Raw genomic sequence first — 62,475 nt, 5'->3', positions numbered from 1 at the left:
TGACTCAGATTTTCAGACCGATGTAGATTCGAGGAAATCGACATCAGGATCTGTCTTCACTTTGAACGAAGGAGCAATAATATGGCGAAGCATAAAGCAAGGATGCATTTCTGATTCCACCATGGAGGTTGAGTATGTTGCTGCTTGTTAAGCAGCGAAAGAATCTGTATGGCTTAGAAAGTTCTTAACTGATTTGGAAGTCGTTCCAAATATGCATCTTCCCGTCACTCTTTATTGTGATAACAGTGGAGCAGTTGCAAATTCGAAAGAACCAAGAAGCCATAAGCGAGGAAAACATATTGAGCGCAAATATCATCTCATAAGGGAGATTGTGCAACGAGGAGATGTGATCGTCACACAGATAGTTTCGGAGCACAACATTGCTGATCCATTTACAAAGCCTCTCACGGCTAAAGTGTTTGAAGGGCACCTAGTTAGTCTAGGACTACGAGTTATGTAATCTAGGGCAAGTGGGAGAAAAGTCAAGAGTATGTGATGATTATATAATTGTTATATAAAGCATGTTAGATGCATGTTATAGGTTATTTTCAACGTCATAAAACGAGATAGACGTTAAAATCTATAATGAAAATAAGTGCATGCTCGCTTATATTTTCAACGTCATAAAACGAGATAGACGTTAAAATCTATAATGAAAATAAGTGCATGCTCGCTTAAATTTTCAACGTCATAAAACGAGATAGACGTTAAAATCTATAATGAAAATAAGTGCATGCTCGCTTAAAGTTAAGAACCAAGCACAATCAATTTTAATAGTTAAAATAGGTCGATGTCTTGTAAAATTTTGCTTACAAGAAAGCTCACCTGGCACGATCTTGACTAAGGCTGGAGGTACTTAAGTTGACGGTTTACGGAACACCTACTACTTAGTGGGAGATCGGACCAATACTTGAGCTTAGTTAGCCCAGTTTTATGAGCATGCTTGAGTGATGTAAGTTCTGGAAAAATTACCTAGACTTAGGTTATATTTAATTAGCCGAAATATACCTAAGTAATGAGTATACCCAACCGTTTAAAATACTTAGTGGGAGGAAAAAAGTATATGAGATACATCGTTTTCCTTTTCACGCTCTCTGAAAAATTCACACCGTGAGATTCATGCTCGGCCTCGTGTCGCCCTGGGAGCGTCCTCCATTCGGAAGGTATTTGCATGAGTCAATAACAAGGTGAATAGAGAAAGTACTTATAGTAAGTGGAAGAAGGAAGTATATCAACACGTCCTATGGTCTCCACCACTAGGTTGCACCGTGAGATTCTCATGTTCCGCCTGCATGTTGCCCTAGAGCAACTACCCATTCTGAGGGTCGTAACATGGGAGTCAAAACAACGCAAACTCCAGAAATGGATACTATTTCTTAGGGCCATTCCCAACTTTGGCTTTTTCATTCAATAGCATTGTTGGGACCGATCTATGAGGCCTGAAATTGGTGGGTCACACTTGCGAAGAATTACTAAGAGTCAGTGTTTAAGTCAAGAATGTCTTCGTTTGGTGAATGAGTGATTGACTGCCCCTCGGTAGCAGTTGCTCTAACTCACTAAAGTATCGTTGCAAATTAATAATTTTTTTTTGGTACATTATTACATTTGCTAAAACTGATTGGATTAAACAGCATTAAGTCAAATCACTAATAGAATTTTCTTTATATCTCAGCATGACAAACTCAATAGTACAATTACTCGCTTTTGAGAAATCAAACCTGAACACAATACTGGTAATTGATGATTTAAGGTTTGTTTTAACTGAGGAATGTCCTCCAAAACCCAGCTCAAATGCAAACCGAACAGTTCGGGATGCGTATGACAGATGGATAAAGGCAAATGACAAAGCCCGAGTGTACATTCTAGCCAGTATATCTGATGTTTTGGCTAAGAAACACGATGTTATGGGTACTGCTAAAGAGATTATGGAATCTCTAAAAGGGATGTTTGGACAACCGTCCTTCTCCACTCGACATGAAGCCATAAAATACATTTACAACTGTCGTATGAAAGAATGGACCTCAGTTAGAGAACATGTCCTGGACATGATGGTCCATTTCAATGTGGCAGAAGAAAATGAAGCTGTCATTGATGAGAAGAGTCAAGTCAGTTTTATCATGGAGTCTCTTCCGAAGAGCTTTCCGCACAAATGTGGTGATGAACAAAATAGAATATAACTTGACTGCTCTTCTCAATGAGCTACAGACTTATCAGTCCCTCTTAACGAACAAGGGACGTACAGGAGAAGCAAATGTTGCTATCTTCAAGAAATTACAATGAGTATCATCCTCCAAAAATAAGTTTGAACCTTCAACTTCTAAAAGTGTTTTGATGAAGAAGAAGGGTAAAGGGAAAAATAAGATTCCTACTAACCGCAAATACAAGGCTCAAAAGGCAGATAAAGGAAAATGTTTCCATTGCAACGAAAATGAGCACTGGAAGAGAAACTGCCCAAAATACCTTGTAGAGAAGAAAGCTAAAAAGACACAACAAGGTAAATATGATTTACTCGTTGTAGAAATATGTTTAGTAGAGTATGATAACTCAACTTGGATACTAGATTCAGGGGCCACTAATCATATTTGTTCTTTTTACCAGGAAACTAGCTCCTGGAGAATGCTTGCGGACGGCGAGATAACACTCATGGTTGGAACAGGAGAGGTTGTCTCAGCAAGATCAGTAGGAAATTTAAAGTTATTTTTTGGAGATAGATTCATTATATTAGATAATGTATTTTTTGTTCCAAGAATGAAAAGAAATCTAATATCTATCTCTTGTTTATTAAAACAATTGTATAAAGTATCTTTTGAAATCAATGAAATGTTCATTTGCAAAAGAGGCATTCATATTTGTTCTGCAAAACTAGAAAACAACTTATATATGTCAAAACTGAGCATAACAAAAGCTATTTTAAATACCGAGATGTTTAAAATAGTTGAAACTCAAAATAAACGACAAAAGATTTCTCCTAATACCTACCTTTGGCATTTAAGACTAGGCCACATTAATCTCAATAGGATTGAGAGATCGGTTAAAAGAGGACTTTTAAATAAGTTAGAAGACAACTCTTTACCTCCATGTGAGTCTTGTCTTGAGGGTAAAATGACTAAACGATCGTTTTCCGAAAAAGGTTATAGAGCCAAAGAAACCTTAGAACTCATGCATACAAATCTCTGTGGTCCAATGAATGTCAAAGCACGAGGAGGATATGAATATTTCATCAGTTTTATTGATGATTATTCAAGGTATGACTATCTTTACCTAATGTGTCACAAGTTCGAAGCTCTTTAAAAATTCAGAGAGTATAAGACTGAGGTTGAGAATCTATTAGGTAAAACTATTAAAATACTTCGATTAGATCGAGGAGGAGAGTACATGGACTTAAGATTTCAGGACTATATGATAGAACATGGAATAAAGTCCCAACTCTCAGCCCCTGGTATGCCTGAACAAAATGATGTATCAGAAAGGAGAAATAAAACTTTTTTAGACATGGTACGGTCTATGATGAGTTTCGCTCAATTACCCGATCCGTTTTGGGGATATGCAGTGGAGACTGCCACATACATTTTGAACATGGTTCCTACTAAGAGTGTTTTAGAAACACTTTATGAGTTATGGAAATGGCGTAAAGGTAATTTACGTCACTTCAGAATTTGGGGATGTCCAGCACATGTGTTGTTGCAAAACCTCAAGAAATTAGAACTTCGTTCAAAATTATGTCTATTCGTAGGATACCCCAAAGAGACGAAAGGTGGTTTGTTTTATGACCTTCAAGAAAATAGAGTGTTTGTATCAACAAACGCTACATTCTTAGAGGAAGACCACGTAAGAAATCATCAACCTTGCAGCAAACTAATATTAAGTGAGATTTCTAAAGAAGCTACTGATAATACAACAACAGTTGTTGATCAAGCTGGTCCTTCAACAAGAGTTGTTGATGGAGATGACACTTCTGGTCAATCCCATCCTTCTCAAGAGTTGACAATGCCTCGACGTAGTGGGAGGGTTATAACTCAACCTGATCGTTACTTGGGTTTCGCAGAAACTCAAGTCATCATACCTGATGATGGCGTTGAGGATGCATTGACCTATAAACAGGCAATGAATGATGAAGATAGAGATCAGTGGATCAAAGCCATGAATCTTGAAATGGAGTCAATGTACTTCAATTCAGTCTGGGAACTTGTAGATCAACCAGATGGGGTAAAACCTATTAGTTGCAAATGGATCTATAAGAGGAAACGAGACCAAACCGGTAAGGTACAAACCTTTAAAGCTCGTCTTGTAGAAAAGGGTTATACCCAAAGAGAGGGGGTGGACTATGAAGAAACCTTCTCTCCTGTTGCTATGCTTAAATTGATTAGAATACTCTTGTCTATTGCCACATTTTATGATTATGAAATTTGGCAAATGGATGATAAGACAGTCTTTCTAAACGGAAATCTTGAAGAGAGTATCTATATGGCTCTACCAAATGGGTTCATTGAACAGGATCACAAACATAGGGTTTGCAAGCTTAAAAGATCCATTTATGGGTTGAAGCAAGCATCTCGATCCTGGAATATAAAGTTTGATACCGCGATCAAATCTTATGGCTTTAAACAGAATGTTGACGAACCTTGTGTTTATAAAAGGATTGTCAACTAGCTTTCCTAGTGTTGTACGTTGACGATATTCTACTCATTGGGAAAGATGTGGGATTTCTGACTGACATTAAGCATTGGCTAGCGACACAATTCCAAATGAAAGATTTGGGAGAGGCTCAGTTTGTTCTTGGAATCCAAATTGTTCGGAATCGTAAGAACAAAACACTAGCATTGTCTCAGGCATCGTATATCGACAAAATGTTGATTCGATATAAGATGTAGAACTCCAAGAAAGGATTATTACCTTTCAGGCATGGAGTTCATTTGTTGAAGGAACAAAGTCCTAAGACACCTTAAGAAATTGAGGATATGAGACACATTCCCTATGCATCAGCAGTCGGTAGTTTGATGTATGCCATGCTATGTACCCAACCTGACATATGCTATGCTGTGGGAATTGTCAGCAGATATCAGTCCAATCCAGGACGTGCTCATTGGACTGCCGTTAAGAATATAATCAAGTATCTTAGGAGAACGAGGGACTATATGCTAATGTACGGTGCTAAGGATCTGATCCTTACACGGTACACTAACTCAGATTTTTAGACTGATGTAGATTCGAGGAAATCGACATCAGGATCTGTCTTCACTTTGAACGAAGGAGCAATAATATGGCGAAGCATAAAGCAAGGTTGCATTTCTGATTCCACCATGGAGGCTGAGTATGTTGCTGCTTGTTAAGCAGCGAAAGAATCTGTATGGCTTAGAAAGTTCTTAACTGATTTGGAAGTCGTTCCAAATATGCATCTTCCCGTCACTCTTTATTGTGATAACAGTGGAGCAGTTGCAAATTCGAAAGAACCAAGAAGCCATAAGCGAGGAAAACATATTGAGCGCAAATATCATCTCATAAGGGAGATTGTGCAACGAGGAGATGTGATCGTCACACAGATAGTTTCGGAGCACAACATTGCTGATCCATTTACAAAGCCTCTCACGGCTAAAGTGTTTGAAGGGCACCTAGTGAGTCTAGGACTACGAGTTATGTAATCTAGGGCAAGTGGGAGAAAAGGCATGAGTATGTGATGCCCTAGTTTATTGTATTTATGTCTCTCTCTACTCAACGTTATAAAACCCCACTGGAGTTTTAGTCCAAGTGGGTGTTTGTTGGGTTTTATGTCCTAAAACTCATAGTTTGTAAACAAAGACATATTCTATTTTCAATAAAGTTATTACTGATGTTTATTCAGTAAAGATTGTTATTGAATAAAGTGAACTTTACGATCATTAATCTAAATCCAATAAACTAAGAACACTTTGGCTATAGTATGATTACTTGAACTATATGTAGAGTCTCTCTTCATATATGCTAAATCCCTCCCAAGTTTAGTCACTCACCGGATTCAACAATTCTGTTCTAAGGACGGAGGATAGTGGAGAAGACACTAGTGGTGGATCGAAACCGGTTCGTGAGGAAAAAAGAATTTGAACTACAAAAGGTTAGTATTCAAATTCATTAAGTTTTAATACTTATGAACATGCTAGTTATTTACTATAATTGATGTTCTAAAAGTGCCAAAGATCCAAATTGCTTCCGCATGTGTTATATTAGCACCATCAGTGGGCACTACACTCAGATAGTGTGAAGGAGCTCGTTGCAGCTTGGATGTGCTAGAGTGCCCTGCAAGGCTAATTCTCAGTTTGTTGTTTGCAATTATGATCCTCCTAGTAACTAGATTGGGGAAAAGCCTTATGGTTCTTCTTTGTATATTGGGGAATCTCCACAATAATATGATATTGTATACTTTTCTCCCCTAAATGGAGAATGAATGCAATCATGAATTTCTACAATTTTATGATATTGTCTACTTTTCTACCCAAAATTGCAAAAATAAATGGAGAAAATTAACGAGTTTTAGAAATCATATCTTCACAATGGTACGATATTGTCCTCTTTTCTATCCAAAATTGCATAAATAAATGGAGAATTACCGAGATTTAGAAATCACTCGTCTCCACAATGGTATGATCTTTGTTGGATGAATGTCCCACCTCAGCTAATTTAGGGAATGATCGTGGGTTCATAATCAGAAAATACTATCTCCATCGGGGTGAGGCCTTTTGGGAAGCGCAAAGCAAAGCGATGAGAGCTTATGTTCAAAGTGGACAATATCATACCATTGTGGAGAGTCGTGTTCGTCTAACATGGTATCAGAGCCACGCCCTAAACTTAACCATGTCAATAGAATTCTCAAATGTCGAACAAAGAACTCCAAAAGAAAAAAGAAAAAGAAAAGAAGTCGAGGGGAAGTGTTGGATGAAAGTCCAACTCGGCGAATTTAGGGAACGATCATGGGTCCATTGAGGTGAACTCAAAGTGGACAATATCTTCCTAATGGTATGATATTAAGTGCTTTCTTACCAATACTGCAAAAATAAATGGAGAATTACCAAGTTTTAGGAACCATCCATCTCTACACTGATATGATACTGTCTAGTTTGAGATTAAGTACTTTCTGCTTGTTGTCCTGTGAGATTATTCCTTGCTTATAGATTCATGATCATTCTCTTAACAATTTTACACACGGAGAATAGCTCCCAGAATAGCTGTCAAATGTTGTTTGAAGTCAACGGGAATAAATGCCCGCGGCGGAGATGCGAAAAACCAGTCACGATGTTTCGGCATCGAAATCGGGAGACCCACGACGGCAATTAGCTCTGCTGCACATAAGTCAATAGTAATTAAAATATACTATTACTCGAGAGGTAGAAGGTTTTATTTCATCCATGACTATATGTTTTAAGTTACGGTTACTTTTAGAAAAAGGAAAAAGAAATACAAAAATTCACAACTCAATTAGTAGTAAATATTTTTAATCTAAAATTCTTTTTATATAATAAACCCAATCTAAATAGGTTATAAAAATTTTAGGTTAAATTAGTTCATTTCGTTTACTCAAAATTTTAATAAAATATTAACATTATTTATTTATTTTTGAACATTTAATTAACCAATTCAATTTTAATACATATTTTAAAAAATTGGAGGAGAATAAATAAATAAAATTATGAAACTAAATAAAACAATAAATATATACCTACAAGTAAAAATGTATCTTTTAAGATTAACCATAATCCGGTGGATTAAGTTTCATTAATCCTAAAAAAAAAATCATAAACTAGCTAAATCTAGAAAATTTTCATTTATTTGAAGCTAATCCAAACAAAAATCTAGCTCGTAATTAAACATGGAAGCGAGAATGAATTTATTCTCTTTGAATTCCCAAGCATGACATAATTAGTTCATAATTCATGGTTTTACCCATCACATTCCATATTAAGTTTTCCATCTCTATATAAATCATTCCCTCATTCTCAATCTTCATCTCATCTCTCATCGGAATTATGTGGACTCAAACCCTTCGGATCATGGCCGCTTTCATGGTCACTTTCATTTTCCTCCTCGCCCTAACCAAAGCTCAAAACGCCCCCGGTGACTACCTCGCGCTTCACAACCGAGCTCGAGCCGAGGTCGGCGTCGGGCCCATGCAATGGAGCAACACCGTGGCCGCGTACGCTCAAGCCTATGCGGAAAAAAGAAAGGGTGACTGCGCCATGATTCACTCAACCGGGCCGTACGGGGAAAACATAGCCGCGGGCTACTACCCTGAGTTCACCGGGGCGGATGCAGTGAAGCTGTGGGCGAACGAGAAGCCGCTGTATGATCATGCATCGAATAAATGCGTGGGTGGTGAATGTGGGCACTACACTCAGATGGTGTGGCGGAGCTCGGTGCGGCTTGGATGTGCTAGAGTGCCTTGCAAGGCTAATTCTCAGTTTGTTGTTTGCAATTATGATCCTCCAGGCAACTATATTGGGGAAAAGCCTTATGATTCTTGGGTGGTATGAAGAGATTTGGTTTTAAAATTTTTATGAATATTAATAAAGTTTGTGAGAGAATCATGAATTTATTTATTGAAATAAAACTACGATATTGTCTACAATAGTATTATATTGTCTAGAGCATAAACTCTTGTTGCTGTGTTTTGACTTCCTTACTTATAAACTCATGATCATAGAGTCTCCCCTCTCATTAAGTACACCACATAGAGCCACATTTGAAGCCTATAGATTACCTATGATCATAGAGACTCCCCTCGAACAAAATACACCATAGAGCCTCCCTCGAACAAAATACACCATAGTGCCTCCCCTTAAGTCGATGGATTTCTAAAAGAAACTCCCTTTAATCGAGACTCGACTTCTTTCTTCGGAGACCTTGAACAAAATACGAAATTTGTTCGACACTTTTAACTACGATTTTTAGGCTTACAACTTTTTCGTTCGACATACCTAAGTTAAGTTCATAGTTTGATACCATGTAACTAATCACGAATCTCTATAATGTTATATGATATTTGTCAACTTTGAACATAATATCATGGGTTTGCTTCGAGCTCCCACAAGAAGTCATGTTAATGAAAATGTATTCTTTAGTTATAAATCTATGATCATTTCCGAACAGTCTTCAACACTGAGAGCATCAGCCACCAGCCAATTGTTGTTCCAAGTCACCCGAAAGAAATGCCCTCGGCGGAGATGCGGAAAACCAGTTTAAGGTGTTTTCAGCCTCCAAATCGAGAGAACCACGACGACGGCGATTAACTCCGCTGCAGTATGATACCCACACAGGAGACGAAGACTCACTGCCACAACCTATCGCCGTTTACCAGCTCTGAATATGGAGACCAACGGGGCCGGAGTGACTAAAGGACACCCGCTGCTCAAAAGGCGACCATTTTTTTTCTTACTTTACTTATTGGCACTCCATTCGTCTTTTTCTCGACTTCGTGGGAAAAAAAACAATAATAATAAATAATCAAAATGGTAAAATCAAAGAAATGCCTGTTTTTGTTGAATTACTTAAATTCCCTTTTATCGAAATACTGAAATACTGAAATTTGATAGGTACTGTGATCATTGGGCAATGCTCATGGAAAACTTCTTTAGTACTGGGTTTGGTGGAGAATGTGATTCCTGCACCAATATGACACATTGTTTTAACCGATACCAAGAAGAAGCACATTGATGATCAGAAATTGAAAGATTTCAAAGCAAAGAATTATCTATTTCAAGCATTAGAACGTTCGATCTTGGAGACAACCCTCAACAAGTATACAGAAACTCAATTCATCATACCTGATGATGACGTTGAGAATCCATTGACTTATAAACAGGCAATGAATGATGAAGATAGAGATCTGTGGATCAAAGCCATGAATCTTGAAATGGAGTCAATGTACTTCAATTCAGTCTGGGAACTTGTAGATCAACAAGATGGGGTAAAACCTATTGGTTGCAAATGGATCTATAAGAGGAAACGAGACCAAACCGGTAAGGTACAAACCTTTAAAGCTCGTCTTGTAGAAAAGGGTTATACCCAAAGAGAGGGGGTGGACTATGAAGAAACCTTCTCTCCTGTTGCTATGCTTAAATCGATTAGAATACTCTTGTCTATTGCCACATTTTATGATTATGAAATTTGGCAAATGGATGTCAAGATAGCCTTTCTAAAGGGCAATCTTGAAGAGAGTATCTATATTGCTCAACCAGATGGGTTCATTAAACAAGATCACAAGCATAGGGTTTGCAAGCTTAAAAGATCCATTTATGGGTTGAAGCAAGCATCTCGATCCTGGAATATAAAGTTTGATACCGCGATCAAATCTTATGGCTCGAAATAGAATGTTGACGAACCTTGTGTTTATAAAGGATAGCCAACTCTATAGTAGCTTTCTTAGTGTTATACGTTGACGATATTCTACTCATTGGAAATGATGTGGGATTTCTGACTGACATTAAGCATTGGCTAGCGACACAATTCCAAATGAAAGATTTGGGAGAGGCTCAGTTTGTTCTTGGAATCCAAATTGTTCATAATCGCAAGAACAAAACACTAGCATTGTCTTAGGCATCGTATACGACAAAATGTTGATTCGATATAAAATGTAGGACTCCTAGAAAGGATTTTTACCTTTCAGGCATGGAGTTTATTTGTCGAAGGAACAAAGTCATAAGACACCTCAAGAAATTAAGGATATGAGACACATTCCCTACGCATCAGCAGTCGGTTGTCTGATGTATGCCATACTATGTACCCGACCTGACATATGCTATGCTGTGGGAATTGTCAGTAGATATCAGTCCAATCCGGGACGCGTTCATTGGAATGCCGTTAAGAATATCCTCAAGTTTCTTAGGAGAACGAGAGACTATATGCTAATGTACAGTGCTAAGGATCTGATCCTTACAAGGTACACTGACTCAGATTTTCAGACTGATGTAGATTCGAGGAAATCGACATCAGGATTTGTCTCACTCTGAACGGAGGAGCAATAATATGGAGAAGCATAAAGTAAGGTTGCATCGCTAATTCTACCATGGAGGCTGAGTATGTTGCTGCTTGTGAAGCAGCGAAAGAATCTGTATGGCTTATAAAGTTCTTAACTGATTTGGAAGTCGTTCCAAATATGCATCTTCCCATCACTCTTTATTGTGATAACAGTGGAGCAGTTGCAAATTTGAAAGAACCAAGAAGCCATAACCGAAGAAAATATATTGAGCACAAATATCATCTCATAAGGGAGATTGTGCAACGAGGAGATGCGATCATCACACAGATAGCTTCGGAGCAGAACATTGCTGATCCCTTTACAAAGCCTCTCACGGCTAAAGTGTTTGAAGGGCACCTAGTGAGTCTAGGACTACGAGTTAAGTAATCTAGGGCAAGTGGGAGAAAAGGCAAGAGTATGTGATGATTATATAATTGTTATATAAAGCATGTTAGATGCATGTTATAGGTTATTTTCAACGTCATAAAACGAGATAGACGTTAAAATCTATAATGAAAATAAGTGCATGCTCGCTTAAGGTTAAGAACCAAGCACAATCAATTTTAATAGTTAAAATAGGTCGATGTCTTGTAAAATTTTGCTTACAAGAAAGCTCACCTGGCACGATCTTGACTAAGGCTTGAGGTACTTAAGTTGACGGTTTACGGAACACCTACTACTTAGTGGGAGATCGGACCAATACTTGAGCTTAGTTAGCCGAGTTTTATGAGCATGCTTGAGTGAAGTAAGTTCTGGAAAAATTACATAGACTTAGGTTATATTTAATTAGCCGAAATATACCTAAGTACTGAGTATACCCAACCGTTTAAAATACTTAGTGGGAGGAAAAAAGTATATGAGATACATCGTTTTCCTTTTCACGCTCTCTGAAAAATTCACACCGTGAGATTCATGCTCGGCCTCGTGTCACCCTGGGAGCGTCCTCCATTCGGAAGGTATTTGCATGAGCCAATAACAAGGTGAATAGAGAAAGTACTTATAGTAAGTGGAAGAAGGAAGTATATCAACACGTCCTATGGTCTCCACCACTAGGTTGCACCGTGAGATTCTCATGTTCCGCCTGCATGTTGCCCTAGAGCAACTACCCATTCGGAGGGTCGTAACATGGGAGTCGAAACAACGCAAACTCCAGAAATGGATACTATTTCTTAGGGCCATTCCCAACTTTGGCTTTTTCATTCAATAGCATTGTTGGGACCGATCTATGAGGCCTGAAATTGGTGGGTCACACTTGCGAAGAATTACTAAGAGTCAGTGTTTAAGTCAAGAATGTCTTCGTTTGGTGAATGAGTGATTGACTGCCCCTCGGTAGCAGTTGCTCTAACTCACTAAAGTATCGTTGCAAATTAATAATTTTTTTTTGGTACATTATTACATTTGCTAAAACTGATTGGATTAAACAGCATTAAGTCAAATCACTAATAGAATTTTCTTTATATCTCAGCATGACAAACTCAATAGTACAATTACTCGCTTTTGAGAAATCAAACCTGAACACAATACTGGTAATTGATGATTTAAGGTTTGTTTTAACTGAGGAATGTCCTCCAAAACCCAGCTCAAATGCAAACCGAACAGTTCGGGATGCGTATGACAGATGGATAAAGGCAAATGACAAAGCCCGAGTGTACATTCTAGCCAGTATATCTGATGTTTTGGCTAAGAAACACGATGTTATGGGTACTGCTAAAGAGATTATGGAATCTCTAAAAGGGATGTTTGGACAACCGTCCTTCTCCACTCGACATGAAGCCATAAAATACATTTACAACTGTCGTATGAAAGAATGGACCTCAGTTAGAGAACATGTCCTGGACATGATGGTCCATTTCAATGTGGCAGAAGAAAATGAAGCTGTCATTGATGAGAAGAGTCAAGTCAGTTTTATCATGGAGTCTCTTCCGAAGAGCTTTCCGCACAAATGTGGTGATGAACAAAATAGAATATAACTTGACTGCTCTTCTCAATGAGCTACAGACTTATCAGTCCCTCTTAACGAACAAGGGACGTACAGGAGAAGCAAATGTTGCTATCTTCAAGAAATTACAATGAGTATCATCCTCCAAAAATAAGTTTGAACCTTCAACTTCTAAAAGTGTTTTGATGAAGAAGAAGGGTAAAGGGAAAAATAAGATTCCTACTAACCGCAAATACAAGGCTCAAAAGGCAGATAAAGGAAAATGTTTCCATTGCAACGAAAATGAGCACTGGAAGAGAAACTGCCCAAAATACCTTGTAGAGAAGAAAGCTAAAAAGACACAACAAGGTAAATATGATTTACTCGTTGTAGAAATATGTTTAGTAGAGTATGATAACTCAACTTGGATACTAGATTCAGGGGCCACTAATCATATTTGTTCTTTTTACCAGGAAACTAGCTCCTGGAGAATGCTTGCGGACGGCGAGATAACACTCATGGTTGGAACAGGAGAGGTTGTCTCAGCAAGATCAGTAGGAAATTTAAAGTTATTTTTTGGAGATAGATTCATTATATTAGATAATGTATTTTTTGTTCCAAGAATGAAAAGAAATCTAATATCTATCTCTTGTTTATTAAAACAATTGTATAAAGTATCTTTTGAAATCAATGAAATGTTCATTTGCAAAAGAGGCATTCATATTTGTTCTGCAAAACTAGAAAACAACTTATATATGTCAAAACTGAGCATAACAAAAGCTATTTTAAATACCGAGATGTTTAAAATAGTTGAAACTCAAAATAAACGACAAAAGATTTCTCCTAATACCTACCTTTGGCATTTAAGACTAGGCCACATTAATCTCAATAGGATTGAGAGATCGGTTAAAAGAGGACTTTTAAATAAGTTAGAAGACAACTCTTTACCTCCATGTGAGTCTTGTCTTGAGGGTAAAATGACTAAACGATCGTTTTCCGAAAAAGGTTATAGAGCCAAAGAAACCTTAGAACTCATGCATACAAATCTCTGTGGTCCAATGAATGTCAAAGCACGAGGAGGATATGAATATTTCATCAGTTTTATTGATGATTATTCAAGGTATGACTATCTTTACCTAATGTGTCACAAGTTCGAAGCTCTTTAAAAATTCAGAGAGTATAAGACTGAGGTTGAGAATCTATTAGGTAAAACTATTAAAATACTTCGATTAGATCGAGGAGGAGAGTACATGGACTTAAGATTTCAGGACTATATGATAGAACATGGAATAAAGTCCCAACTCTCAGCCCCTGGTATGCCTGAACAAAATGATGTATCAGAAAGGAGAAATAAAACTTTTTTAGACATGGTACGGTCTATGATGAGTTTCGCTCAATTACCCGATCCGTTTTGGGGATATGCAGTGGAGACTGCCACATACATTTTGAACATGGTTCCTACTAAGAGGGTTTTAGAATCACTTTATGAGTTATGGAAATGGCGTAAAGGTAATTTACGTCACTTCAGAATTTGGGGATGTCCAGCACATGTGTTGTTGCAAAACCTCAAGAAATTAGAACTTCGTTCAAAATTATGTCTATTCGTAGGATACCCCAAAGAGACGAAAGGTGGTTTGTTTTATGACCTTCAAGAAAATAGAGTGTTTGTATCAACAAACGCTACATTCTTAGAGGAAGACCACGTAAGAAATCATCAACCTTGCAGCAAACTAATATTAAGTGAGATTTCTAAAGAAGCTACTGATAATACAACAACAGTTGTTGATCAAGCTGGTCCTTGAACAAGAGTTGTTGATGGAGATGACACTTCTGGTCAATCCCATCCTTCTCAAGAGTTGACAATGCCTCGACGTAGTGGGAGGGTTATAACTCAACCTGATCGTTACTTGGGTTTCGCATAAACTCAATTCATCATACCTGATGATGGCGTTGAGGATGCATTGGCCTATAAACAGGCAATGAATGATGAGGATAGAGATCAGTGGATCAAAGCCATGAATCTTGAAATGGAGTCAATGTACTTCAATTCAGTCTGGGAACTTGTAGATCAACCAGATGGGGTAAAACCTATTAGTTGCAAATGGATCTATAAGAGGAAACGAGACCAAACCGGTAAGGTACAAACCTTTAAAGCTCGTCTTGTAGAAAAGGGTTATACCCAAAGAGAGGGGGTGGACTATGAAGAAACCTTCTCTCCTGTTGCTATGCTTAAATTGATTAGAATACTCTTGTCTATTGCCACATTTTATGATTATGAAATTTGGCAAATGGATGATAAGACAGTCTTTCTAAACGGAAATCTTGATGAGAGTATCTATATGGCTCTACCAAATGGGTTCATTGAACAGGATCACAAACATAGGGTTTGCAAGCTTAAAAGATCCATTTATGGGTTGAAGCAAGCATCTCGATCCTGGAATATAAAGTTTGATACCGCGATCAAATCTTATGGCTTTAAACAGAATGTTGACGAACCTTGTGTTTATAAAAGGATTGTCAACTAGCTTTCCTAGTGTTGTACGTTGACGATATTCTACTCATTAGGAATGATGTGGGACTTCTGACTGACATTAAGCATTGGCTAGCAACACAATTCCAAATGAAAGATTTGGGAGAGGCTCAGTTTGTTCTTGGAATCCAAATTGTTCGGAATCGTAAGAACAAAACACTAGCATTGTCTCAGGCATCGTATATCGACAAAATGTTGATTCGATATAAGATGTAGAACTCCAAGAAAGGATTATTACCTTTCAGGCATGGAGTTCATTTGTTGAAGGAACAAAGTCCTAAGACACCTTAAGAAATTGAGAATATGAGACACATTCCCTATGCATCAGCAGTCGGTAGTTTGATGTATGCCATGCTATGTACCCAACCTGACATATGCTATGCTGTGGGAATTGTCAGCAGATATCAGTCCAATCCAGGACGTGCTCATTGGATTGCCGTTAAGAATATAATCAAGTATCTTAGGAGAACGAGGGACTATATGCTAATGTACGGTGCTAAGGATCTAATCCTTTCACGGTACACTAACTCAGATTTTTAGACTCATGTAGATTTGAGGAAATCGACATCAGGATCTGTCTTCACTTTGAACGAAGGAGCAATAATATGGCGAAGCATAAAGCAAGGTTGCATTTCTGATTCCACCATGGAGGCTGAGTATGTTGCTGCTTGTTAAGCAGCGAAAGAATCTGTATGGCTTAGAAAGTTCTTAACTGATTTGGAAGTCGTTCCAAATATGCATCTTCCCGTCACTCTTTATTGTGACAACATTGGAGCAGTTGAAAATTTGAAAGAACAAAGAAGCCATAAGTGAGGAAAACATATTGAGCACAAATATCATCTCATAAGGGAGATTGTGCAACGAGGAGATGTGATCGTCACACAGATAGTTTCGGAGCACAACATTGCTGATCCATTTACAAAGCCTCTCACGGCTAAAGTGTTTAAAGGGCACCTAGTGAGTCTAGGACTACGAGTTATGTAATCTAGGGCAAGTGGGAGAAAAGGCATGAGTATGTGATGTCCTAGTTTATTGTATTTATGTCTCTCTCTACTCAACGTTATAAAACCCCACTGGAGTTTTAGTCCAAGTGGGTGTTTGTTGGGTTTTATGTCCTAAAACTCATAGTTTGTAAACAAAGACATATTCTATTTTCAATAAAGTTATTACTGATGTTTATTCAGTAAAGATTGTTGTTGAATAAAGTGAACTTTACGATCATTAATCTAAATCCAATAAACTAAGAACACTTTGGCTATAGTATGATTACTTGAACTATATGTAGAGTCTCTCTTCATATATGCTAAATCCCTCCCAAGTTTAGTCACTCACCGGATTCAACAATTCTGTTCTAAGGACGGAGGATAGTGGAGAAGACACTAGTGGTGGATCGAAACCGGTTCGTGAGGAAAAAAGAATTTGAACTACAAAAGGTTAGTATTCAAATTCATTAAGTTTTAATACTTATGAACATGCTAGTTATTTACTATAATTGATGTTCTAAAAGTGCCAAAGATCCAAATTGCTTCCGCATGTGTTATATTAGCACCATCAGTGGGCACTACACTCAGATAGTGTGAAGGAGCTCGTTGCAGCTTGGATGTGCTAGAGTGCCCTGCAAGGCTAATTCTCAGTTTGTTGTTTGCAATTATGATCCTCCTAGTAACTAGATTGGGGAAAAGCCTTATGGTTCTTCTTTGTATATTGGGGAATCTCCACAATAATATGATATTGTATACTTTTCTCCCCTAAATGGAGAATGAATGCAATCATGAATTTCTACAATTTTATGATATTGTCTACTTTTCTACCCAAAATTGCAAAAATAAATGGAGAAAATTAACGAGTTTTAGAAATCATATCTTCACAATGGTACGATATTGTCCTCTTTTCTATCCAAAATTGCATAAATAAATGGAGAATTACCGAGATTTAGAAATCACTCGTCTCCACAATGGTATGATCTTTGTTGGATGAATGTCCCACCTCAGCTAATTTAGGGAATGATCGTGGGTTCATAATCAGAAAATACTATCTCCATCGGGGTGAGGCCTTTTGGGAAGCGCAAAGCAAAGCGATGAGAGCTTATGTTCAAAGTGGACAATATCATACCATTGTGGAGAGTCGTGTTCGTCTAACATGGTATCAGAGCCACGCCCTAAACTTAACCATGTCAATAGAATTCTCAAATGTCGAACAAAGAACTCCAAAAGAAAAAAGAAAAAGAAAAGAAGTCGAGGGGAAGTGTTGGATGAAAGTCCAACTCGGCGAATTTAGGGAACGATCATGGGTCCATTGAGGTGAACTCAAAGTGGACAATATCTTCCTAATGGTATGATATTAAGTGCTTTCTTACCAATACTGCAAAAATAAATGGAGAATTACCAAGTTTTAGGAACCATCCATCTCTACACTGATATGATACTGTCTAGTTTGAGATTAAGTACTTTCTGCTTGTTGTCCTGTGAGATTATTCCTTGCTTATAGATTCATGATCATTCTCTTAACAATTTTACACACGGAGAATAGCTCCCAGAATAGCTGTCAAATGTTGTTTGAAGTCAACGGGAATAAATGCCCGCGGCGGAGATGCGAAAAACCAGTCACGATGTTTCGGCATCGAAATCGGGAGACCCACGACGGCAATTAGCTCTGCTGCACATAAGTCAATAGTAATTAAAATATACTATTACTCGAGAGGTAGAAGGTTTTATTTCATCCATGACTATATGTTTTAAGTTACGGTTACTTTTAGAAAAAGGAAAAAGAAATACAAAAATTCACAACTCAATTAGTAGTAAATATTTTTAATCTAAAATTCTTTTTATATAATAAACCCAATCTAAATAGGTTATAAAAATTTTAGGTTAAATTAGTTCATTTCGTTTACTCAAAATTTTAATAAAATATTAACATTATTTATTTATTTTTGAAAATTTAATTAACCAATTCAATTTTAATACATATTTTAAAAAATTGGAGGAGAATAAATAAATAAAATTATGAAACTAAATAAAACAATAAATATATACCTACAAGTAAAAATGTATCTTTTAAGATTAACCATAATCGGGTGGATTAAGTTTCATTAATCCTAAAAAAAAAATCATAAACTAGCTAAATCTAGAAAATTTTCATTTATTTGAAGCTAATCCAAACAAAAATCTAGCTCGTAATTAAACATGGAAGCGAGAATGAATTTATTCTCTTTGAATTCCCAAGCATGACATAATTAGTTCATAATTCATGGTTTTACCCATCACATTCCATATTAAGTTTTCCATCTCTATATAAATCATTCCCTCATTCTCAATCTTCATCTCATCTCTCATCGGAATTATGTGGACTCAAACCCTTCGGATCATGGCCGCTTTCATGGTCACTTTCATTTTCCTCCTCGCCCTAACCAAAGCTCAAAACGCCCCCGGTGACTACCTCGCGCTTCACAACCGAGCTCGAGCCGAGGTCGGCGTCGGGCCCATGCAATGGAGCAACACCGTGGCCGCGTACGCTCAAGCCTATGCGGAAAAAAGAAAGGGTGACTGCGCCATGATTCACTCAACCGGGCCGTACGGGGAAAACATAGCCGCGGGCTACTACCCTGAGTTCACCGGGGCGGATGCAGTGAAGCTGTGGGCGAACGAGAAGCCGCTGTATGATCATGCATCGAATAAATGCGTGGGTGGTGAATGTGGGCACTACACTCAGATGGTGTGGCGGAGCTCGGTGCGGCTTGGATGTGCTAGAGTGCCTTGCAAGGCTAATTCTCAGTTTGTTGTTTGCAATTATGATCCTCCAGGCAACTATATTGGGGAAAAGCCTTATGATTCTTGGGTGGTATGAAGAGATTTGGTTTTAAAATTTTTATGAATATTAATAAAGTTTGTGAGAGAATCATGAATTTATTTATTGAAATAAAACTACGATATTGTCTACAATAGTATTATATTGTCTAGAGCATAAACTCTTGTTGCTGTGTTTTGACTTCCTTACTTATAAACTCATGATCATAGAGTCTCCCCTCTCATTAAGTACACCACATAGAGCCACATTTGAAGCCTATAGATTACCTATGATCATAGAGACTCCCCTCGAACAAAATACACCATAGAGCCTCCCTCGAACAAAATACACCATAGTGCCTCCCCTTAAGTCGATGGATTTCTAAAAGAAACTCCCTTTAATCGAGACTCGACTTCTTTCTTCGGAGACCTTGAACAAAATACGAAATTTGTTCGACACTTTTAACTACGATTTTTAGGCTTACAACTTTTTCGTTCGACATACCTAAGTTAAGTTCATAGTTTGATACCATGTAACTAATCACGAATCTCTATAATGTTATATGATATTTGTCAACTTTGAACATAATATCATGGGTTTGCTTCGAGCTCCCACAAGAAGTCATGTTAATGAAAATGTATTCTTTAGTTATAAATCTATGATCATTTCCGAACAGTCTTCAACACTGAGAGCATCAGCCACCAGCCAATTGTTGTTCCAAGTCACCCGGAAGAAATGCCCTCGGCGGAGATGCGGAAAACCAGTTTAAGGTGTTTTCAGCCTCCAAATCGAGAGAACCACGACGACGGCGATTAACTCCGCTGCAGTATGATACCCACACAGGAGACGAAGACTCACTGCCACAACCTATCGCCGTTTACCAGCTCTGAATATGGAGACCAACGGGGCCGGAGTGACTAAAGGACACCCGACGCTCAAAAGGCGACCATTTTTTTTCTTACTTTACTTATTGGCACTCCATTCGTCTTTTTCTCGGCTTCGTGGGAAAAAAAACAATAATAATAAATAATCAAAATGGTAAAATCAAAGAAATGCCTGTTTTTGTTGAATTACTGAAATTCCCTTTTATCGAAATACTGAAATACTGAAATTTGATAGGTACTGTGATCATTGGGCAATGCTCATGGAAAACTTCTTTAGTACTGGGTTTGGTGGAGAATGTGATTCCTGCACCAATATGACACATTGTTTTAACAGATACCAAGAAGAAGCACATTGATGATCATAAATTGAAAGATTTCAAAGCAAAGAATTATCTATTTCAAGCATTAGAACGTTCGATCTCGGAGACAACCCTCAACAAGGATACAGAAACTCAATTCATCATACCTGATGATGGCGTTGAGGATCCATTGACCTATAAACAGGCAATGAATGATGAAGATAGAGATCTGTGGATCAAAGCCATGAATCTTGAAATGGAGTCAATGTACTTCAATTCAGTCTGGGAACTTGTAGATCAACCAGATGGGGTAAAACCTATTGGTTGCAAATGGATCTATAAGAGGAAACGAGACCAAACCGGTAAGGTACAAACCTTTAAAGCTCGTCTTGTAGAAAAGGGTTATACCCAAAGAGAGGGGGTGGACTATGAAGAAACCTTCTCTCCTGTTGCTATGCTTAAATCGATTAGAATACTCTTGTCTATTGCCACATTTTATGATTATGAAATTTGGCAAATGGATGTCAAGATAGCCTTTCTAAAGGGCAATCTTGAAGAGAGTATCTATATTGCTCAACCAGATGGGTTCATTAAACAAGATCACAAGCATAGGGTTTGCAAGCTTAAAAGATCCATTTATGGGTTGAAGCAAGCATCTCGATCCTGGAATATAAAGTTTGATACCGCGATCAAATCTTATGGCTCGAAACAGAATGTTGACGAACCTTGTGTTTATAAAGGATAGTCAACTCTATAGTAGCTTTCTTAGTGTTATACGTTGACGATATTCTACTCATTGGGAATGATGTGGGATTTCTGACTGACATTAAGCATTGGCTAGCGACACAATTCCAAATGAAAGATTTGGGAGAGGCTCAGTTTGTTCTTGGAATCCAAATTGTTCATAATCGCAAGAACAAAACACTAGCATTGTCTTAGGCATCGTATACGACAAAATGTTGATTCGATATAAAATGTAGGACTCCAAGAAAGGATTTTTACCTTTCCGGCATGGAGTTTATTTGTCGAAGGAACAAAGTCATAAGACACCTCAAGAAATTAAGGATATGAGACACATTCCCTATGCATCAGCAGTCGGTAGTCTGATGTATGCCATACTATGTACCCGACCTGACATATGCTATGCTGTGGGAATTGTCAGTAGATATCAGTCCAATCCGGGACGCGTTCATTGGAATGCCGTTAAGAATATCCTCAAGTTTCTTAGGAGAACGAGAGACTATATGCTAATGTACAGTGCTAAGGATCTGATCCTTACAAGGTACACTGACTCAGATTTTCAGACCGATGTAGATTCGAGGAAATCGACATCAGGATTTGTCTCACTCTGAACGGAGGAGCAATAATATGGAGAAGCATAAAGTAAGGTTGCATCGCTAATTCTACCATGGAGGCTGAGTATGTTGCTGCTTGTGAAGCAGCGAAAGAATCTGTATGGCTTATAAAGTTCTTAACTGATTTGGAAGTCGTTCCAAATATGCATCTTCCCATCACTCTTTATTGTGATAACAGTGGAGCAGTTGCAAATTTGAAAGAACCAAGAAGCCATAACCGAAGAAAACATATTGAGCGCAAATATCATCTCATAAGGGAGATTGTGCAACGAGGAGATGTGATCATCACACAGATAGCTTCGGAGCACAACATTGCTGATCCATTTACAAAGCCTCTCACGGCTAAAGTGTTTGAAGGGCACCTAGTGAGTCTAGGACTACGAGTTATGTAATCTAGGGCAAGTGGGAGAAAAGGCAAGAGTATGTGATGATTATATAATTGTTATATAAAGCATGTTAGATGCATGTTATAGGTTATTTTCAACGTCATAAAACGAGATAGACGTTAAAATCTATAATGAAAATAAGTGCATGCTCGCTTAAGGTTAAGAACCAAGCACAATCAATTTTAATAGTTAAAATAGGTCGATGTCTTGTAAAATTTTGCTTACAAGAAAGCTCACCTGGCACGATCTTGACTAAGGCTGGAGGTACTTAAGTTGACGGTTTACGGAACACCTACTACTTAGTGGGAGATCGGACCAATACTTGAGCTTAGTTAGCCCAGTTTTATGAGCATGCTTGAGTGATGTAAGTTCTGGAAAAATTACCTAGACTTAGGTTATATTTAATTAGCCGAAATATACCTAAGTAATGAGTATACCCAACCGTTTAAAATACTTAGTGGGAGGAAAAAAGTATATGAGATACATCGTTTTCCTTTTCACGCTCTCTGAAAAATTCACACCGTGAGATTCATGCTCGGCCTCGTGTCGCCCTGGGAGCGTCCTCCATTCGGAAGGTATTTGCATGAGTCAATAACAAGGTGAATAGAGAAAGTACTTATAGTAAGTGGAAGAAGGAAGTATATCAACACGTCCTATGGTCTCCACCACTAGGTTGCACCGTGAGATTCTCATGTTCCGCCTGCATGTTGCCCTAGAGCAACTACCCATTCGGAGGGTCGTAACATGGGAGTCGAAACAACGCAAACTCCAGAAATGGATACTATTTCTTAGGGCCATTCCCAACTTTGGCTTTTTCATTCAATAGCATTGTTGGGACCGATCTATGAGGCCTGAAATTGGTGGGTCACACTTGCGAAGAATTACTAAGAGTCAGTGTTTAAGTCAAGAATGTCTTCGTTTGGTGAATGAGTGATTGACTGCCCCTCGGTAGCAGTTGCTCTAACTCACTAAAGTATCGTTGCAAATTAATAATTTTTTTTTGGTACATTATTACATTTGCTAAAACTGATTGGATTAAACAGCATTAAGTCAAATCACTAATAGAATTTTCTTTATATCTCAGCATGACAAACTCAATAGTACAATTACTCGCTTTTGAGAAATCAAACCTAAACACAATACTGGTAATTTATGATTTAAGGTTTGTTTTAACTGAGGAATGTCCTCCAAAACCCAGCTCAAATGCAAACCGAACAGTACGGGATGCGTATGACAGATGGATAAAGGCAAATGACAAAGCCCGAGTGTACATTCTAGCCAGTATATCTGATGTTTTGGCTAAGAAACACGATGTTATGGGTACTGCTAAAGAGATTATGGAATCTCTAAAAGGGATGTTTGGACAACTGTCCTTCTCCACTCGACATGAAGCCATAAAATACATTTACAACTGTCGTATGAATGAATGGACCACAGTTAGAGAACATGTCCTGGACATGATGGTCCATTTCAATGTGGCAGAAGAAAATGAAGCTGTCATTGATGAGAAGAGTCAAGTCAGTTTTATCATGGAGTCTCTTCCGAAGAGCTTTCCGCACAAATGTGGTGATGAACAAAATAGAATATAACTTGACTGCTCTTCTCAATGAGCTACAGACTTATCAGTCCCTCTTAACGAACAAGGGACGTACAGGAGAAGCAAATGTTGCTATCTTCAAGAAATTACAATGATTATCATCCTCCAAAAATAAGTTTGAACCTTCAACTTCTAAAAGTGTTTTGATGAAGAAGAAGGGTAAAGGGAAAAATAAGATTCCTACTAACCGCAAATACAAGGCTCAAAAGGCAGATGAAGGAAAATGTTTCCATTGCAGCGAAAATGAGCACTGGAAGAGAAACTGCCCAAAATACCTTGTAGAGAAGAAAGCTAAAAAGACACAACAAGGTAAATATGATTTACTCGTTGTAGAAATATGTTTAGTAGAGTATGATAACTCAACTTGGATACTAGATTCAGGGGCCACTAATCATATTTGTTCTTTTTACCAGGAAACTAGCTCCTGGAGAATGCTTGCGGACGGCGAGATAACACTCATGGTTGGAACAGGAGAGGTTGTCTCAGCAAGATCAGTAGGAAATTTAAAGTTATTTTTTGGAGATAGATTCATTATATTAGATAATGTATTTTTTATTCCAAGAATGAAAAGAAATCTAATATCTATCTCTTGTTTATTAAAACAATTGTATAAAGTATCTTTTGAAATCAATGAAATGTTCATTTGCAAAAGAGGCATTCATATTTGTTCTGCAAAACTAGAAAACAACTCATATATGTCAAAACTGAGCATAACAAAAGCTATTTTAAATACCGAGATGTTTAAAATAGTTGAAACTTAAAATAAACGACAAAAGATTTCTCCTAATACCTACCTTTGGCATTTAAGACTAGGCCACATTAATCTCAATAGGATTGAGAGATCGGTTAAAAGAGGACTTCTAAATAAGTTAGAAGACAACTCTTTACCTCCATGTGAGTCTTGTCTTGAGGGTAAAATGACTAAACGATCGTTTTTGGAAAAAGGTTATAGAGCCAAAGAAACCTTAGAACTCATGCATACAAATCTCTGTGGTCCAATGAATGTCAAAGCACGAGGAGGATATGAATATTTCATCAGTTTTATTGATGATTATTCAAGGTATGACTATCTTTACCTAATGTGTCACAAGCTCGAAGCTCTTTAAAAATTCAGAGAGTATAAGACTGAGGTTGAGAATCTATTAGGTAAAACTATTAAAATACTTCGATTAGATCGAGGAGGAGAGTACATGGACTTAAGATTTCAGGACTATATCATAGAACATGGAATAAAGTCCCAACTCTCAGCCCCTGGTATGCCTGAACAAAATTATGTATCAGAAAGGAGAAATAAAACTTTTTTAGACATGGTACGGTCTATGATGAGTTTCGCTCAATTACCCGATCCGTTTTGGGAATATGCAGTGGAGACTGCCACATACATTTTGAACATGGTTCCTACTAAGAGGGTTTTAGAAACACTTTATGAGTTATGGAAATGGCGTAAAGGTAATTTACGTCACTTCAGAATTTGGGGATGTCCAGCACATGTGTTGTTGCAAAACCTCAAGAAATTAGAACTTCGTTCAAAATTATGTCTATTCGTAGGATACCCCAAAGAGACGAAAGGTGGTTTGTTTTATGACCTTCAAAAAAATAGAATGTTTGTATCAACAAACGCTACATTCTTAGAGGAAGACCACGTAAGAAATCATCAACCTTGCAGCAAACTAATATTAAGTGAGATTTCTAAAGAAGCTACTGATAATACAACAACAGTTGTTGATCAAGCTGGTCCTTGAACAAGAGTTGTTGATGGAGATGACACTTCTGGTCAATCCCATCCTTCTCAAGAGTTGACAATGCCTCGACGTAGTGGGAGGGTTATAACTCAACCTGATCGTTACTTGGGTTTCGCAGAAACTCAAGTCATCATACCTGATGATGGCGTTGAGGATGCATTGGCCTATAAACAGGCAATGAATGATGAGGATAGAGATCAGTGGATCAAAGCCATGAATCTTGAAATGGAGTCAATGTACTTCAATTCAGTCTGGGAACTTGTAGATCAACCAGATGGGGTAAAACCTATTAGTTGCAAATGGATCTATAAGAGGAAACGAGACCAAACCGGTAAGGTACAAACCTTTAAAGCTCGTCTTGTAGAAAAGGGTTATACCCAAAGAGAGGGGGTGGACTATGAAGAAACCTTCTCTCCTGTTGCTATGCTTAAATTGATTAGAATACTCTTGTCTATTGCCACATTTTATGATTATGAAATTTGGCAAATGGATGATAAGACAGTCTTTCTGAACGGAAATCTTGATGAGAGTATCTATATGGCTCTACCAAATGGGTTCATTGAACAGGATCACAAACATAGGGTTTGCAAGCTTAAAAGATCCATTTATGGGTTGAAGCAAGCATCTCGATCCTGGAATATAAAGTTTGATACCGCGATCAAATCTTATGGCTTTAAACAGAATGTTAACGAACCTTGTGTTTATAAAAGGATTGTCAACTAGCTTTCCTAGTGTTGTACGTTGACGATATTCTACTCATTGGGAATGATGTGGGACTTCTGACTGACATTAAGCATTGGCTAGCAAAACAATTCCAAATGAAAGATTTGGGAGAGGCTCAGTTTGTTCTTGGAATCCAAATTGTTCGGAATCGTAAGAACAAAACACTAGCATTGTCTCAGGCATCGTATATCGACAAAATGTTGATTCGATATAAGATGTAGAACTCCAAGAAAGGATTATTACCTTTCAGGCATGGAGTTCATTTGTTGAAGGAACAAAGTCCTAAGACACCTTAAGAAATTGAGAATATGAGACACATTCCCTATGCATCAGCAGTCGGTAGTTTGATGTATGCCATGCTACGTACCCAACCTGACATATGCTATGCTGTGGAAATTGTCAGCAGATATCAGTCCAATCCAGGACGTGCTCATTGGACTGCCGTTAAGAATATAATCAAGTATCTTAGGAGAACGAGGGACTATATGCTAATGTACGGTGCTAAGGATCTGATCCTTACACGATACACTAACTCAGATTTTTAGACTGATGTAGATTCGAGGAAATCGACATCAGGATCTGTCTTCACTTTGAACGAAGGAGCAATAATATGGCGAAGCATAAAGCAAGGTTGCATTTCTGATTCCACAATGGAGGCTGAGTATGTTGCTGCTTGTTAAGCAGCGAAAGAATCTGTATGGCTTAGAAAGTTCTTAACTGATTTGGAAGTCGTTCCAAATATGCATCTTCCCGTCACTCTTTATTGTGATAACAGTGGAGCAGCTGCAAATTCGAAAGAACCAAGAAGCCATAAGCGAGGAAAACATATTGAGCGCAAATATCATCTCTTAAGGGAGATTGGGCAATGAGGAGATGTGATCGTCACACAGATAGTTTTGGAGCACAACATTGTTGATCCATTTACAAAGCCTCTCACGGCTAAAGTGTTTGAAGGGCACCTAGTGAGTCTAGGACTACGAGTTATGTAATCTAGGGCAAGTGGGAGAAAAGGCAAGAGTATGTGATGATTATATAATTGTTATATAAAGCATGTTAGATGCATGTTATAGGTTATTTTCAACGTCATAAAACGAGATAGACGTTAAAATCTATAATGAATATAAGTGCATGCTCGCTTAAGGTTAAGAACCAAGCACAATCAATTTTAATAGTTAAAATAGGTCGATGTCTTGTAAAATTTTGCTTACAAGAAAGCTCACCTGGCAAGATCTTGACTAAGGCTGGAGGTACTTATGTTGACGGTTTACGGAACACCTACTACTTAGTGGGAGATCGGACCAATACTTGAGCTTAGTTAACCCAGTTTTATGAGCATGCTTGAGTGATGTAAGTTCTGGAAAAATTACCTAGACTTAGGTTATATTTAATTAGCCGAAATATACCTAAGTAATGAGTATACCCAACCGTTTAAAATACTTAGTGGGAGGAAAAAAGTATATGAGATACATCGTTTTCCTTTTCACGCTCTCTGAAAAATTCACACCGTGAGATTCATGCTCGGCCTCGTGTCGCCCTGGGAGCGTCCTCCATTCGGAAGGTATTTGCATGAGTCAATAACAAGGTGAATAGAGAAAGTACTTATAGTAAGTGGAAGAAGGAAGTATATCAACACGTCCTATGGTCTCCACCACTAGGTTGCACCGTGAGATTCTCATGTTCCGCCTGCATGTTGCCCTACAGCAACTACCCATTCGGAGGGTCGTAACATGGGAGTCGAAACAACGCAAACTCCAAAAATGGATACTATTTCTTAGGGCCATTCCCAACTTTGGCTTTTTCATTCAATAGCATTGTTGGGACCGATCTATGAGGCCTGAAATTGGTGGGTCACACTTGCGAAGAATTACTAAGAGTTAGTGTTTAAGTCAAGAATGTCTTCGTTTGGTGAACGAGTGATTGACTGCCCCTCGGTAGCAGTTGCTCTAACTTACTAAAGTATCGTTGCAAATTAATAATTTTTTTTTGGTACATTATTACATTTGCTAAAACTGATTGGATTAAACAGCATTAAGTCAAATCACTAATAGAATTTTCTATATATCTCAGCATGACAAACTCAATAGTACAATTACTCGCTTTTGAGAAATCAAACCTGAACACAATACTGGTACTTGATGATTTAAGGTTTGTTTTAACTGAGGAATGTCCTCCAAAACCCAGCTCAAATGTAAACCGAACAGTTCGGGATGCGTATGACAGATGGATAAAGGCAAATGACAAAGCCCGAGTGTACATTCTAGCCAGTATATCTGATGTTTTGGCTAAGAAACACGATGTTATGGGTACTGCTAAAGAGATTATGGAATCTCTAAAAGGGATGTTTGGACAACCGTCCTTCTCCACTCGACATGAAGCCATAAAATACATTTACAACTGTCGTATGAAAGAATGGACCTCAGTTAGAGAACATGTCCTGGACATGATGGTCCATTTCAATGTGGCAGAAGAAAATGAAGCTGTCATTGATGAGAAGAGTCAAGTCAGTTTTATCATGGAGTCTCTTCCGAAGAGCTTTCCGCACAAATGTGGTGATGAACAAAATAGAATATAACTTGACTGCTCTTCTCAATGAGCTACAGACTTATCAGTCCCTCTTAACGAACAAGGGACGTACAGGAGAAGCAAATGTTGCTATCTTCAAGAAATTACAATGAGTATCATCCTCCAAAAATAAGTTTGAACCTTCCACTTCTAAAAGTGTTTTGATGAAGAAGAATGGTAAAGGGAAAAATAAGATTCCTACTAACCGCAAATACAAGGCTCAAAAGGCAGATAAAGGAAAATGTTTCCATTGCAACGAAAATGAGCACTGGAAGAGAAACTGCCCAAAATACCTTGTAGAGAAGAAAGCTAAAAAGACACAACAAGGTAAATATGATTTACTCGTTGTAGAAATATGTTTAGTAGAGTATGATAACTCAACTTGGATACTAGATTCAGGGGCCACTAATCATATTTGTTCTTTTTACCAGGAAACTAGCTCCTGGAGAATGCTTGCAGACGGCGAGATAACACTCATGGTTGGAACAGGAGAGGTTGTCTCAGCAAGATCAGTAGGAAATTTAAAGTTATTTTTTGGAGATAGATTCATTATATTAGATAATGTATTTTTTGTTCCAAGAATGAAAAGAAATCTAATATCTATCTCTTGTTTATTAAAACAATTGTATAAAGTATCTTTTGAAATCAATGAAATGTTCATTTGCAAAAGAGGCATTCATATTTGTTCTGCAAAACTAGAAAACAACTTATATATGTCAAAACTGAGCATAACAAAAGCTATTTTAAATACCGAGATGTTTAAAATAGTTGAAACTCAAAATAAACGACAAAAGATTTCTCCTGATACCTACCTTTGGCATTTAAGACTAGGCCACATTAATCTCAATAGGATTGTGAGATCGGTTAAAAGAGGACTTTTATATAAGTTAGAAGACAACTCTTTACCTCCATGTGAGTCTTCTCTTGAGGGTAAAATGACTAAACGATCGTTTTCCGAAAAAGGTTATAGAGCCAAAGAAACCTTAGAACTCATGCATACAAATCTCTGTGGTCCAATGAATGTCAAAGCACGAGGAAGATATGAATATTTCATCAGTTTTATTGATGATTATTCAAGGTATGACTATCTTTACCTAATGTGTCACAAGTTCGAAGCACTTTAAAAATTCAGAGAGTATAAGACTGAGGTTGAGAATCTATTAGGTAAAACTATTAAAATACTTCGATTAGATCGAGGAGGGGAGTACATGGACTTAAGATTTCAGGACTATATGATAGAACATGGAATAAAGTCTCAACTCTCAGCCCCTGGTATGCCTGAACAAAATGATGCATCAGAAAGGAGAAATAAAACTTTTTTAGACATGGTACGGTCTATGATGAGTTTCGCTTAATTACCCGATCCGTTTTGGGGATATGCAGTGGAGATTGCCACATACATTTTGAACATGGTTCCTACTAAGAGTGTTTTAGAAACACCTTATGAGTTATGGAAATGGCTTTAAGGTAATTTACGTCACTTCAGAATTTGGGGATGTCCAGCACATGTGTTGTTGCAAAACCTCAAGAAATTAGAACTTCGTTCAAAATTATGTCTATTCGTAGGATACCCCAAAGAGACGAAAGGTGGTTTGTTTTATGACCTTCAAGAAAATAGAGTGTTTGTATCAACAAACGCTACATTCTTAGAGGAAGACCACGTAAGAAATCATCAACCTTGCAGCAAACTAATATTAAGTGAGATTTCTAAAGAAGCTACTGATAATACAACAACAGTTGTTGATCAAGCTGGTCCTTCAACAACAGTTGTTGATGGAGATGACACTTCTGGTCAATCCCATCCTTCTCAAGAGTTGACAATGCCTCGACGTAGTGGGAGGGTTATAACTCAACCTGATCGTTACTTGGGTTTCGCAGAAACTCAAGTCATCATACCTGATGATGGCGTTGAGGATGCATTGACCTATAAACAGGCAATGAATGATGAAGATAGAGATCAGTGGATCAAAGCCATGAATCTTGAAATGGAGTCAATGTACTTCAATTAAGTCTGGGAACTTATAGATCAACAAGATGGGGTAAAACCTATTAGTTGCAAATGGATCTATAAGAGGAAACGAGACCAAACCGGTAAGGTACAAACCTTTAAAGCTCGTCTTGTAGAAAAGGGTTATACCCAAAGAGAGGGGGTGGACTATGAAGAAACCTTCTCTCCTGTTGCTATGCTTAAATCGATTAGAATACTCTTGTCTATTGCCACATTTTATGATTATGAAATTTGGCAAATGGATGATAAGACAGTTTTCTAAACGGAAATCTTGAAGGGAGTATCTATATGGCTCTACCAAATGGGTTCATGAACAGGATCACAAACATAGGGTTTGCAAGCTTAAAAGATCAATTTATGGGTTGAAGCAAGCATCTCGATCCTGGAATATAAAGTTTGATACCGCGATCAAATCTTATGGCTTTAAACAGAATGTTGACGAACCTTGTGTTTATAAAAGGATTGTCAACTAGCTTTCCTAGTGTTGTACGTTGACGATATTCTACTCATTGGGAATGATGTGGAATTTCTGACAGACATTAAGCATTGGCTAGCGACACAATTCCAAATGAAAGATTTGGGAGAGGCTCAGTTTGTTCTTGGAATCCAAATTGTTCGGAATCGTAAGAACAAAACACTAGCATTGTCTCAGGCATCGTATATCGACAAAATGTTGATTCGATATAAGATGTAGAACTCCAAGAAAGGATTATTACCTTTCAGGCATGGAGTTCATTTGTTGAAGGAACAAAGTCCTAAGACACCTTAAGAAATTGAGGATATGAGACACATTCCCTATGCATCAGCAGTCGGTAGTTTGATGTATGCCATGCTATGTACCCAACCTGACATATGCTATGCTGTGGGAATTGTCAGCAGATATCAGTCCAATCCAGGACGTGCTCATTGGACTGCCGTTAAGAATATAATCAAGTATCTTAGGAGAACGAGGGACTATATGCTAATGTACGGTGCTAAGGATCTGATCCTTACACGGTACACTAACTCAGATTTTTAGACTGATGTAGATTCGAGGAAATCGACATCAGGATCTGTCTTCACTTTGAACGAAGGAGCAATAATATGGCGAAGCATAAAGCAAGGTTGCATTTCTGATTCCACCATGGAGGCTGAGTATGTTGCTGCTTGTTAAGCAGCGAAAGAATCTGTATGGCTTAGAAAGTTCTTAACTGATTTGGAAGTCGTTCCAAATATGCATCTTCCCGTCACTCTTTATTGTGATAACAGTGGAGCAGTTGCAAATTCGAAAGAACCAAGAAGCCATAAGCGAGGAAAACATATTGAGCGCAAATATCATCTCATAAGGGAGATTGTGCAACGAGGAGATGTGATCGTCACACAGATAGTTTCGGAGCACAACATTGCTGATCCATTTACAAAGCCTCTCACGGCTAAAGTGTTTGAAGGGCACCTAGTGAGTCTAGGACTACGAGTTATGTAATCTAGGGCAAGTGGGAGAAAAGGCATGAGTATGTGATGCCCTAGTTTATTGTATTTATGTCTCTCTCTACTCAACGTTATAAAACCCCACTGGAGTTTTAGTCCAAGTGGGTGTTTGTTGGGTTTTATGTCCTAAAACTCATAGTTTGTAAACAAAGACATATTCTATTTTCAATAAAGTTATTACTGATGTTTATTCAGTAAAGATTGTTATTGAATAAAGTGAACTTTACGATCATTAATCTAAATCCAATAAACTAAGAACACTTTGGCTATAGTATGATTACTTGAACTATATGTAGAGTCTCTCTTCATATATGCTAAATCCCTCCCAAGTTTAGTCACTCACCGGATTCAACAATTCTGTTCTAAGGACGGAGGATAGTGGAGAAGACACTAGTGGTGGATCGAAACCGGTTCGTGAGGAAAAAAGAATTTGAACTACAAAAGGTTAGTATTCAAATTCATTAAGTTTTAATACTTATGAACATGCTAGTTATTTACTATAATTGATGTTCTAAAAGTGCCAAAGATCCAAATTGCTTCCGCATGTGTTATATTAGCACCATCAGTGGGCACTACACTCAGATAGTGTGAAGGAGCTCGTTGCAGCTTGGATGTGCTAGAGTGCCCTGCAAGGCTAATTCTCAGTTTGTTGTTTGCAATTATGATCCTCCTAGTAACTAGATTGGGGAAAAGCCTTATGGTTCTTCTTTGTATATTGGGGAATCTCCACAATAATATGATATTGTATACTTTTCTCCCCTAAATGGAGAATGAATGCAATCATGAATTTCTACAATTTTATGATATTGTCTACTTTTCTACCCAAAATTGCAAAAATAAATGGAGAAAATTAACGAGTTTTAGAAATCATATCTTCACAATGGTACGATATTGTCCTCTTTTCTATCCAAAATTGCATAAATAAATGGAGAATTACCGAGATTTAGAAATCACTCGTCTCCACAATGGTATGATCTTTGTTGGATGAATGTCCCACCTCAGCTAATTTAGGGAATGATCGTGGGTTCATAATCAGAAAATACTATCTCCATCGGGGTGAGGCCTTTTGGGAAGCGCAAAGCAAAGCGATGAGAGCTTATGTTCAAAGTGGACAATATCATACCATTGTGGAGAGTCGTGTTCGTCTAACATGGTATCAGAGCCACGCCCTAAACTTAACCATGTCAATAGAATTCTCAAATGTCGAACAAAGAACTCCAAAAGAAAAAAGAAAAAGAAAAGAAGTCGAGGGGAAGTGTTGGATGAAAGTCCAACTCGGCGAATTTAGGGAACGATCATGGGTCCATTGAGGTGAACTCAAAGTGGACAATATCTTCCTAATGGTATGATATTAAGTGCTTTCTTACCAATACTGCAAAAATAAATGGAGAATTACCAAGTTTTAGGAACCATCCATCTCTACACTGATATGATACTGTCTAGTTTGAGATTAAGTACTTTCTGCTTGTTGTCCTGTGAGATTATTCCTTGCTTATAGATTCATGATCATTCTCTTAACAATTTTACACACGGAGAATAGCTCCCAGAATAGCTGTCAAATGTTGTTTGAAGTCAACGGGAATAAATGCCCGCGGCGGAGATGCGAAAAACCAGTCACGATGTTTCGGCATCGAAATCGGGAGACCCACGACGGCAATTAGCTCTGCTGCACATAAGTCAATAGTAATTAAAATATACTATTACTCGAGAGGTAGAAGGTTTTATTTCATCCATGACTATATGTTTTAAGTTACGGTTACTTTTAGAAAAAGGAAAAAGAAATACAAAAATTCACAACTCAATTAGTAGTAAATATTTTTAATCTAAAATTCTTTTTATATAATAAACCCAATCTAAATAGGTTATAAAAATTTTAGGTTAAATTAGTTCATTTCGTTTACTCAAAATTTTAATAAAATATTAACATTATTTATTTATTTTTGAACATTTAATTAACCAATTCAATTTTAATACATATTTTAAAAAATTGGAGGAGAATAAATAAATAAAATTATGAAACTAAATAAAACAATAAATATATACCTACAAGTAAAAATGTATCTTTTAAGATTAACCATAATCCGGTGGATTAAGTTTCATTAATCCTAAAAAAAAAATCATAAACTAGCTAAATCTAGAAAATTTTCATTTATTTGAAGCTAATCCAAACAAAAATCTAGCTCGTAATTAAACATGGAAGCGAGAATGAATTTATTCTCTTTGAATTCCCAAGCATGACATAATTAGTTCATAATTCATGGTTTTACCCATCACATTCCATATTAAGTTTTCCATCTCTATATAAATCATTCCCTCATTCTCAATCTTCATCTCATCTCTCATCGGAATTATGTGGACTCAAACCCTTCGGATCATGGCCGCTTTCATGGTCACTTTCATTTTCCTCCTCGCCCTAACCAAAGCTCAAAACGCCCCCGGTGACTACCTCGCGCTTCACAACCGAGCTCGAGCCGAGGTCGGCGTCGGGCCCATGCAATGGAGCAACACCGTGGCCGCGTACGCTCAAGCCTATGCGGAAAAAAGAAAGGGTGACTGCGCCATGATTCACTCAACCGGGCCGTACGGGGAAAACATAGCCGCGGGCTACTACCCTGAGTTCACCGGGGCGGATGCAGTGAAGCTGTGGGCGAACGAGAAGCCGCTGTATGATCATGCATCGAATAAATGCGTGGGTGGTGAATGTGGGCACTACACTCAGATGGTGTGGCGGAGCTCGGTGCGGCTTGGATGTGCTAGAGTGCCTTGCAAGGCTAATTCTCAGTTTGTTGTTTGCAATTATGATCCTCCAGGCAACTATATTGGGGAAAAGCCTTATGATTCTTGGGTGGTATGAAGAGATTTGGTTTTAAAATTTTTATGAATATTAATAAAGTTTGTGAGAGAATCATGAATTTATTTATTGAAATAAAACTACGATATTGTCTACAATAGTATTATATTGTCTAGAGCATAAACTCTTGTTGCTGTGTTTTGACTTCCTTACTTATAAACTCATGATCATAGAGTCTCCCCTCTCATTAAGTACACCACATAGAGCCACATTTGAAGCCTATAGATTACCTATGATCATAGAGACTCCCCTCGAACAAAATACACCATAGAGCCTCCCTCGAACAAAATACACCATAGTGCCTCCCCTTAAGTCGATGGATTTCTAAAAGAAACTCCCTTTAATCGAGACTCGACTTCTTTCTTCGGAGACCTTGAACAAAATACGAAATTTGTTCGACACTTTTAACTACGATTTTTAGGCTTACAACTTTTTCGTTCGACATACCTAAGTTAAGTTCATAGTTTGATACCATGTAACTAATCACGAATCTCTATAATGTTATATGATATTTGTCAACTTTGAACATAATATCATGGGTTTGCTTCGAGCTCCCACAAGAAGTCATGTTAATGAAAATGTATTCTTTAGTTATAAATCTATGATCATTTCCGAACAGTCTTCAACACTGAGAGCATCAGCCACCAGCCAATTGTTGTTCCAAGTCACCCGGAAGAAATGCCCTCGGCGGAGATGCGGAAAACCAGTTTAAGGTGTTTTCAGCCTCCAAATCGAGAGAACCACGACGACGGCGATTAACTCCGCTGCAGTATGATACCCACACAGGAGACGAAGACTCACTGCCACAACCTACCGCCGTTTACCAGCTCTGAATATGGAGACCAACGGGGCCGGAGTGACTAAAGGACACCCGACGCTCAAAAGGCGACCATTTTTTTTCTTACTTTACTTATTGGCACTCCATTCGTCTTTTTCTCGGCTTCGTGGGAAAAAAAACAATAATAATAAATAATCAAAATGGTAAAATCAAAGAAATGCCTGTTTTTGTTGAATTACTGAAATTCCCTTTTATCGAAATACTGAAATACTGAAATTTGATAGGTACTGTGATCATTGGGCAATGCTCATGGAAAACTTCTTTAGTACTGGGTTTGGTGGAGAATGTGATTCCTGCACCAATATGACACATTGTTTTAACAGATACCAAGAAGAAGCACATTGATGATCATAAATTGAAAGATTTCAAAGCAAAGAATTATCTATTTCAAGCATTAGAACGTTCGATCTTGGAGACAACCCTCAACAAGGATACAGAAACTCAATTCATCATACCTGATGATGGCGTTGAGGATCCATTGACCTATAAACAGGCAATGAATGATGAAGATAGAGATCTGTGGATCAAAGCCATGAATCTTGAAATGGAGTCAATGTACTTCAATTCAGTCTGGGAACTTGTAGATCAACCAGATGGGGTAAAACCTATTGGTTGCAAATGGATCTATAAGAGGAAACGAGACCAAACCGGTAAGGTACAAACCTTTAAAGCTCGTCTTGTAGAAAAGGGTTATACCCAAAGAGAGGGGGTGGACTATGAAGAAACCTTCTCTCCTGTTGCTATGCTTAAATCGATTAGAATACTCTTGTCTATTGCCACATTTTATGATTATGAAATTTGGCAAATGGATGTCAAGATAGCCTTTCTAAAGGGCAATCTTGAAGAGAGTATCTATATTGCTCAACCAGATGGGTTCATTAAACAAGATCACAAGCATAGGGTTTGCAAGCTTAAAAGATCCATTTATGGGTTGAAGCAAGCATCTCGATCCTGGAATATAAAGTTTGATACCGCGATCAAATCTTATGGCTTTAAACAGAATGTTGACGAACCTTGTGTTTATAAAAGGATTGTCAACTAGCTTTCCTAGTGTTGTACGTTGACGATATTCTACTCATTGGGAATGATGTGGGATTTCTGACTGACATTAAGCATTGGCTAGCGACACAATTCCAAATGAAAGATTTGGGAGAGGCTCAGTTTGTTCTTGGAATCCAAATTGTTCGGAATCGCAAGAACAAAACACTAGCATTGTCTCAGGCATCGTATATCGACAAAATGTTGATTCGATATAAGATGTAGAACTCCAAGAAAGGATTATTACCTTTCAGGCATGGAGTTCATTTGTTGAAGGAACAAAGTCCTAAGACACCTTAAGAAATTGAGGATATGAGACACATTCCCTATGCATCAGCAGTCGGTAGTTTGATGTATGCCATGCTATGTACCCAACCTGACATATGCTATGCTGTGGGAATTGTCAGCAGATATCAGTCCAATCCGGGACGTGCTCATTGGACTGCCGTTAAGAATATAATCAAGTATCTTAGGAGAACGAGGGACTATATGCTAATGTACGGTGCTAAGGATCTGATCCTTACACGGTACACTAACTCAGATTTTTAGACTGATGTAGATTCGAGGAAATCGACATCAGGATCTGTCTTCATTTGAACGAAGGAGCAATAATATGGTGAAGCATAAAGCAAGGTTGCATTTCTGATTCCACCATGGAGGCTGAGTATGTTGCTGCTTGTTAAGCAGCGAAAGAATCTGTATGGCTTAGAAAGTTCTTAACTGATTTGGAAGTCGTTCCAAATATGCATCTTCCCGTCACTCTTTATTGTGATAACAGTGGAGCAGTTGCAAATTCGAAAGAACCAAGAAGCCATAAGCGAGGAAAACATATTGAGCGCAAATATCATCTCATAAGGGAGATTGTGCAACGAGGAGATGTGATCGTCACACAGATAGTTTCGGAGCACAACATTGCTGATCCATTTACAAAGCCTCTCACGGCTAAAGTGTTTGAAGGGCACCTAGTGAGTCTAGGACTACGAGTTATGTAATCTAGGGCAAGTGGGAGAAAAGGCATGAGTATGTGATGCCCTAGTTTATTGTATTTATGTCTCTCTCTACTCAACGTTATAAAACCCCACTGGAGTTTTAGTCCAAGTGGGTGTTTGTTGGGTTTTATGTCCTAAAACTCATAGTTTGTAAACAAAGACATATTCTATTTTCAATAAAGTTATTACTGATGTTTATTCAGTAAAGATTGTTATTGAATAAAGTGAACTTTACGATCATTAATCTAAATCCAATAAACTAAGAACACTTTGGCTATAGTATGATTACTTGAACTATATGTAGAGTCTCTCTTCATATATGCTAAATCCCTCCCAAGTTTAGTCACTCACCGGATTCAACAATTCTGTTCTAAGGACGGAGGATAGTGGAGAAGACACTAGTGGTGGATCGAAACCGGTTCGTGAGGAAAAAAGAATTTGAACTACAAAAGGTTAGTATTCAAATTCATTAAGTTTTAATACTTATGAACATGCTAGTTATTTACTATAATTGATGTTCTAAAAGTGCCAAAGATCCAAATTGCTTCCGCATGTGTTATATTAGCACCATCAGTGGGCACTACACTCAGATAGTGTGAAGGAGCTCGTTGCAGCTTGGATGTGCTAGAGTGCCCTGCAAGGCTAATTCTCAGTTTGTTGTTTGCAATTATGATCCTCCTAGTAACTAGATTGGGGAAAAGCCTTATGGTTCTTCTTTGTATATTGGGGAATCTCCACAATAATATGATATTGTATACTTTTCTCCCCTAAATGGAGAATGAATGCAATCATGAATTTCTACAATTTTATGATATTGTCTACTTTTCTACCCAAAATTGCAAAAATAAATGGAGAAAATTAACGAGTTTTAGAAATCATATCTTCACAATGGTACGATATTGTCCTCTTTTCTATCCAAAATTGCATAAATAAATGGAGAATTACCGAGATTTAGAAATCACTCGTCTCCACAATGGTATGATCTTTGTTGGATGAATGTCCCACCTCAGCTAATTTAGGGAATGATCGTGGGTTCATAATCAGAAAATACTATCTCCATCGGGGTGAGGCCTTTTGGGAAGCGCAAAGCAAAGCGATGAGAGCTTATGTTCAAAGTGGACAATATCATACCATTGTGGAGAGTCGTGTTCGTCTAACATGGTATCAGAGCCACGCCCTAAACTTAACCATGTCAATAGAATTCTCAAATGTCGAACAAAGAACTCCAAAAGAAAAAAGAAAAAGAAAAGAAGTCGAGGGGAAGTGTTGGATGAAAGTCCAACTCGGCGAATTTAGGGAACGATCATGGGTCCATTGAGGTGAACTCAAAGTGGACAATATCTTCCTAATGGTATGATATTAAGTGCTTTCTTACCAATACTGCAAAAATAAATGGAGAATTACCAAGTTTTAGGAACCATCCATCTCTACACTGATATGATACTGTCTAGTTTGAGATTAAGTACTTTCTGCTTGTTGTCCTGTGAGATTATTCCTTGCTTATAGATTCATGATCATTCTCTTAACAATTTTACACACGGAGAATAGCTCCCAGAATAGCTGTCAAATGTTGTTTGAAGTCAACGGGAATAAATGCCCGCGGCGGAGATGCGAAAAACCAGTCACGATGTTTCGGCATCGAAATCGGGAGACCCACGACGGCAATTAGCTCTGCTGCACATAAGTCAATAGTAATTAAAATATACTATTACTCGAGAGGTAGAAGGTTTTATTTCATCCATGACTATATGTTTTAAGTTACGGTTACTTTTAGAAAAAGGAAAAAGAAATACAAAAATTCACAACTCAATTAGTAGTAAATATTTTTAATCTAAAATTCTTTTTATATAATAAACCCAATCTAAATAGGTTATAAAAATTTTAGGTTAAATTAGTTCATTTCGTTTACTCAAAATTTTAATAAAATATTAACATTATTTATTTATTTTTGAACATTTAATTAACTAATTCAATTTTAATACATATTTTAAAAAATTGGAGGAGAATAAATAAATAAAATTATGAAACTAAATAAAACAATAAATATATACCTACAAGTAAAAATGTATCTTTTAAGATTAACCATAATCGGGTGGATTAAGTTTCATTAATCCTAAAAAAAAAAACATAAACTAGCTAAATCTAGAAAATTTTCATTTATTTGAAGCTAATCCAAACAAAAATCTAGCTCGTAATTAAACATGGAAGCGAGAATGAATTTATTCTCTTTGAATTCCCAAGCATGACATAATTAGTTCATAATTCATGGTTTTACCCATCACATTCCATATTAAGTTTTCCATCTCTATATAAATCATTCCCTCATTCTCAATCTTCATCTCATCTCTCATCGGAATTATGTGGACTCAAACCCTTCGGATCATGGCCGCTTTCATGGTCACTTTCATTTTCCTCCTCGCCCTAACCAAAGCTCAAAACGCCCCCGGTGACTACCTCGCGCTTCACAACCGAGCTCGAGCCGAGGTCGGCGTCGGGCCCATGCAATGGAGCAACACCGTGGCCGCGTACGCTCAAGCCTATGCGGAAAAAAGAAAGGGTGACTGCGCCATGATTCACTCAACCGGGCCGTACGGGGAAAACATAGCCGCGGGCTACTACCCTGAGTTCACCGGGGCGGATGCAGTGAAGCTGTGGGCGAACGAGAAGCCGCTGTATGATCATGCATCGAATAAATGCGTGGGTGGTGAATGTGGGCACTACACTCAGATGGTGTGGCGGAGCTCGGTGCGGCTTGGATGTGCTAGAGTGCCTTGCAAGGCTAATTCTCAGTTTGTTGTTTGCAATTATGATCCTCCAGGCAACTATATTGGGGAAAAGCCTTATGATTCTTGGGTGGTATGAAGAGATTTGGTTTTAAAATTTTTATGAATATTAATAAAGTTTGTGAGAGAATCATGAATTTATTTATTGAAATAAAACTACGATATTGTCTACAATAGTATTATATTGTCTAGAGCATAAACTCTTGTTGCTGTGTTTTGACTTCCTTACTTATAAACTCATGATCATAGAGTCTCCCCTCTCATTAAGTACACCACATAGAGCCACATTTGAAGCCTATAGATTACCTATGATCATAGAGACTCCCCTCGAACAAAATACACCATAGAGCCTCCCTCGAACAAAATACACCATAGTGCCTCCCCTTAAGTCGATGGATTTCTAAAAGAAACTCCCTTTAATCGAGACTCGACTTCTTTCTTCGGAGACCTTGAACAAAATACGAAATTTGTTCGACACTTTTAACTACGATTTTTAGGCTTACAACTTTTTCGTTCGACATACCTAAGTTAAGTTCATAGTTTGATACCATGTAACTAATCACGAATCTCTATAATGTTATATGATATTTGTCAACTTTGAACATAATATCATGGGTTTGCTTCGAGCTCCCACAAGAAGTCATGTTAATGAAAATGTATTCTTTAGTTATAAATCTATGATCATTTCCGAACAGTCTTCAACACTGAGAGCATCAGCCACCAGCCAATTGTTGTTCCAAGTCACCCGGAAGAAATGCCCTCGGCGGAGATGCGGAAAACCAGTTTAAGGTGTTTTCAGCCTCCAAATCGAGAGAACCACGACGACGGCGATTAACTCCGCTGCAGTATGATACCCACACAGGAGACGAAGACTCACTGCCACAACCTACCGCCGTTTACCAGCTCTGAATATGGAGACCAACGGGGCCGGAGTGACTAAAGGACACCCGACGCTCAAAAGGCGACCATTTTTTTTCTTACTTTACTTATTGGCACTCCATTCGTCTTTTTCTCGGCTTCGTGGGAAAAAAAACAATAATAATAAATAATCAAAATGGTAAAATCAAAGAAATGCCTGTTTTTGTTGAATTACTGAAATTCCCTTTTATCGAAATACTGAAATACTGAAATTTGATAGGTACTGTGATCATTGGGCAATGCTCATGGAAAACTTCTTTAGTACTGGGTTTGGTGGAGAATGTGATTCCTGCACCAATATGACACATTGTTTTAACAGATACCAAGAAGAAGCACATTGATGATCATAAATTTAAAGATTTCAAAGCAAAGAATTATCTATTTCAAGCATTAGAACGTTCGATCTTGGAGACAACCCTCAACAAGGATACAGAAACTCAATTCATCATACCTGATGATGGCGTTGAGGATCCATTGACCTATAAACAGGCAATGAATGATGAAGATAGAGATCTGTGGATCAAAGCCATGAATCTTGAAATGGAGTCAATGTACTTCAATTCAGTCTGGGAACTTGTAGATCAACCAGATGGGGTAAAACCTATTGGTTGCAAATGGATCTATAAGAGGAACCAAGACCAAACCGGTAAGGTAAAAACCTTTAAAGCTCGTCTTGTAGAAAAGAGTTATACCCAAAGAGAGGGGGTGGACTATGAAGAAATCTTCTCTCCTGTTGCTATGCTTAAATCGATTAGAATACTCTTGTCTATTGCCACATTTTATGATTATGAAATTTGGAAAATGGATGTCAAGATAGCCTTTCTAAAGGGCAATCTTGAAGAGAGTATCTATATTGCTCAACCAGATGGGTTCATTAAACAAGATCACAAGAATAGGGTTTGCAAGCTTAAAAGATCCATTTATGGGTTGAAGCAAGCATCTCGATCCTGGAATATAAAGTTTGATACTGCAATCAAATCTTATGGCTCGAAACAGAATGTTGACGAACCTTGTGTTTATAAAGAATAGTCAACTCTATAGTAGCTTTCTTAGTGTTATACGTTGACGATATTCTACTCATTGGAAATGATGTGGGATTTCTGACTGACATTAAGCATTGGCTAGCGACACAATTCCAAATGAAAGATTTGGGAGAGGCTCAGTTTGTTCTTGGAATCCAAATTGTTCATAATCGCAAGAACAAAACACTAGCATTGTCTTAGGCATCGTATACGACAAAATGTTGATTCGATATAAAATGTAGGACTCCAAGAAAGGATTTTTACCTTTCCGGCATGGAGTTTATTTGTCGAAGGAACAAAGTCATAAGACACCTCAAGAAATTAAGGATATACGACACATTCCCTATGAATCAGCAGTCGGTAGTCTGATGTATGCCATACTATGTACCCGACCTGACATATGCTATGCTGTGGGAATTGTCAGTAGATATCAGTCCAATCCGGGACGCGTTCATTGGAATGCCGTTAAGAATATCCTCAAGTTTCTTAGGAGAACGAGAGACTATATGCTAATGTACAGTGCTAAGGATCTGATCCTTACAAGGTACACTGACTCAGATTTTCAGACCGATGTAGATTCGAGGAAATCGACATCAGAATTTGTCTCACTCTGAACGGAGGAGCAATAATATGGAGAAGCATAAAGTAAGGTTGCATCGCTAATTCTACCATGGAGGCTGAGTATGTTGCTGCTTGTGAAGCAGCGAAAGAATCTGTATGGCTTATAAAGTTCTTAACTGATTTGGAAGTCGTTCCAAATATGCATCTTCCCGTCACTCTTTATTGTGATAACAGTGGAGCAGTTGCAAATTCGAAAGAACCAAGAAGCCATAAGCGAGGAAAACATATTGAGCGCAAATATCATCTCATAAGGGAGATTGTGCAACGAGGAGATGTGATCGTCACACAGATAGTTTCGGAGCACAACATTGCCGATCCATTTACAAAGCCTCTCACGGCTAAAGTGTTTGAAGGGCACCTAGTGAGTCTAGGACTACGAGTTATGTAATCTAGGGCAAGTGGGAGAAAAGGCATGAGTATGTGATGCCCTAGTTTATTGTATTTATGTCTCTCTCTACTCAACGTTATAAAACCCCACTGGAGTTTTAGTCCAAGTGGGTGTTTGTTGGGTTTTATCTCCTAAAACTCATAGTTTGTAAACAAAGACATATTCTATTTTCAATAAAGTTATTACTGATGTTTATTCAGTAAAGATTGTTATTGAATAAAGTGAACTTTACGATCATTAATCTAAATCCAATAAACTAAGAACACTTTGGCTATAGTATGATTACTTGAACTATATGTAGAGTCTCTCTTCATATATGCTAAATCCCTCCCAAGTTTAGTCACTCACCGGATTCAACAATTCTGTTCTAAGGACGGAGGATAGTGGAGAAGACACTAGTGGTGGATCGAAACCGGTTCGTGAGGAAAAAAGAATTTGAACTACAAAAGGTTAGTATTCAAATTCATTAAGTTTTAATACTTATGAACATGCTAGTTATTTACTATAATTGATGTTCTAAAAGTGCCAAAGATCCAAATTGCTTCCGCATATGTTATACTAGCACCATCAGTGGGCACTACACTCAGATAGTGTGAAGGAGCTCGTTGCAGCTTGGATGCGCTAGAGTGCCCTGCAAGGCTAATTCTCAGTTTGTTGTTTGCAATTATGATCCTCCTAGTAACTAGATTGGGGAAAAGCCTTATGGTTCTTCTTTGTATATTGGGGAATCTCCACAATAATATGATATTGTATACTTTTCTCCCCTAAATGGAGAATGAATGCAATCATGAATTTGTACAATTTTATGATATTGTCTACTTTTCTACCCAAAATTGCAAAAATAAATGGAGAAAATTAACGAGTTTTAGAAATCATATCTTCACAATGGTACGATATTGTCCTCTTTTCTATCCAAAATTGCATAAATAAATGGAGAATTACCGAGATTTAGAAATCACTCGTCTCCACAATGGTATGATCTTTGTTGGATGAATGTCCCACCTCAGCTAATTTAGGGAATGATCGTGGGTTCATAATCAGAAAATACTATCTCCATCGGGGTGAGGCCTTTTGGGAAGCGCAAAGCAAAGCGATGAGAGCTTATGTTCAAAGTGGACAATATCATACCATTGTGGAGAGTCGTGTTCGTCTAACATGGTATCAGAGCCACGCCCTAAACTTAACCATGTCAATAAAATTCTCGAATGTCGAACAAAGAACTCCAAAAGAAAAAAGAAAAAGAAAAGAAGTCGAGGGGAAGTGTTGGATGAAAGTCCAACTCGGCGAATTTAGGGAAAGATCAAGGGTCCATTGAGGTGAACTCAAAGTGGACAATATCTTCCTAATGGTATGATATTAAGTGCTTTCTTACCAATACTGCAAAAATAAATGGAGAATTACCAAGTTGTAGGAACCATCCATCTCTACACTGATATGATACTGTCTAGTTTTAGATTAAGTACTTTCTGCTTGTTGTCCTATGAGATTATTCCTTGCTTATAGATTCATGATCATTCTCTTAACAATTTTACACACGGAGAATAGCTCCCAGAATAGCTGTCAAATGTTGTTTGAAGTCAACGAGAATAAATGCCCGCGGCGGAGATGCGAAAAACCAGTCACGATGTTTCGGCATCGAAATCGGGAGACCCACGACGGCAATTACCTCTGCTGCACATAAGTCAATAGTAATTAAAATATACTATTACTCGAGAGGTAGAAGGTTTTATTTCATCCATGACTATATGTTTTAAGTTACGGTTACTTTTAGAAAAAGGAAAAAGAAATACAAAAATTCACAACTCAATTAGTAGTAAATATTTTTAATCTAAAATTCTTTTTATATAATAAACCCAATCTAAATAGGTTATAAAAATTTTAGGTTAAATTAGTTCATTTCGTTTACTCAAAATTTTAATAAAATATTAACATTATTTATTTATTTTTGAACATTTAATTAACCAATTCAATTTTAATACATATTTTAAAAAATTGGAGGAGAATAAATAAATAAAATTATGAAACTAAATAAAACAATAAATATATACCTACAAGTAAAAATGTATCTTTTAAGATTAACCATAATCGGGTGGATTAAGTTTCATTAATCCTAAAAAAAAAATCATAAACTAGCTAAATCTAGAAAATTTTCATTTATTTGAAGCTAATCCAAACAAAAATCTAGCTCTTAATTAAACATGTAAGCAAGAATGAATTTATTCTCTTTGAATTCCCAAGCATGACATAATTAGTTCATAATTCATGGTTTTACCCATCACATTCCATATTAAGTTTTCCATCTCTATATAAATCATTCCCTCATTCTCAATCTTCATCTCATCTCTCATCGGAATTATGTGGACTCAAACCCTTCGGATCATGGCCGCTTTCATGGTCACTTTCATTTTCCTCCTCGCCCTAACCAAAGCTCAAAACGCCCCCGGTGACTACCTCGCGCTTCACAACCGAGCTCGAGCCGAGGTCGGCGTCGGGCCCATGCAATGGAGCAACACCGTGGCCGCGTACGCTCAAGCCTATGCGGAAAAAAGAAAGGGTGACTGCGCCATGATTCACTCAACCGGGCCGTACGGGGAAAACATAGCCGCGGGCTACTACCCTGAGTTCACCGGGGCGGATGCAGTGAAGCTGTGGGCGAACGAGAAGCCGCTGTATGATCATGCATCGAATAAATGCGTGGGTGGTGAATGTGGGCACTACACTCAGATGGTGTGGCGGAGCTCGGTGCGGCTTGGATGTGCTAGAGTGCCATGCAAGGCTAATTCTCAGTTTGTTGTTTGCAATTATGATCCTCCAGGCAACTATATTGGGGAAAAGCCTTATGATTCTTGGGTGGTATGAAGAGATTTGGTTTTAAAAATTTTATGAATATTAATAAAGTTTGTGAGAGAATCATGAATTTATTTATTGAAATAAAACTACGATATTGTCTACAATAGTATTATATTGTCTAGAGCATAAACTCTTGTTGCTGTGTTTTGACTTCCTTACTTATAAACTCATGATCATAGAGTCTCCCCTCTCATTAAGTACACCACATTGAGCCACATTTGAAGCCTATAGATTACCTATGATCATAGAGACTCCCCTCGAACAAAATACATCATAGAGCCTCCCTCGAACAAAATACACCATAGTGCCTCCCCTTAAGTCGATGGATTTCTAAAAGAAACTCCCTTTAATCGAGACTCGACTTCTTTCTTCGGAGACCTTGAACAAAATACGAAATTTGTTCGACACTTTTAACTACGATTTTTAGGCTTACAACTTTTTCGTTCGACATACCTAAGTTAAGTTCATAGTTTGATACCATGTAACTAATCACGAATCTCTATAATGTTATATGATATTTGTCAACTTTGAACATAATATCATGGGTTTGCTTCGAGCTCCCACAAGAAGTCATGTTAATGAAAATGTATTCTTTAGTTATAAATCTATGATCATTTCCGAACAGTCTTCAACACTGAGAGCATCAGCCACCAGCCAATTGTTGTTCCAAGTCACCCGGAAGAAATGCCCTCGACGGAGATGCGGAAAACTAGTTTAAGGTGTTTTCAGCCTCCAAATCGAGAGAACCACGACGACGGCGATTAACTCCGCTGTAGTATGATACCCACACAGGAGACGAAGACTCACTACCACAACCTACCGCCGTTTACCAGCTCTGAATATGGAGACCAACGGGGCTGGAGTGACTAAAGAACACCCGACACTCAAAAGGCGACCATTTTCTTTCTTACTTTACTTATTGGCACTCCATTCATCTTTTTCTCAGCTTCGTGGGAAAAAAACAATAATAATAAATAATCAAAATGGTAAAATCAAAGAAATGCCTATTTCTGTTTAATTACTGAAATTCCCTTTTATCGAAATACTGAAATACTGAAATTTGATAGGTATTGTGATCATTGGGCAATGCTCATGGAAAACTTCTTTAGTACTGGGTTTGGTGGAGAATGTGATTCCTGCACCAATATGACACATTGTTTTAACAGATACCAAGAAGAAGCACATTGATGATCATAAATTTAAAGATTTCAAAGCAAAGAATTATCTATTTCAAGCATTAGAACGTTCGATCTTGGAGACAACCCTCAACAAGGATACAGAAACTCAATTCATCATACCTGATGATGGCGTTGAGGATCCATTGACCAATAAACAGGCAATGAATGATGAAGATAGAGATCTGTGCATCAAAGCCATGAATCTTGAAATGGAGTCAATGTACTTCAATTCAGTCTGGGAACTTGTAGATCAGCCAGATGGGGTAAAACCTATTGGTTGCAAATGGATCTATAAGAGGAAACGAGATCAAACCGGTAAGGTACAAACCTTTAAAGCTCGTCTTGTAGAAAAGGGTTATACCCAAAGAGAGGGGGTGGACTATGAAGAAACCTTCTCTCCTGTTGCTATTCTTAAATCGATTAGAATACTCTTGTCTATTGTCACATTTTATGATTATGAAATTTGGCAAATGGATGTCAAGATAGCCTTTCTAAAGGGCAATCTTGAAGAGAGTATCTATATTGCTCAACCAGATGGGTTCATTAAACAAGATCACAAGCATAGGGTTTGCAAGCTTAAAAGATCCATTTATGGGTTGAAGCAAGCATCTCGATCCTGGAATATAAAGTTTGATACCGCGATCAAATCTTATGGCTCGAAACAGAATGTTGACGAATCTTGTGTTTATAAAGAATAGTCAACTCTATAGTAGCTTTCTTAGTGTTGTACGTTGACGATATTCTACTCATTGGGAATGATGTGGGATTTCAGACTGACATTAAGCATTGGCTAGCGACACAATTCCAAATGAAAGATTTGGGAGAGGCTCAGTTTGTTATTGGAATCCAAATTGTTCATAATCGCAAGAACAAAACAATAGCATTGTCTTAGGCATCGTATGCGACAAAATGTTGATTCGATAAAAAATGTTGGACTCCAAGAAAGGATTTTTACCTTTCCGGCATGGAGTTTATTTGTCGAAGGAACAAAGTCATAAGACACTTCAACAAATTAAGGATATGAGACACATTCCCTATGCATCAGCAGTCGGTAGTCTGATGTATGCCATACTATGTACCCGACCTGACATATGCTATGCTGTGGGAATTGTCAGTAGATATCAGTCCAATCCGGGACGCGTTCATTGGAATGCCGTTAAGAATATCCTCAAGTTTCTTAGGAGATCGAGAGACTATATGCTAATGTACAGTGCTAAGGATCTGATCCTTACAGGGTACACTGACTCAGATTTTCAGACCGATGTAGATTCGAGGAAATCGACATCAGGATTTGTCTCACTCTGAACGGAGGAGCAATAATATGGAGAATGCTAAAGTAAGGTTGCATCGCTAATTCTACCATGGAGACTGAGTATGTTGCTACTTGTGAAGCAGCGAAAGAATCTGTATGGCTTATAAAGTTCTTAACTGATTTGGAAGTCGTTCCAAATATGCATCTTCCCATCACTCTTTATTGTGATAACAGTGGAGCAGTTGCAAATTTGAAAGAACCAAGAAGCCATAACCGAAGAAAACATATTGAGCGCAAATATCATCTCATAAGGGAGATTGTGCAACGAGGAGATGTGATCATCACACAGATAGCTTCGGAGCACAACATTGCTGATCCATTTACAAAGCCTCTCACGGCTAAAGTGTTTGAAGGGCACCTAGTGAGTCTAGAACTACGAGTTATGTAATCTAGGGCAAGTGGGAGAAAAGGCAAGAGTATGTGATGATTATATAATTGTTATATAAAGCATGTTAGATGCATGTTATAAGTTATTTTCAACGTCATAAAACGAGATAGACGTTAAAATCTATAATGAAAATAAGTGCATGCTCGCTTAAGGTTAAGAACCAAGCACAATCAATTTTAATAGTTAAAATAGGTCGATGTCTTGTAAAATTTTGCTTACAAGAAAGCTCACCTGGCACGATCTTGACTAAGGCTGGAGGTACTTAAGTTGACGGTTTACGGAACACCTACTACTTAGTGGGAGATCGGACCAATACTTGAGCTTAGTTAGCCCAGTTTTATGAGCATGCTTGAGTGATGTAAGTTCTGGAAAAATTACCTAGACTTAGGTTATATTTAATTAGCCGAAATATACCTAAGTAATGAGTATACCCAACCGTTTAAAATACTTAGTGGGAGGAAAATAGTATATGAGATACATCGTTTTCCTTTTCGCGCTCTCTGAAAAATTCACACCGTGAGATTCATGCTCGGCCTCGTGTCGCCCTGGGAGCGTCCTCCATTCGGAAGGTATTTGCATGAGTCAATAACAAGGTGAATAGAGAAAGTACTTATAGTAAGTGGAAGAAGGAAGTATATCAACACGTCCTATGGTCTCCACCACTAGGTTGCACCGTGAGATTCTCATGTTTCGCCTGCATGTTGCCCTAGAGCAACTACCCATTCGGAGGGTCGTAACATGGGAGTCGAAACAACGCAAACTCGAGAAATGGATACTATTTCTTAGGGCCATTCCCAACTTTGGTTTTTTCATTCAATAGCATTGTTGGGACCGATATATGAGGCCTGACATTGGTGGGTCACACTTGCGAAGAATTACTAAGAGTTAGTGTTTAAGTCAAGAATGTCTTCGTTTGGTGAATGAGTGATTGACTGCCCCTCGGTAGCAGTTGCTCTAACTCACTAAAGTATCGTTGCAAATTAATAATTTTTTTTTGGTACATTATTACATTTGCTAAAACTGATTGGATTAAACAGCATTAAGTCAAATCACTAATAGAATTTTCTTTATATCTCAGCATGACAAACTCAATAGTACAATTACTCGCTTTTGAGAAATCAAACCTAAACACAATACTGGTAATTGATGATTTAAGGTTTGTTTTAACTGAGGAATGTCCTCCAAAACCCAGCTCAAATGCAAACCGAACAGTTCGGGATGCGTATGACAGATGGATAAAGGCAAATGACAAAGCCCGAGTGTACATTCTAGCCAGTATATCTGATGTTTTGGCTAAGAAACACGATGTTATGGGTACTGCTAAAGAGATTATGGAATCTCTAAAAGGGATGTTTGGACAACCGTCCTTCTCAACTCGACATGAAGCCATAAAATACATTTACAACTGTCGTATGAAATAATGGACCTCAGTTAGAGAACATGTCCTGGACATGATGGTCCATTTCAATGTGGCAGAAGAAAATGAAGCAGTCATTGATGAGAAGAGTCAAGTCAGTTTTATCATGGAGTCTCTTCCGAAGAGCTTTCCGCACAAATGTGGTGATGAACAAAATAGAATATAACTTGACTGCTCTTCTCAATGAGCTACAGACTTATCAGTCCCTCTTAACGAACAAGGGACGTACAGGAGAACCAAATGTTGATATCTTCAAGAAATTACAATGAGTATCATCCTCCAAAAATAAGTTTGAACCTTCGACTTCTAAAAGTGTTTTGATGAAGAAGAAGGGTAAAGGGAAAAATAAGATTCCTACTAACCGCAAATACAAGGCTCAAAAGGCAGATAAAGGAAAATGTTTCCATTGCAACGAAAATGAGCACTGGAAGAGAAACTGCCCAAAATACCTTGTAGAGAAGAAAGCTAAAAAGACACAACAAGGTAAATATGATTTACTCGTTGTAGAAATATGTTTAGTAGAGTATGATAACTCAACTTGGATACTAGATTCAGGGGCCACTAATCATATTTGTTCTTTTTACCGGGAAACTAGCTCCTGGAGAATGCTTGCAGACGGTGAGATAACACTCATGGTTGGAACAGGAGAGGTTGTCTCAACAAGATCATTAAACTTATTTTTTGGAGATAGATTCATTATATTAGATAATGTATTTTTTGTTCCAAGAATGAAAAGAAATCTAATATCTATCTCTTGTTTATTAAAACAATTGTATAAAGTATCTTTTGAAATCAATGAAATGTTCATTTGCAAAAGAGGCATTCATATTTGTTCTGCAAAACTAGAAAACAACTTATATATGTCAAAACTGAGCATAACAAAAGCTATTTTAAATACCGAGATGTTTAAAATAGTTGAAACTCAAAATAAACGACAAAAGATTTCTCCTAATACCTACCTTTGCTATTTAAGACTAGGCCACATTAATCTGAATAGGATTGAGAGATCGGTTAAAAGAGGACTTTTAAATAAGTTAGAAGACAACTCTTTACCTCCAAGTGAGTCTTGTCTTGAGGGTAAAATGACTAAACGATCGTTTTCTGAAAAATGTTATAGAGCCAAAGAAACCTTAGAACTCATGCATACAAATATCTGTGGTCCAATGAATGTCAAAGCACGAGGAGGATATGAATATTTCATCAGTTTTATTGATGATTATTCAAGGTATGATGGTCCTTCAACAAGAGTTGTTGATGGAGATGACACTTCTGGTCAATCCCATCCTTCTCAAGAGTTGACAATGCCTCGACGTAGTGGGAGGGTTATAACTCAACCTAATCGTTACTTGGGTTTCGCAGAAACTCAAGTCATCATACCTGATGATGGCGTTGAGGATGCATTGGCCTATAAACAGGCAATGAATGATGAGGATAGAGATCAGTGGATCAAAGCCATGAATCTTGAAATGGAGTCAATGTACTTCAATTCAGTCTAGGAACTTGTAGATCAACCAGATGGGGTAAAACCTATTAGTTGCAAATGGATCTATAAGAGGAAACGAGACCAAACCGGTAAGGTACAAACCTTTAAAGCTCGTCTTGTAGAAAAGGGTTATACCCAAAGAGAGGGGGTGGACTATGAAGAAACCTTCTCTCCTGTTGCTATGCTTAAATTGATTAGAATACTCTTGTCTATTGCCACATTTTATGATTATGAAATTTGGCAAATGGATGATAAGACAGTCTTTCTAAAGGCCAATCTTGAAGAGAGTATCTATATTGCTCAACCAGATGGGTTCATTCAACAGGATCACAAGCATAGGGTTTGCAAGCTTAAAAGATCCATTTATGGGTTGAAGCAAGCATCTCGATCCTGGAATATAAAGTTTGATACCGCGATCAAATCTTATGGCTTTAAACAGAATGTTGACGAACCTTGTGTTTATAAAAGGATTGTCAACTAGCTTTCCTAGTGTTGTACGTTGACGATATTCTACTCATTGGGAATGATGTGGGATTTCTGACTGACATTAAGCATTGGCTAGCGACACAATTCCAAATGAAAGATTTGGGAGAGGCTCAGTTTGTTCTTGGAATCCAAATTGTTCGGAATTGTAAGAACAAAACACTAGCATTGTCTCAGGCATCGTATATCGACAAAATGTTGATTCGATAAAACTGATTATTACATTGTCTCAGGCATTGTCTCAGTTTGTTCTTGGAGTCTTTTTTTTTTGGTACATTATTACATTTGCTAAAACTGATTGGATTAAACAGCATTAAGTCAAATCACTAATAGAATTTTCTTTATATCTCAGCATGACAAACTCAATAGTACAATTACTCGCTTTTGAGAAATCAAACCTAAACACAATACTGGTAATTGATGATTTAAGGTTTGTTTTAACTGAGGAATGTCCTCCAAAACCCAGCTCAAATGCAAACCGAACAGTTCGGGATGCGTATGATAGATGGATAAAGGCAAATGACAAAGCCCGAGTGTACATTCTAGCCAGTATATCTGATGTTTTGGCTAAGAAACACGATGTTATGGGTACTGCTAAAGAGATTATGGAATCTCTAAAAGGGATGTTTGGACAACCGTCCTTCTCCACTCGACAAGAAGCCATAAAATACATTTACAACTGTCGTATGAAAGAATGGACCTCAGTTAAAGAACATGTCCTGGACATGATGGTCCATTTCAATGTGGCAGAAGAAAATGAAGTTGTCATTGATGAGAAGAGTCAAGTCAGTTTTATCATGGAGTCTCTTCCGAAGAGCTTTCCGCACAAATGTGGTGATTAACAAAAGAGAATATAACTTGACTGCTCTTCTCAATGAGCTACAGACTTATCAGTCCCTCTTAACGAACAAGGGACGTACAGGAGAACCAAATGTTGATATCTTCAAGAAATTACAATGAGTATCATCCTCCAAAAATAAGTTTGAACCTTCGACTTCTAAAAGTGTTTTGATGAAGAAGAAGGGTAAAGGGAAAAATAAGATTCCTACTAACCGCAAATACAAGGCTCAAAAGGCAGATAAAGGAAAATGTTTCCATTGCAACGAAAATGAGCACTGGAAGAGAAACTGCCCAAAATACCTTGTAGAGAAGAAAGCTAAAAAGACACAACAAGGTAAATATGATTTACTCGTTGTAGAAATATGTTTAGTAGAGTATGATAACTCAACTTGGATACTAGATTCAGGGGCCACTAATCATATTTGTTCTTTTTACCAGGAAACTAGCTCCTGGAGAATGCTTGCGAACGGTGAGATAACACTCATGGTTGGAACAGGAGAGGTTGTCTCAGCAAGATCATTAAACTTATTTTTTGGAGATAGATTCATTATATTAGATAATGTATTTTTTGTTCCAAGAATGAAAAGAAATCTAATATCTATCTCTTGTTTATTAAAACAATTGTATAAAGTATCTTTTGAAATCAATGAAATGTTCATTTGCAAAAGAGGCATTCATATTTGTTCTGCAAAACTAGAAAACAACTTATATATGTCAAAACTGAGCATAACAAAAGCTATTTTAAATACCGAGATGTTTAAAATAGTTGAAACACAAAATAAACGACAAAAGATTTCTCCTAATACCTACCTTTGGCATTTAAGACTAGGCCACATTAATCTCAATAGGATTGAGAGATCGGTTAAAAGAGGACTTTTAAATAAGTTATAAGACAACTCTTTACCTCCATGTGAGTCTTGTCTTGAGGGTAAAATGACTAAACGATCGTTTTCCGAAAAAGGTTATAGAGCCAAAGAAACCTTAGAACTCATGCATAGAAATCTCTGTGGTCCAATGAATGTCAAAGCACGAGGAGGATATGAATATTTCATCAGTTTTATTGATGATTATTCAAGGTATGACTATCTTTACCTAATGTGTCACAAGTTCGAAGTTCTTTAAAAATTCAGAGAGTAGAAGACTGAGGTTGAGAATCTATTAGGTAAAACTATTAAAATACTTCGATTAAATCGAGGAGGAGAGTACATGGACTTAAGATTTCAGGACTATATGATAGAACATGGAATAAAGTCCCAACTCTCAGCCCCTGGTATGCCTGAACAAAATGATGTATCAGAAAGGAGAAATAAAACTTTTTTAGACATGGTACGGTCTATGATGAGTTTCGCTCAATTACCCGATCCGTTTTGGGGATATGCAGTGGAGACTACCACATACATTTTGAACATGGTTCCTACTAAGAGTGTTTTAGAAACACTTTATGAGTTATGGAAATGGCGTAAAGGTAATTTACGTCACTTCAGAATTTGGGGATGTTCAGCACATGTGTTGTTGCAAAACCTCAAGAAATTAGAACTTCGTTCAAAATTATGTCTATTCGTAGGATACCCCAAAGAGACGAAAGGTGGTTTGTTTTATGACCTTCAAGAAAATAGAGTGTTTGTATCAACAAACGCTACATTCTTAGAGGAAGACCACGTAAGAAATCATCAACCTTGCAGCAAACTAATATTAAGTGAGATTTCTAAAGAAGCTACTGGTAATACAACAACAGTTGTTGATCAAGCTGGTTCTTGAACAAGAGTTGTTGATGGAGATGACACTTCTGGTCAATCCCATCCTTCTCAAGAGTTGACAATGCCTCGACTTAGTGGGAGGGTTATAACTCAACCTGATCGTTACTTGGGTTTCGCAGAAACTCAAGTCATCATACCTGATGATGGCGTTGAGGATGCATTGACCTATAAACAGGCAATGAATGATGAAGTTAGAGATCAGTGGATCAAAGCCATGAATCTTGAAATGGAGTCAATGTACTTCAATTCAGTCTGGGAACTTGTAGATCAACCAGATGGGGGTAAAACCTATTAGTTGCAAATGGATCTATAAGAGGAAACGAGACCAAACCGGTAAGGTACAAACCTTTAAAGCTCGTCTTGTAGAAAAGGGTTATACCCAAAGAGAGGGGGTGGACTATGAAGAAACCTTCTCTCCTGTTGCTATGCTTAAATCGATTAGAATACTCTTGTCTATTGCCACATTTTATGATTATGAAATTTGGCAAATGGATGATAAGACAGTCTTTCTAAACGGAAATCTTGAAGAGAGTATCTATATGGCTCTACCAAATGGGTTCATTGAACAGGATCACAAACATAGGGTTTGCAAGCTCAAAAGATCCATTTATGGGTTGAAGCAAGCATCTCGATCCTGGAATATAAAGTTTGATACCGCGATCAAATCTTATGGCTTTAAACAGAATGTTGACGAACCTTGTGTTTATAAAAGGATTGTCAACTAGCTTTCCTAGTGTTGTACGTTGACGATATTCTACTCATTGGGAATGATGTGGGATTTCTGACTGACATTAAGCATTGGCTAGCGACACAATTCCAAATGAAAGATTTGGGAGAGGCTCAGTTTGTTCTTGGAATCCAAATTGTTCGGAATTGTAAGAACAAAATACTAGCATTGTCTCAGGCATCGTATATCGACAAAATGTTGATTCGATATAAGATGTAGAACTCCAAGAAAGGATTATTACCTTTCAGGCATGGAGTTCATTTGTTGAAGGAACAAAGTCCTAAGACACCTTAAGAAATTGAGGATATGAGACACATTCCCTATGCATCAGCAGTCGGTAGTTTGATGTATGCCATGCTATGTACCCAACCTGACATATGCTATGCTGTGGGAATTGTCAGCAGATATCAGTCCAATCCAGGACGTGCTCATTGGACTGCCGTTGAGAATATAATCAAGTATCTTAGGAGAACGAGGGACTATATGCTAATGTACGGTGCTAAGGATTTGATCCTTACACGGTACACTAACTCAGATTTTTAGACTGATGTAGATTCGAGGAAATCGACATCAGGATCTGTCTTCACTTTGAACGAAGGAGCAATAATATGGCGAAGCATAAAGCAAGGTTGCATTTCTGATTCCACCATGGAGGCTGAGTATGTTGCTGCTTGTTAAGCAGCAAAAGAATCTGTATGGCTTAGAAAGTTCTTAATTGATTTGGAAGTCGTTCTAAATATGCATCTTCCCGTCACTCTTTATTGTGATAACAGTGGAGCAGTTGCAAATTCGAAAGAACCAAGAAGCCATAAGCGAGGAAAACATATTGAGCGCAAATATCATCTCATAAGGAAGATTGTGCAACGAGGAGATGTGATCGTCACACAGATAGTTTCAGAGCACAACATTGCTGATCCATTTACAAAGCCTCTCACGGCTAAAGTGTTTGAAGGGCACCTAGTGAGTCTAGGACTACGAGATCTGTAATCTAGGGCAAGTATGAGAAAAGGCAAGAGTATGTGATGATTATATAATTGTTATATAAAGCATGTTAGATGCATGTTATAGGTTATTTTCAACGTCATAAAACGAGATAGACGTTAAAATCTATAATCGAAATAAGTGCATGCTCGCTTAAGGTTAAGAACCAAGCACAATCAATTTTAATAGTTAAAATAGGTCGATGTCTTGTAAAATTTTGCTTACAAGAAAGCTCACCTGGCAAGATCTTGACTAAGGCTGGAGGTACTTATGTTGACGGTTTACGGAACACCTACTACTTAGTGGGAGATCGGACCAATACTTGAAATTAGTTAACCGAGTTTTATGAGCATGCTTGAGTGATGTAAGTTCTGGAAAAATTACCTAGACTTAGGTTATATTTAATTAGCCGAAATATACCTAAGTAATGAGTATACCCAACCGTTTAAAATACTTAGTGGGAGGAAAAAAGTATATGAGATACATCGTTTTCCTTTTCACGCTCTCTGAAAAATTCACACCGTGAGATTCATGCTCGACCTAGTGTCGCCCTGGGAGCGTCCTCCATTCCGAAGGTATTTGCATGAGTCAATAACAAGGTGAATAGAGAAAGTACTTATAGTAAGTGGAAGAAGGAAGTATATCAACACGTCCTATGGTCTCCACCACTAGGTTGCACCATGAGATTCTCATGTTCCGCCTGCATGTTGCCCTAGAGCAACTACCCATTCGGAGGGTCGTAACATGGGAGTCGAAACAACGCAAACTCCAGAAATGGATACTATTTCTTAGGGCCATTCCCAACTTTGGCTTTTTCATTCAATAGCATTGTTGGGACCGATCTATGAGGCCTGAAATTGGTGGGTCACACTTGCGAAGAATTACTAAGAGTTAGTGTTTAAGTCAAGAATGTCTTCGTTTGGTGAATGAGTGATTGACTGCCCCTCGGTAGCAGTTGCTCTAACTCACTAATGTATCGTTGCAAATTAATAATTTTTTTTTGGTACATTATTACATTTGCTAAAACTGATTGGATTAAACAGCATTAAGTCAAATCACTAATAGAATTTTCTTTATATCTCAGCATGACAAACTCAATAGTACAATTACTCGCTTTTGAGAAATCAAACCTAAACACAATACTGGTAATTGATGATTTAAGGTTTGTTTTACCTGAGGAATGTCCTCCAAAACCCAGCTCAAATGCAAACCGAACAGTACGGGATGCGTATGACAGATGGATAAAGGCAAATGACAAAGCCCGAGTGTACATTCTATCCAGTATATCTGATGTTTTGGCTAAGAAACACGATGTTATGGGTACTGCTAAAGAGATTATGGAATCTCTAAAAGGGATGTTTGGACAACCGTCCTTCTCCCCTCGACATGAAGCCATAAAATACATTTGCAACTGTCGTGTGAAAGAATGGACCTCAGTTAGAGAACATGTCCTGGATATGATGGTCCATTTCAATGTGGCAGAATAAAATGAAGTTGTCATTGATGAGAAGAGTCAAGTCAGTTTTATCATGGAGTCTCTTCCGAAGAGCTTTCCACACAAATGTGGTGATGAACAAAATAGAATATAACTTGATTGCTCTTTTCAATGAGCTACAGACTTATCAGTCCCTCTTAACGAATAAGGGACGTACAGGAGAAGCAAATGTTGCTATCTCCAAGAAATTACGAGGATCATCCTCCAAAAATAAGTCTGTACCTTCATCTTCTAAAAGTGTTTTGATGAAAAAGGGTAAAGGAAAAAATAAGATTCCTACTAACCGCAAATACAAGGCTCAAAAGGCAGATAAAGGAAAATGTTTCCATTGCAACGAAAATGGGCACTAGAAGAGAAACTGCCCAAAATACCTTGTAGAGAAGAAAGCTAAAAAGAAACAACAAGGTAAATATGATTTACTCGTTGTAGAAATATGTTTAGTAGAGTATGATAACTCAACTTGGATACTAGATTCAGGGGCCACTAATCATGTTTGTTCTTTTTACCAGGAAACTAGCTCCTGGAGAATGCTTGTGGACGGCGAGATAACACTCAGGGTTGGAACTGGAGAGGTTGTCTAAGCAAGATCAGTAGGAAATTTAAAGTTGTTTTTTGGAGATAGATTCATTATATTAGATAATGTACTTTTTGTTCCAAGAATGAAAAGAAATCTAATATCTATCTCTTTTTTATTATAACAATTGTATAAAGTATTTTTTGAAATCAATGAAATGTTCATTTGCAAAAGAGGTATTCATATTTGTTATGCAAAACTAGAAAACAACTTATATATGTCAAAACCGAGCATAACAAAAGCTATTTTAAATACCGAGATGTTTAAAACAGTTGAAACTCAAAATATACGACAAAAGATTTCTCCTAATATCTACCTTTGGCATTTAAGGCTAGGCCACATTAATCTCAATAGGATTGAGAGATTGGTTAAAAGAGGATTTTTAAATAAGTTAGAAGACAACTCTTTACCTCCATGTGAGTCTTGTCTTCAGGGTAAAATGACTAAACGATCGTTGACAATGCCTCGACGTAGTGGGAGAGTTATAACTCAACCTGATCGTTACTTAGGTTTCGCAGAAACTCAAGTCATCATACCTGATGATGGCGTTGAGGATCCATTGACCTATAAAAAGGCAATGAATGATGAAGATAGAGATCAGTGGATCAAAGCCATGAATCTTGAAATGGAGTCAATGTACTTCAATTCAGTCTGGGAACTTGTAGATCAACCAGATGGGGTAAAACCTATTGGTTGCAAATGGATCTATAAGAGGAAACGAGACCAAACCGGTAAGGTACAAACCTTTAAAGCTCGTCCTGTAGAAAAGGGTTATACCCAAAGAGAGGGGGTGGACTATGAAGAAACATTCTCTCTTGTTGCTATGCTTAAATCGACTAGAATACTCTTGTCTATTGCCACATTTTATGATTATGAAATTTGGCAAATGGATGTTAAGATAGCCTTTCTAAATGGCAATCGTGAAGAGAGTATCTATATTGCTCAACCAGATGGGTTCATTAAAAGAGATCACAAGCATAGGGTTTGCAAGCTTAAAAGATCCATTTATGGGTTAAAGCAAGCATCTCGATCCTGGAATAAAAAGTTTCATATCGCGATCAAATCTTATGGCTTGAAACAGAATGTTGACGAACCTTGTGTTTATAAAAGGATAGTCAACTCTATAGTAGCTTTCTTAGTGTTGTACGTTGACAATATTCTACTCATTGGGAATGATGTGGGATTTCTGACTGACAATAAGCATTGGCTAGCGACACAATTCCAAATGAAAGATTTGGGAGAGACTCAGTTTGTTCTTGGAATCCAAATTGTTCATAATCGCAAGAACAAAACACTAGCATTGTGTTAGGCATCGTATACGACAAAATGTTGATTTGATATAAAATGTAGGACTCCAAGAAAGGATTTTTACCTTTCCGGCATGGAGTTTATTTGTCGAAGGAACAACGTCATAAGACACCTCAAGAAATTAAGGATATGAGACACATTCCCTATGCATCATCAGTCGGTAGTCTAATGTATGCCATACTATGTACCCGACCTGACATATGCTATGCTGTGGGAATTGTCAGCAGATATCAGTCCACTCCAGGACGCGTTCATTGGAATGCCGTTAAGAATATCCTCAAGTTTCTTAGGAGAACGAGAGACTATATGCTAATGTACAGTGCTAAGGATCTTATCCTTATAGGGTACACTGACTAAGATTTTCAGACCGATGTAGATTCGAGAAAATCGACATCACGATTTGTCTTCACTCTGAACGGAGGAGCAATAATATGGAGAAGCATAAAGTAAGGTTGCACCGCTAATTCTACCATGGAGGCTGAGTATGTTGCTGCTTGTGAAGCAGCGAAAGAATCTGTATGGCTCATAAAGTTCTTAACTGATTTTGAAGTCGTTCCAAATATGCATCTTCCCGTCACTCTTTATTGTGATAACAGTGGAGCAGTTGCAAATTCGAAGGAACCAAGAAGCCATAACCGAAGAAAACATATTGAGCGCAAATATCATCTCATAAGGGAGATTGTGCAACGAGGAGATGTGATCATCACACAGATAGCTTCGGAGCACAACATTGCTGATCCATTTATAAAGCCTCTCACGGCTAAAGTGTTTCCAGGGCACGTAGTGAGTCTAGGACTACGAGTTATGTAATCTAGGGCAAGTGGGAGAAAAGGCATGAGTATGTGATGATTATATAATTGTTATATAAAGCATGTTAGATGCATGTTATAGGTTATTTTCAACGTCATAAAACGAGATAGACGTTAAAATCTATAATGAAAATAAGTGCATGCTCGCTTAAGGTTAAGAACCAAGCACAATCAATTTTAATAGTTAAAATAGGTCGATGTCTTGTAAAATTTTGCTTACAAGAAAGCTCACCTGGCACGATCTTGACTAAGGCTGGAGGTACTTAAGTTGACGGTTTACGGTACACCTACTACTTAGTGGGAGATCGGACCAATACTTGAGCTTAGTTAGCCCAGTTTTATGAGCATGCTTAAGTGCTGTAAGTTCTGGAAAAATCATCTAGACTTAGGTTATATTTAATTAGCCGAAATATACCTAAGTAATGAGTATACCCAATCGTTTAAGATACTTAGTGGGAGGAAAAAAGTATATGAGATACATCGTTTTCCTTTTCACCCTCTCTGAAAAATTCACACCGTGAGATTCATGCTCGGCCTCGTGTCGCCCTGGGAGCGTCCTCCATTCCAAGGTATTTGCATGAGTCAATAACAAGGTGAATAGAGAAAGTACTTATAGTAAGTGGAAGAAGGAAATATATCAACACGTCCTATGGTCTCCACCACTAGGTTGCACCGTGAGATTCTCATGTTCCGCCTGCATGTTGTCCTAGAGCAACTACCCATTCGGAGGGTCGTAACATGGGAGTCGAAACAACGCAAACTCCAGAAATGGATACTATTTCTTAGGGTCATTCCCAACTTTGGCTTTTTCATTCAATAGCATTGTTGGGACCGATCTATGAGGTCTGAAATTGGTGGGTCACACTTGCGAAGAATTACTAAGAGTTAGTGTTTAAGTCAAGAATGTCTTGGTTTAGTGAATGAGTGATTGACTGCCCCTCGGTAGCAATTTCTCTAACTCACTAAAGTATCGTTGAAAATTAATAATTTTTTTGGGTACATTATTACATTTGCTAAAACTGATTGGATTAAACACGATTAAGTCAAATTACTAATAGAATTTTCTTTATATCTCAGCATGACAAACTCAATAGTACAATTACTCGCTTTTGAGAAATCAAACCTAAACACAATACTGGTATGATATTAAGTGCTTTCTTACCAATACTGCAAAAATAAATGGAGAATTA

The 62,475-nt window shown here is 37.7% G+C and overlaps 5 protein-coding genes across 5 annotated transcripts; all 5 read left to right on the top strand.

Moving 5' to 3' along the window:
* The first annotated feature begins 4,594 nt into the window (after positions 1 to 4,594).
* On the top strand, positions 4,595 to 8,498 carry LOC111470484 (basic form of pathogenesis-related protein 1-like). Its single transcript, XM_023116038.1, has 2 exons — positions 4,595 to 4,663; positions 7,983 to 8,498. Exons 1-2 carry the CDS (start codon positions 4,595 to 4,597, stop codon positions 8,496 to 8,498), a joined length of 585 nt encoding a protein of 194 aa, XP_022971806.1.
* A 6,870-nt stretch (positions 8,499 to 15,368) lies between these two features.
* On the top strand, positions 15,369 to 19,272 carry LOC111470483 (basic form of pathogenesis-related protein 1-like). Its single transcript, XM_023116036.1, has 2 exons — positions 15,369 to 15,437; positions 18,757 to 19,272. Exons 1-2 carry the CDS (start codon positions 15,369 to 15,371, stop codon positions 19,270 to 19,272), a joined length of 585 nt encoding a protein of 194 aa, XP_022971804.1.
* Positions 19,273 to 31,185: 11,913 nt separating this feature from the next.
* Positions 31,186 to 35,089, top strand: LOC111470482 (basic form of pathogenesis-related protein 1-like). The gene is made up of 2 exons (XM_023116035.1): positions 31,186 to 31,254; positions 34,574 to 35,089. Exons 1-2 carry the CDS (start codon positions 31,186 to 31,188, stop codon positions 35,087 to 35,089), a joined length of 585 nt encoding a protein of 194 aa, XP_022971803.1.
* Positions 35,090 to 40,309: 5,220 nt separating this feature from the next.
* LOC111470481 (basic form of pathogenesis-related protein 1-like) lies at positions 40,310 to 40,813 on the top strand. Its single transcript, XM_023116034.1, has one exon. It carries the CDS (start codon positions 40,310 to 40,312, stop codon positions 40,811 to 40,813), a length of 504 nt encoding a protein of 167 aa, XP_022971802.1.
* A 5,225-nt stretch (positions 40,814 to 46,038) lies between these two features.
* On the top strand, positions 46,039 to 46,542 carry LOC111470480 (basic form of pathogenesis-related protein 1-like). Its single transcript, XM_023116033.1, has one exon. The coding sequence runs from the start codon at positions 46,039 to 46,041 to the stop codon at positions 46,540 to 46,542; it is 504 nt and encodes a 167-aa protein (XP_022971801.1).
* Positions 46,543 to 62,475: the final 15,933 nt, after the last annotated feature.

Source organism: Cucurbita maxima, unplaced genomic scaffold, assembly GCF_002738345.1.
Source record: "Cucurbita maxima cultivar Rimu unplaced genomic scaffold, Cmax_1.0 Cma_Scf00045, whole genome shotgun sequence".
Lineage (NCBI taxonomy): Eukaryota > Viridiplantae > Streptophyta > Magnoliopsida > Cucurbitales > Cucurbitaceae > Cucurbita > Cucurbita maxima.
Note: the sequence above shows the minus strand (reverse complement) of the source record. Positions and strands in the feature narration are given on the sequence as shown.

What these genes read in the sequence shown, in the direction of transcription:
- LOC111470484 (XM_023116038.1), top strand. Translation starts at nt 4,595, where the DNA reads ATGGCTTTAAACAGAATGTTGACGAACCTTGTGTTTATAAAAGGATTG. An exon ending in CAACTAGCTTTCCTAGTGTT is followed by an intron (nt 4,664 to 7,982) that starts GTACGTTGACGA and finishes TTCATCTCATCT; the next exon opens with CTCATCGGAATTATGTGGAC.
- LOC111470483 (XM_023116036.1), top strand. Translation starts at nt 15,369, where the DNA reads ATGGCTTTAAACAGAATGTTGACGAACCTTGTGTTTATAAAAGGATTG. An exon ending in CAACTAGCTTTCCTAGTGTT is followed by an intron (nt 15,438 to 18,756) that starts GTACGTTGACGA and finishes TTCATCTCATCT; the next exon opens with CTCATCGGAATTATGTGGAC.
- LOC111470482 (XM_023116035.1), top strand. Translation starts at nt 31,186, where the DNA reads ATGGCTTTAAACAGAATGTTGACGAACCTTGTGTTTATAAAAGGATTG. An exon ending in CAACTAGCTTTCCTAGTGTT is followed by an intron (nt 31,255 to 34,573) that starts GTACGTTGACGA and finishes TTCATCTCATCT; the next exon opens with CTCATCGGAATTATGTGGAC.
- LOC111470481 (XM_023116034.1), top strand. Translation starts at nt 40,310, where the DNA reads ATGTGGACTCAAACCCTTCGGATCATGGCCGCTTTCATGGTCACTTTC.
- LOC111470480 (XM_023116033.1), top strand. Translation starts at nt 46,039, where the DNA reads ATGTGGACTCAAACCCTTCGGATCATGGCCGCTTTCATGGTCACTTTC.